The sequence below is a fragment of the Nanorana parkeri genome, unplaced genomic scaffold (genome assembly GCF_000935625.1).
Source record: "Nanorana parkeri isolate BGI_ZX_2015 unplaced genomic scaffold, ASM93562v1 scaffold635, whole genome shotgun sequence".
NCBI classification, from domain to species: domain Eukaryota; kingdom Metazoa; phylum Chordata; class Amphibia; order Anura; family Dicroglossidae; genus Nanorana; species Nanorana parkeri.
Genome location: NW_017306903.1, coordinates 165,218 through 228,518, shown reverse-complemented (window position 1 = coordinate 228,518; position 63,301 = coordinate 165,218). Strand labels below are relative to the sequence as shown.

The 63,301-nt window shown below is 40.6% G+C and overlaps 2 protein-coding genes across 2 annotated transcripts; both read left to right on the top strand.

Annotated features, from left to right (window-relative positions):
- Positions 1-2,972: 2,972 nt before the first annotated feature.
- On the top strand, positions 2,973-22,635 carry LOC108792374 (leukotriene B4 receptor 2-like). Its single transcript, XM_018563142.1, has 3 exons — positions 2,973-3,324; positions 3,406-3,478; positions 21,509-22,635. The coding sequence occupies exon 3, from the start codon at positions 21,526-21,528 to the stop codon at positions 22,609-22,611; it is 1,086 nt and encodes a 361-aa protein (XP_018418644.1). The 5' UTR covers positions 2,973-3,324; positions 3,406-3,478; positions 21,509-21,525; the 3' UTR covers positions 22,612-22,635.
- A 24,375-nt stretch (positions 22,636-47,010) lies between these two features.
- LOC108792377 (leukotriene B4 receptor 1-like) lies at positions 47,011-51,164 on the top strand. Its single transcript, XM_018563146.1, has 2 exons — positions 47,011-47,027; positions 50,112-51,164. Exons 1-2 carry the CDS (start codon positions 47,016-47,018, stop codon positions 51,153-51,155), a joined length of 1,056 nt encoding a protein of 351 aa, XP_018418648.1. The 5' UTR covers positions 47,011-47,015; the 3' UTR covers positions 51,156-51,164.
- The last annotated feature ends 12,137 nt before the right edge of the window (positions 51,165-63,301 follow it).

Genomic DNA, 63,301 nt, shown 5'->3' with positions numbered 1-63,301 from the left:
ACAAAAGTGAGTACACCCCTAAGTGAAAATGTCCAAATTGGGCCCAAAGTGTCAATATTTTGTGTGGCCACCATTATTTTCCAGCACTGCCTTAACCTCCTCCATGAAGACATCACGGAGCTGGTGGATGTTAGAGACCTTGCGCTCCTCCACCTTCTGTTTGAGGATGCCCCACAGATGCTCAATAGGGTTTAGGTCTGGAGACATGCTTGGCCAGTCCATCACCTTTACCCTCAGCTTCTTTAGCAAGGCAGTGGTCATCTTGGACGTGTGTTTGGGGTGGTTATCATGTTGGAATACTGCCATGTGGCCCAGTCTCCGAAGGGAGTATGTCACAGTACATGTTGGCATTCATGGTTCCCTCTATGAACTGTAGCTCCCCAGTGGCGGCAGCACTCATGCAGCCCCAAACCATGACACTCCCACCACCATGCTTGACTGTAGGCAAGACACACTTGTCTTTGTACTCCTCACCTGGTTGCCGCCACACATGCTTGACACCATCTGAACCAAATACGTTTATCTTGGTCTCATCAGACCACAGGACATGGTTCCAGTAATCCATGTCCTTAGTCTGCTTGTCTTCAGCAAACTGTTTGCAGGCTTTTTTGTGCATCATCTTTAGAAGAGGCTTGCTTCTGGGACGACAGCCATGCAGACCAATTTGATGCAGTGTGCAGCGTATGGTCTGAGCACTGACAGGCTGACCCCCCACCCCTTCAACCTCTGCAGCAATGCTGGCAGCACTCATACGTCTATTTACCAAAGACAATCTATGGATATGACGCTGAGCACGAGCACTCAACTCCTTTGGTCGACCATGGCGAGGCCTGTTCTGAGTGGAACCTGTCCTGTTAAAGCACTGTATGGTCTTGACCACCATGCTGCAGCTCAGTTTCAGGCTCTTGGCAATCTTCTTATAGCCTCGGCCATCTTTATGTTGAGCAACAATTCTTTTTTTCAGATCCTCAGAGAGTTATTTGACATGAGGTGCCATGTTGAACTTCCAGTGACCAGTATGAGAGAGTGAGAGCGATAACACCAAATTTAACACACCTACTCCCCATTCACACCTGAAACCTTGTAACACTAACGAGTCACATGACACTGGGGAGGGAAAATAGCTAATTGGGCCCAATTTGGACATCTTCACTTAGGGGTGTACTCACTTTTGTCGCCAGTGGTTTAGACATTAATGGCTGTGTGTTGAGTTATTTTGAGGGGACAGCAAATGTACACTGATATACGAGCTGTACACTCACTACTTTACATTGTAGCAAAGTGTAATTTCTTCAGTGTGGTCACATGAAATGATATAATAAAATAGTTAAACAAATGTGAGGGGTGTACTCACTTCTGTGAGATACTGTATATATATATATATATCTATATCTATATCTCTATATATATCTATAGATATATATAGATATAGATATATATGTCTGTATCCCAAAAGGGATGTGGGGGGGTTACTGGGAACACTTGGCAAAATGTGAAAGCCCTCCAAACAAAGGAACATGAGTGGTACAGGTCACATAATTACCCCTTATTTATCATTTTCAGAAGGAGTTCTAAGTAAATAATGACATGGACACTTTCACATAGCTGTTTAATTGAAAGACAAAACACACACACCAAAATAAAATGACACAACAAAAGTCCCATGTTGTAATCCAGAATCAAAGACAGCAATGTAATCCACATGAAGCATGAATTTCAACTTGGACATGTTATCTTGGTGGTGTGGAAGAGGAATGAGGGTGAATGTGTGAGAAAAAGGTGGTCGGTTTTTGGTCCTTGTTATTGGTCTTGTTGATGCGGTTTGAGAAGTGATAGTAGCAATTCGGAGCTTGTTGTTATTTTTCTAGGGGCTCAGAAAATAAGCCTAAACATCAAATTACACCACATGGTGATGTGAACATGAAGGCCTCATTCACACACAACGCGAGCAAAATTGTATATTGCGTATATACGCGTATTTACGTGCTTATATGCGTGTATATACGTGCGTATATTCGAGTATATACGAGCGTATGTGCGTATATGCGTGCACGATTTGCATTCCCAGAATGCATCATTCCTAATAGAAATTTGAATAAACTGTACGCACATACACACAAAAATACGCTGCCCCGACGCAGCTCGGTTCCATTCTGTTTTTGCGCATGTTTACGCTATGCAAATATACGTCTCCATATGCAGCATAGACACTCGTATATACGCGCATAGACGCGTATATACACAATATACAATTTTGCTTGCGTTCTGTGTGAATGAGGCCTAAGCAGCAAACACAATTCATCCCTGCGTCCATCATGGTAAGATATTTACCAACAGAGCATCACATGTTCTACAACATTTACCGATGTTTATATGCTCTTAGTGATGAAAAGAAATAACTTGCACATTTACAATTGCCTTGCTTCGCTCTGCGTGTGGTTTTGCGCATTTGAGTCATGGTGCAAGATTTAGGCGGTTTGGCGCAGTTCCACTATTACTTTATTAAATCAGCCCCATAGACTTTGAAGCAAACAAAGCCTTTTTTATATCAGAATTTTTTCTGGATGCCGGATGGATCCTGGATGGATACTTTTATATGCCTTTTATATATATATTTTCTAATAAATGATCTATTGGTACTCTCAGTCTCATACTGACATATTGTCTTCTGTTGTAAATGTAAAATGTGCATCAAATGATCTTTATTGCTTTGTTTAGAACTGTTTAAATCTAATAATGAATAATGATGGTTATTTAGCAGTAATTGGCTTTGTCTGTTTCTGTGAAAAGCAGCACTCTGTCAATCAGCTGCCGGGAATTATGTTTCATAGACAGTATCCTCTGCAGGGTGTGCTATTAAAAGTATTTCATTTTATCAACGTCATTCAGCCATCCGAACGTCAGTCTGTGACATAGATAAGAAGAGGGCTGTGAGCTAAGGCAGAGGGCAGAAAAAACGGGAAAGACAAAAATAGCAGAAATACATCTAAGTTTGTATATCAATAAGTGAAAGTAAACATATGTTGAAAAGCAAACAATGCATATTTTAGTGTTCCCAGAGACCCTGGGGTGAATTTGGACAGTTAAGTGCTGCGCTGCCTGCGCAGCATACAGGGAGAGGCAATTGGAAACATTCTTCTCCAGGCTGTGTTAGCATGAGTTGGGTGTGACTTTTAAGAAGCATGTCTCAACTAGAGAGGAAGGATGGACCAATAGTTTGTAATTCATGGGAAGCAGACCAAGAAAGACTGGGAAGACAGACAAATGCTGAGATGAGACGTACACAGACATAATCCCTGCCTGGAATCCACTAGGACAGTAAAAGTAAGTCCACTCTACTTTTAGTCGTAACATTTATTTCATCCTCCGTTGATCTTATCTACCCAATAATGGACTTTATTACAGTGACAGCAAGAAATCCAAGCAGGATAACCTCAACTACATCAGACTGCTGAGCCAGAGGCTACTTCACCACCAGGTGGGTACTGTAGTGCAGATTGTACGTGATACGTATAGGGAGTGGAATGATGATGATACATGCATGTCTGTTACTCAAAAATGTGTAATATTGTTCATGTATTAAATCTAACTTGAAACTTATAGTGGAAATCAGTGAGCTGTGTCTATGGATGTTCAGGTTTTGTTTAGCCATTTGATAGGGCCATTTTATAAATTTCAAAATCTATGTGATATATTCTATAAGTGTAATTTTATTATGTATTATATTTGTATGCATTAAAATGTATATTTCAAGCTCAAAATACCATTTATAACAAAGTTCAACAACCACATCAAAATGACAAAGCTTGAATTGCTACTTGCCTTATCTAGTTCAATAATGACATGGACCTGGGGCTCACTTTATTTGGTGTTTTAGCATTGTAAGATCCCAGATCAGAATATTCCAGTCAATCTGAAGACCACATAATCAAATTCTTTTAGGTCATACCCCAGCCAAGTGGTTTTGCATTCTTGCTTTGTAAATTCCTAAGTTTAATAAATATTGATGTACCTACCCAGGCAATAAACTAACTAAAATTCAAATTGATATCACCAAAATAAGAAATAAAGGCAAAACATGTTTTTAAAAGGATTGTATAACTGTAATAGATCGATAGCACCTATATCCATATTGGTTGTTTTAGTCCCCTGTTAATTTATAAGAACAATACGTTTATAACTGATAAAGCTAAATGTAAAACATTTAGAAACACTTCAGAACTCATGGGAAAATGTTCATTTTCCCTTCATTTAGGTATCATTTACATTGGTTCTTTGCATTAATAAGCATTGCATTAGGCAGCCTATTCATTTACTTCAGTGCGCTGCAATGAAGGTACTTTAAAACTGAATAGCATTGTATCATGCCAATGTGCATAACCCATGAAACCATGTGTTGGGTTAAGACAGGCATTATCGCACCAGTGTGAATGGACTCTTAATCATAGGTGAACGGATTCTACTTCCACAGTGTTATTTACACGTGTTTTCTCCTACCTGGAATTTTGGAAAATTAGTAAATTGTGCAGTTATATAACTTACAGTAGTGTTGTGAAGCACTGATATAAGACTTATTTGTATCAGAATTCAGAAACTATAGACAGTGATGTTTTAAGACTTGCAAAAGAAGACAAAAAACCCCCCAACAAATAGACAATCCATTCTGGTGGCTAAAAGTATGAACTTTCCCGTGCCATGCATGGAGTTTAAACATCTTATTAATACTCATGCTATAAACATCATTCTAGTAATCACTGTGTTTAATACTCAGGCAAATGAGTGCTGTGTCAGGTTTTTAGCAATCATGCTCAAAATGGATCTAACACCTAACTAAATTACATGTATAGGGTTATTCACAAAAGGGTGGAGAGTTTGGAGAAGGCAGGAGAAGTTATCAATCTGGGACAACATAGCTGAATTGGAAAGTGAGATGAATCGGAGAATATTTCCAAATTAGGTATGTTGTCCTAGATTGTTCACTTTGCCTGCCTCCTCCAAACTCGTCACCCTTAAGTGAATAACCCCCTTAGTTTTCTAGAGCACTTTGTATTAAAAAAATATTTCTACATACTACTGTGTGCATGCCAAGTTCTTCTGATCTCCTCCAACCTCTTTGCAGCCACTTCCTGCCTACATGCATACGCTCCAGTGGTGGGTGGGTGTCATTGCTCTGGTCCATCTATGGAGGAACATGCTTGCACAATGTGTGCCAGCACATTAACTTATCGTCATTCCTAAAAGCACAGGGTGACAACACAGGAGAGTAGCTGGCATGCAGAGGTGTTGTCCTTTATAGCAAGAAGCACCTGAACAAGGTCCTTCATGGCAGGATCACCAGGTATTTTTTAATGAAATTTTAAAATCATTTACTGTTATACTTATATTAAGTTAAAGGTTATATTAAAGTTTAGTGATACACTTGAACCTTTCATTTCCCCAAACAAATAAATAAAATAGTATCTTTAAAATCAACTTCACCAGTAGGGGCAGGACGTCTTAAGACGCCCTCCCGCTCTGAGCAGACGTCCATCTGGCCGTTCACAAACGGCCATGGACGTAAGGTAGTTAAATGCACTAACAGGGCTATTCACAAAAGAGTTTGTAGAAGGCAGGAGAAGTGAACAATCTAGGGCAACATAGCTGATTTGGACAAATTCTCCAATTCCGCTCACTTTCCAGTTCAGCTAAGTTGTCCTAGATTGTTCACTTCTCCTGCCTTCTCCAAACTCTGCACCCTTTTGTGAATAGCCCTCTTAATGTTACTGATAAGCATTATTGATTAGTCACTTCTTCCTCAGACTCTAACCTAGGAGTCTTGCCTATTGTCACAAAATGGGAGGAGGTGTCTTTGACATGCAGGCTGTAGCTTGGCAAGGTAATTGTGCTTAAAGGGGAAAAAAAATGGCAGAATACTGTACTAAGCTATCTATCAATAGAAGCAGAAAAATTTTGAATTTAGGGATATCTAAACCCAAGAAAAAAATGGTAATATAGTGCAGCTTACCCTTCTTTACATGTGGTGGCTGCATTAGTTTTTTTTCTGCAGGCTAGGAACCTTTTCAGCGAGTACAGAAAATACCTGTTCATCTTGACAAAAATGCCCTTGCCACTTACTCTAAACTGAACTAGAAGCGCAAACAATCATAGCCCCCCTCCCCCCCTCCTTCTCGTTGTAGTAGAGATAAATAGAGAAAGACCTCAAAAGAAAAGCCTGGGTGACAACAATTATTATTATTATTATACAGGATTTATATAGCGCCAACAGTTTGCGCAGCGCTTTACAATATAAGGAAGACATTACAATCACAATACAATTCAAGACAAGATGGTAAGGAGGGCCCTGCCCCTGAGGGCTTAAAATCTAAAAGGGAGGGGGAAGTGATACATGAGGAGGGCACAACAATGCATTCCTTCATAAATACAGTGAAGTGAGCAATGTCATCCTCAGACAGGAAGTGTGTTATTCACAGAATTACCAAGTGAAAAGAAGAAAACTAATATGGCCACTGCATCTAAGGACTTGAAAGCTGCAATTTATTACATTTCATTTTTTGGGGATCTTAATACACTCTAATTACTTCCTGTCCAGCAGTCGTAACTAAACAGCTGAAAGGGGGCTTCTCGAATGTGGGTGTGCGTTTTAAAACGTCCTTTCCTCTGCTTTGGAACGCACAAGTGGGAAACTAACTACAAATTAAACAGCCCTATAGTCGCCCGATTGCTTGATTGTTGTGCAGGTGTGCTCCCCCCTCCGGCACTGCGGCTCTCTGACCTGAGATTGGAGGGACATCAGCACATGTCATCTCGTTGATCTTTCCTCCAATCTCTGAATGCCGAAGTGACGTGTACTATATCACTTCCACCTTCAGCTGTCAGAGTTGTTTTTTTTAAAAAAAATTGGTAAATTTTTTCTTTATATAGGAAACAATTAAAAAAAACAGTGGTGATTTAATACCACTAAGAAAAAACTTTGTCCCAAAGCAAATTATATAAAATTCTTTCAGTGGCGTTGCATGTGGCGGAATAAATGTCAGTCAAAGTACTGAAGCGCTGAACAATTGCTTGGCCAGGAAGGGGGTTTAACACCCCAGTCTTTAAGTGGTTAAGGAATGCATTTACCAATAATCTGAGAAAATGAATATTAAAAACGTTTGTGGCTACTTAGGTAACTGCATCTAGCATGTATAAAGAGAAGTACAACTTCTAAAATGTTTCATATGTTTTGTTAATGGTATAAGTATGTAATTCAGTAGAATGTATACAGTAGAATATTGCGCAATGCAAACATTTTTGTCAACTAATATTGTTTTGAAAAGTAAAATCATTCCATATGGGTTGTGCAGACTTATCCTTAGCACAGGGGAGAGCATGCTTATGCCTGGAGGCAATAGCTGTTAACAGACAAACCGTTCCTCGCATACCATGCTTGTCAAATGCAGTGTTTTTTCAGCAGTTATAAAACCCGGTATACAAACCTGGTAATACATTGATAGTGCAGTTGGAGTATATAATACTTTAATGGATAGAGCTAAGCAGTAGACTGGATATTGTGGTTAGTAGATGTCAATAGATGTTTTCTCTAATGCATGGCCAGAGTATGTTCAGAGTTTTAGACTGTGTATTGGTACGCACAATATGTAATATAGTGTGTAAACAATGCAATCAGTCACATGTATTACAATTTTAACCTGTGTAAATGTGGACTTTGTATTCACATTCTGTACTAAAATGTAATTTATTATGCTTTTGAAAGAATTGTGACATCTCCTAGCTCAGACAAGTTTGCTAATATAAAAAGTAAACCCCACCTCACATAAGAATTTTAGCCTTGCAAGGAAATAATTTCCAAATGTGTCCATGGCAACTGCTTTTTTAAGCGTATAAGGGTCATTCCATGTCACTTGCTTTTTTTCAGGGGTGGTGGGAAAAATGTGGTTGCATACATGAGGCTCTTTTTTTTTTGCTCTTCTTTATTAGGATTATAATTTCATATTCATACCACAAATCCTCTTTATGACATGTACCAACAAGCTAAAACAATGCTCCCATTAAAGCATAGCTTCCCTATGTAAATTAAGGTAAAAGTAAACTGCTCATAGAACATTTTAAAAAAGCCCCTAGGAGCTGTTAGCCATAAAGTGATGATATGCACAGCATATTAGCAGATTATGGCTGATTTACCTGCAGACGTCATCCCCTCCAGTGCTGCTTCCCTCAGTCACCATTGCTTACATCTCAGTCCTGATCCTCTTCCAGTTTCCGAGTCTTTGGTCTCTTCATTGGCTGGATCCCAATGATGTAAGTATCTATATTATTAGTAATTTTAGTAATTTTGCAATATGAAGTAAAAAACATTGCTTGCCTCTAGGTTTACACATGCTCTTGTCTATGCTAAACTCTTGCTTCTGATTTTATTTCTTCAAAACAATATTAGTTGAGTAAAAAATGCGTATGTTGCAAAATATTCTAATGTATAAATTATACTGGAGTAACATGATGTAACTCCTGTGCATGCATATGGGCATTACTTCATCTCAACATGAAACCTAGGCACTGAGCTGCAGCAGGGCTGTCAGTGATTTTGGTGTCGCCCCCTCCAATGGTGTCACCTGGTGTGGGCTGCACCCACTGCTGTCCCATAGTGACGCCACTGAGCTGTGGATGTGTGGCTCAGTGTGCAGTTGTAGAGAAAAGTGCTGCCAGGCAGATAGGAGAAATATGTATGACAGAAGAGACTTACAAAGCCTGCCTGTCAGCACCATTGCCAATTTAGGCTTAACTTCCACTGTAAATTGTAATTAATATATATTTTTACTAATTTCTAGTCATTTTGCAATTTGAAGTTAAAAACATTGCAAATACAGTATTTTGCCTTTCCTGTGTCCTTCTGCCCATACAGATCTGCTTGTGGACAAGTCTTGCAATCGCTAATGGAATTTGTAGTTGCACAACAGCTGGAGGGCTTCTGCTGTAGAAGGTGGTAGAAAACGAATTAATACCTAGAGTTTCTAATTCATACAGTAGAGTCTAATTATATTTAAAACAATTCCAAACACCTAGGTGTAAAATTGAAAACTGGGACATATTAAATCCCACCCTCCTATCTGACAAGACCCGATGTGCCATTTTGAGCTGCCCCTTTAAGATTCAGGGAGCTCTAGATTACTTAGCCCAGTGTGGTCAATTTAAAAATGATAGAGGGCTTCAAGTGCAGCTCCCTACACACAATAGCATCTCCTTTTTGTGCATTGAAGTACATTGCTTGAGTTAGGCAGTCCATTTAAAATGAATGGACTGTAATGCATCTCAATAGCCAACATTTTAGCCCTGCTGTATTTTTTAGGCACCCTGAAAAGAAAGTGGGAGTAAAATAAGCTTCATCATTGGTGTCACTTGCAGTAATAGTAAATCACTGCATTGGTGTCAGTGGATGCAATAATAACCCCAGCATTGGTGTCAGTGGAAGCATTAATAACCTCCAGAATTGGTATTATTGGCAGCAATGATAACCCCCAACATTTGTGTCAGCGACTGAAATAATAAACCCCAACATTGGTATCAGTGACTGAAATAATAACACCCAGTCCAAGTGTCAGTCACCACAATGTTAAACCCCAGCATTGTTGTCATTGACCGCAGTAGTAACCCCCACATTAGTTGTCAGTGGCACTGCTATTTCAAGCTCCCTTCATTGGTGGTCAGTGGCAATGCTGTCAACCCCAGCCTTAACCCTGCTCTGATGGTAAGCGTTAGGGATTAGCAAACTGGACAAAATGTGGTTCACCAAATGAGGCAGGAAGTTTGCAAACCCCATTGAATTCTATGGGAGCTGAATCTTGCTATTTTTGTCTTAGCCTTTCTAAGGCTAATTTGCAAATTTTTGTTAAAAAAAAGCATAGGTAGCTGGGCACTACTAGTGAGGGACATGTACCAATGAAAACTTTTTAAAAATTACAGAATAGTGGGGAGAGGGCCTTTAATGTGGCTCAATGGGCAACATAAAAAATACACAAATCCTTTAAATAAGATGTTTGGTAATTGCCTAGTCAGACTAGTGGCATTAATCCACTAAATGACAGATGACAAGATGGTGCTTGTAAACAAACTGACTATAGAGACTGGGTGATGTCATTGACCAAATATGGTCCCAACCCAGAATCCCTGGCTGACTCAGAATCAGGTTTATTTAAGTTTGTTGTTGTAGAATAGTGCCATAGTGATTGGCATTGGATTTACATCGAGGGCCGTTTTTTCAGTCACTTATTTTAAACCACACTTGCTCAATTATGTCACTCAGGATCCAGTTTATAAACACCAGCCGACCAGGGATCACTCATTTTGTGGGGGTAGAGCTTCACAAACATCACTTGGGGGTTTGTCCAGTTTGTTTGGCCATTTGCTGAACTGAAAACAGGCTGGGTTTGGGTAGAACCCAAAGCTCGTCCGCAGTCAGTGGCAGTGCTGTTACCCCCCACCCCAGGCATAGTATTGGTTAATCACAATTAACTAAATTTTTTCTGCAATGTTGAAGACATTTTTTAACTTATTCCAAGCAGCATATTCAGTTCTACTGAGTTTCAGAAACATTGATTGAATTACCTGTGTGTATATAAACGATGAGGTATGTTTCTGACACTTTCTAAAACTGAAGAAGCAGCTTTGATAAGCTGCAAAACATCAACACTACAGAACATGTCCAGCTGAATGTGACTAACCAATACTAGCTATAACGTTGAACTGGATAAATGAGAACCTTCGCAGACATATCTCCCTCACCTTGGAGAGATTCAATGGCAAAAAAGTGACCATTTCCCACTCGAAGCAATTTAAAAAAAGATTTTGGCTTTACATATACTCTATTATTATAAAATTGTAGCCCCACATTAAGGAAGTCTGTTTGGTAGGTGTAGGACCAAGGAATGTACCTCTGGCAAACTGATAAAAGCAATGATTTTTCCTATGCCAGGGGAAAATATAATAAAACTTTTCTTCTTTATTTTTAAAGAACAGCTTCTTATTCCAAAGCACATATACAGAATCCAGATGTCTTTTAAAATGAAAATAAATGCCAAAAGTTAGCCGGTACAACTTAAACTCCAAATTTAACAAAAAATTAAAATTGCAGAGTTATAAAAGAACATACATATAACTTATGCAAAGAAGGCATGATTGTATACATTTAACTACCACTTTCCCCTAATGCAGTTGGCATTCAGCACACAACCTAAGTCGGGTAGGATATTTATCACTGCCACCTTGATTTCAGAAATTACTCACAGACTGGACAGTAGACCTCTTTATTGTACAATGCCTTGTAGCTGGAACAAAAATAGTTTAGTTAATAACATAGTACTCTCTCCTGGTGCCTATTTCAGCACAACTGCCCAAACACGAGGCATAGTTCCAGAGTCTCTACACATATCTTAGGGATGAGAGTCTCATACTGTATAACATAATATTCATTGAATGACGGTCTAGTAACTACTCTCCAGACCTGCCATTCTCAACTTATTCTAGAGATTGCTAATGTTTTTTTTTAGCTTTTGTCTGATTGATCTACTATCTGAAGATGCCTGTGTGGAGTGCAATTGAAACATTGTGAATGCAGCATTTTTTCTGATCACACTGCACCTGTCCCTCACATTCCAGTGCAGGCGATCGCACTGCGGACGGAGGGCATGTCTCCGGTGCCATTGACATGAATGGCACCGCCACTCCTCCTTCCGCCCCAGAACGCCGTCTGGCTTAATCTATGCGATTCAGTCAGTTCCGGGCTCGGACCGTGTCCGACTACTGCCCGCTATATGCTGACATTGCAGAGCCATGCTGCAGGGGGGAAAGATCCAGGAAACATTTTTGGGATCTACACTGATGCATGATTAACAGCTGGCTCTGCCTCTCTAGAGCCAGAGCCTGATGTGCCCACCCCCTCCCCTATCTGTCCCTCCAACAACTGGGGGAACATAGAGAGTGGAGTGAGAATCTCTGTGTGGAGCAGTGACTGACCTCCTTCTGCAGGGAAAAGCTGTGAGCTGAGCAATAAGTGGTTTGTTATTGCTCAGTTCTTGAAGTATAGAGTTGGTTTGTGACAGCTGCAGTGTCAGGTGCCAACTCTAACTATTGGGAATAGTACATTTTACTCTCCCAATAGTTCTCCTTAAATAATCTTCAGGCCTAAAATGTGTATGTGTATCCTGAGGCCTAAACATGTGTGCAAAAAATGCAAAAACAGCTGTGGCAGCAAAAGGTTAAAGGTCTCAATTAAATGCAGTGTTTATTTTTTTCCATGTTTTAAAAGTGTTTATCTGAAATATAATTGTATTTGTTTGCCATGTTTTTAAATGTAACAATCTTTATTAACTTTTTCCACAACACAATCCAAAAATTTCACATAGAAAAAAAGAGGGAAAAGGGCATAATATTTCAGATCGCTGCAATAAAACAGGAATAATATATATTAGGGCTGGGGAAATTAACGATTAATTCCTCGATTAATCGTTAAACTTTTTGATCGATTAAAATTCTTTTGATCGAAAATGAAAAGACTCACCTCTCCGCCGGCTTCCAGGTGTCCCGTCAGAGATCCGGTGACGTCACGGACATCGACGTTACCGGACTCCTCCCCCCTTCCCCAAGTGGCTCCGTCGGCTAACAAAGGGAAGGGGAGGAGTCCAGTGACGTATATGTCAGTGACATCACCAGACTCCTCCCCCATCCCTTCGTTAGCTGACGGAGCCACTTGGGCCGGTGAGTTTGCCCAAGAAGCACCAAGCTTCTGTCTTATCTTAAACTTATATATATGCACTATGTGGCTCTCCATTAACCCCCACCATCCCGCTCCCAGAAATGTGCCCATTGAAATTTATCTGATGGAAGGGGTACAGGAGGGTGGGATGACACGATCGTCCCGATGGGTGAGTGGGGGAACCGGAGGAGCTTAAATGTGCGGGGCTCCTCCCACAAATCTGGCCAATAATTGGCCTGAAACATATATATCATATCTAACCCTAATAAAGTGCTTATCAATTAATCCCTTTAAAATTATTATGCAATTTATCCAAAACTAATACTTCATAAAAATATATAATATTCAAATACCCCTTATAACCTTATTTCCAATATAAAGTGCTAGCCATACATTTCTAATCAGAAATAAAAAGATTATAACACTACACATATTTAAACAATCCTCTTCCTATAGTAGCATTATTAACTACTAGTTAAATGTGTTTTAATCAAAGATATTCAATAACGTGAGTCATTAATCTTCAGTTTTATATTATTTCATTCATATATTCAAATAGTGATCCATAATTATTAGACATGTGCATTCGGATTTGGACAAACCTGCAAATCAACGAAAATCAGTTGATTTGCAGGCGGTTCGTCCGAATCCAAAATAACAAATTTAATGTATGCCTGAATATACTAAAACTATATTCGGGCATACAGAAATTCGTTTTCAGAACACGCCGGCAGCCATATTGAGAAATAAGGCCTTTTTTAATATAGCTTTTGCAACCAACTTCACCAATGGGGATTTTACCGGTACAAATAATCTGCTCCTATTCTGTGCCTCAATTGCATGACGCAACTGGAGATATTTATAAAAATGTTGTTTAGGCAATTAAAACTCTTCCATCAACATTTGATAAGTTTTAAAGTATTTCCATTATACAGCTGTGACACATAACTTATCCCACTATGTTGCCACTCTTAAAACCCTTGTAATTTGGCCACTTTATATCTCATTAGACCATATTGGAGTAAAAGTTGTAGTACCCTCATACTTCATAATCCCTTTTGTATTCTGCCATATTTTCCATATCTACATAACCGTATCATAACCTCTATATTCCCAGGGTATCCCTGCTTCCAAGTGTGAGATAATTGGGTATTAGAGAATAATAACAAAAGTATTCTCTGATTTGGATCTTCCCGATTCAATTCACTCCAATCCGCTATGTGCTGTTACTGAGATGCTAACATGAAGCTTTATCACCCTCCAGATAAGCTCTCGAAATGTAGAATCTATTTTTCTAAACCATTTTGATACCACACTGGCGAGTTGTGTAACACATATAATAACTGAGGTGTCCATACCATCTTGATCAAATTGGCCCTTCATATTACTGATATAGGCAACTTACACCAGTTTTTACATTTCTGTTTAAATGCTGTCAAAAGAGGTGCAAGATTAAGAGCTGGATACTCCTTTAATGAAGCCGACACTGTTACCCCTAAATAAGTAAAGGATTCCACAACTTTATTTGGGCTGCACTACCAGTCACAGGCTGCTGTATTAAATCAAGAGGGAGCATCACCCATTTGTTCCAATTAATACTAAATCCTGAGAACGCCCCACACCTTTTAATCAAATCCATAAGGGAGACATGGAAATTCTATGTTTATTAATAAATACATTTTGTTTTATTATTTCTATCACACTTAATTGGGTTTTCACAGTAAAAACAGTTTCACTTTATTCATTAACCTACATTCATTTGCTTGGTGAGCACCTCTATTCGTTTAGTCAATCAACCACATTGTCAGATACACATTATGTGATAATCTATCTGCATCTGAAAGTATGGTCAGTTTGTACTCATAAAAAATATCTAAATTGGAAGCAGCTGCATGCACAGAGAAAACCATTGTGTCATAGTTGTTGGAAAGTTACTCCAAATTGTAGACCAGAATGTTTCTCAATACTAAGTGGGAAACATGTTAAAGTGAATGCTAAAAAAAGAAAACTGACCTGTGTTGGTACATTAGTAAAACTGGAATATTATTTTAATAATGATAAAAAGATAAAATGGTTTTCCAAAAAGATAAATGAGTCTTTGAATATATAGTACTGCTGAATTCATGTGACCTTTAGTCTGAAAGCTTAACATTTAGGAACAAATGTGGTACATTTGTTATAAATTTACTGGTACACTAAAAAAAGAAGAAAGTTGATAGGCAGCAGGAGAGGTGGATGGGCCACAAATGAAAGAAAGCAACAGCACAAGAAAGGAGAACCAAGAATCAGCAGGATCGGAGAAGGAGGAAAAGATCTTCACACAGAGGTAGCAAAGGGAGAGAAAGGTGAAAAGAGGCACAGAAGCAGTGTAACAGGATCATTTTTCGCATTTTACCTGGATCAAGGTGAATAAAGCAGAAACAAGGAGATTCCACACTGCAGATCCTCCAGATCCTCAGGTACAGTTTTCTTTCCAGCAGGCCCTTGAAAGAACAATGGGCAGTAAATAGTGGCTTAATTATCTGTATTTACAGCTCTCAGAAAAGCATTCCAAATCACTTGAGAAAAGCAGTCATCAGAAGCTGGAGTGGGTGGGATATGCCCACCCATGATATACCCTGGTGATCAAGACCTTAAAAAGTAAGGAAGGTTTGAAGAGTTAAAGATTCAGTGGTCTATAAGACAGAGGGCAGGGTCAGGAGTAACACACAGTGCAGAGGTCAGCAGTATGTAATGCAGCATGCAGAGGTCAATAGTATGCAATGCATGGTGCAGGGGTCAGGAGTAAGTAAATGCAGAGTACAGAAGTCAATAGTATGTAATGCATAGTGCAGGCATCAAAGTAAGTAATGCATGGGTCACTTGTAAGTAATGCAAAGTTCAGAGGTCAGTGGTATGTAACACAGAGTGCAGACATCATTTGTAAATAGTGCCCAATGCAGAGGTCAGGAGTAACTAACACACATCTCCACCACAAGCACAAATCCCCCCCTAAAGTACAAAAATCTACCCCACTAAGCCTAAATTGCCCACAGCACAAATCCCCTCCCCATCTGTAAAATCTAGTCACAGACCTCAGATGCAGACTGAGGGACGTCCTCCCAGGCCTTCCCTTGGCTGCTGCATATGACATTGTCACAGTCAAAGACGAGTCTAGGTCTTCTCTTGGACTGCAATGCCTGTTGCTGCTCTATTCGGAGGTCTGAGAGGTGACATCAGTTTTGGAACTCCCTTGGTTATTATGGTTAACTGTGCCCTTACAGAGTGCACTCTAGTACTTGTGTTTAAAAATCTTTAAACAATGACTAAATAGCAGCCAATTAGCTGTCCCTTTTGTACTGCCAATGCATGTTAATAAAATCACTGTGTGCGCTCCTACTCCGGGACCCGGCCAGGAAGCTTACAATCTTGCTCCTGACCGGGCCCCCTCTCTGTTGCGGGCCCCATAGCGCCCGCATGGGTCGCTATGGCGGTAGTTCCGCCACTGGACATATGAGAATTTCCCAAAAAACATTTTTTGTTTCACATCATATGATGTTTGGCTACCAGAACATTGAAGCTGTATAGTCTATTGTTTTTAATCAGACAGACCCTGCTTGGAGACACAGATATAAAAAAGGATCAGCAATTTATAACCAAAAACAGATATCGAATGTTTATTGAGCAAATTTGGTCACGCAATGTACATATATTTTACATAGAAGTAAAGTATTTTGAAACATTATCATACATTGATAAGATTAATTACATCAAGCTGATCTATTTTATGTATTATTTCATTTTCTATAACATTGTTATATGAAGGCTCCATGTACACTAGAGTATTACTGAAGAGAGAGGGTATGTACCCTAATGAGAATTGTTACGCCTCAAATGTCACTCTCTGTACCTCCTAAAGCCCAATCTCTATGGAGAATGAAGTGACTTTCTGAATTAACAAGACCCAAAAGAAGTTGAACTCATCAAGAAGACACAGTAGTAGAATCCAATGTAGTTTAACACAGGTTTATACATACAAAGGATTTTTTTTTTATGGGTTCTTGTAGGTAAAAAGACAATCCCCCTCTTTTCTTCTACTGTAGAGGCTGGCAGGAACTGGTCAGCAGAGTAAGCAGCATGGTAGTGGTGGTTGTGGCTCACTAGGATTAGCCCATCTAACAAGAAATCTCGGGGGAGATTCTGAAGACTATACCAAAACATAACATTTTTCAAATGTTAAGCTGTATGTTTAGGGCAACACAAAAATGGCCTTCAAGGCTCCTGCTGCATGACAACCAGCAAAGGAGAAGACCTTCTCCCTAAATGACTCAAGAGGAGGAGGCAGTTAAACATCTGAGTTTAGGCAATCATCACATGTGCTTGATGCACCATTCAACTTTTTGACCTTTAATAAAATGGGACCACCAGTACTAAGACACATTAGCCCGTACAGCACCCCCTCGGTTCTCCTGAACCGAAGGGGTCCTGGTGCCAAGGCTAGCCAAAGGATCGGCCGTGGCTACGGCCAGATCCTTCGGCAGCTTTGTGAATAGACCCCCATAGTGGCATGATGTAGGTGTTAGCAAGCTCTTTGATTTGACAAGCTTATGTAGTTATGTAGGACCCAGTGTAAAAAGTAAAATGGATGCAGTAAAACTCAGTTCATCTTATTGAAAGAAAGTGGACTTGAAGATGAATAGCTCACATAACCTTATACTATTTTCAGAGGCATTTTCAGAAAAGCCAGCCTTTCTGGCAAATGTCAGAACAGACAGTTTGGGAAGTATAATAATCCATGTTTTTTTTAACGCGTTAAAAGCGGTTTAAACCTACCCCTGTCTTCGCCACGAACGAAAATCTGAAAATTCTTGGGCGGCCGCAAAGCATCTTGGGGCGGGCGCATGCGCAGTTCAGATTTTCGTCCGGGAGACGAGGAGAGACACAAGGTAAGTATATGGACAGCGTGCACCCGCATGCAGACACCGTGAGACAGGAAGTGCCAGCAAGGACAGAGGAGTCAGCGCTGGATCGGAGACCCGCAGCAGCGCTGGAGGGACAGATGAAAACGAAAGGAAAGAAAAAGAAGATCAGATTAAGAAACATTATTTAAGGTAAGTGCTTTCATTAACATCGGGGGAAGGGAAAATACTTTTTTACTTTAATGTCACTTTAAAATACAACCAAAAACACCTGTATGACAATCTAAACAACTACCAAATCCAATTGCTATGTGATGCACAAGCCTCAAAGGTAAACAAAAAACTTCCTTTACCTTCCTCGACTGAGCCAATTCTTCCTTTATTTGTGTCTCACACGTTCCCCCTCCAAGACACTGCAGCTCAGGTGAGTTTCATCAACAAAGGCTGTGTTGTCCATCCAGAAAGCAGTGGGCAGGACTGGGTATGGTCAGGTGCTGACTAACAAGTTACAGGCTTTTGAATTAGCAGTGATAATGCTGATAGCCATGTCCCCCGCAATATTTTTTCACCTCACTGTAGTGCAAGCACTTATAATTACGTTCAGCAGCACACTTTTTTTTTTTTTAAAGCCATAGTTCCACTTTAGTTTTTGAAAGCTGGCAAAATAGAAAAAAATAAATTGCTCAAAGTCATACAATAAAGTATAGGTTACCTCATACTGAGATGTAATTTTTGCTTGTCATCATTCTAAGCCTATCACTTTAAGCAAATAGAGCATTTAAGCAGATTCCGGTTATGCTGCACACTTTTCTGATATCCAAGGAAACAGCGGAAGCCACTACTTCTAACTCTTACTGTTTGCCTCAATAATGGCTTGGCTAATTGCATTCATTCATTTATTCATTGTGTGGTTCACTGGACTTTGACCCTACATCATATAATTAAATTCTAATGGAAAATCTATCTCCCTGGGAAACAGCACTTTAAATGTGCCTGATTATTTACATATAATTCCAAAAATAAATTGTATATAAAGAAAGGGGGACATAGATAGATAGATAGATAGATAGATAGATAGATAGATAGATAGATAGATAGATAGATAGATAGATAGATAGATATTGATACAGATATACTGTACAATACACAGCATTCTGAAGATTTTTTTAAAAGTATAATGCAGGTGGTTAGGTGGTAAGGTATCTGCATATTACTGTATAATAATGGAACTTCGTATTGCTTTATAATCCTCCCTACAGTCCATATAGAAAAGGAATGTACAACAATTTCATAAAACCTTGAGATAATATTTTATTTACACATAGATCAGTGTCAGCCTCAGGTTATATGTCTCGCTCTGCCAAATTGTAGTCTATCACCTTCCTCCAGGTGAAAAAGATTTTGCTACTTCTCACTAAAACTATTGTTAGTAATAGACATGTGCACTGCCAAAAAATTTGTTTAGTTTCGTTTCGTTTTAAATTCGGATTTGTGTTATTTCGTTTTTCGGGATTCCGGTGTGGAAGTCAATTCGGATTCGGAATTCGGATTTGGACGAAATTCGGTAGCGGTAGTTCGAACGTTCGTTTCGTTTTCTGTTCTTACTCGTTTCTTATTAGTTTCTTATTAGTTTCGTTCGTCCGTTTGCAGCAAAGTGACATGTGAGGGGGAAAAAATATTTTTCTCCTTCTCTAATGTCACTTTGCTCCAACAAACGAAACGAATAGGAAACGAATAAGAACAGAAAACGAAACGAACGTTCGAACTACCGCTACCGAATTTCGGAAATGGAAATTCAGATTCGTTTGCATTCATTATGTCTGTAATTCGGATTCGGAACGAAACGAATCGCACATGTCTAGTTAGTAAATCTTACATGAAGAAAAGGAACATTGTGCCTTTAACATATCCCCAACCTCACATATCCTTCTTACATTTTCCCCTTATTTCCACAATGATGCTTCATTGCCACAATTACAAATCTGCACCATAAATAGTAAATCTAAGAGGGTTATTCACTAATGGGCTGAAGGTTCCAGCCGTAGCTTTGGCTGATCCTTTGGCTCACTTCGGCCGCCGGAGCCCTTTGGTTCAGTCGAACTGAAGGGCTGCTGTATGGGCTATTCACAATAGCCCGTACAGCAGCCGAAGGCAGCCGAGCGGCTCAGCCAAACCGTACTCATATGCTTTGGCTCGGCTGAGCCATAGTGACAGCCAAAGAGGGGAGAATGGTCTGCCGAAGCAGACCATTTTTCCCGCACCTGGCAACGGAGCTAGCGTTGATCTCACTGCTAGCTCCGCCCAATTGTTTATGTTTTTCCGGAATCTGTCAGACTCTTAATGCTGCGGCGGGAGTTCGTTGCATGCGGTCGGCTCTGCGGGCATCGTTTTTGTTTCATTTCGATGAGTCGTCGTCGTGGACAATGCTGGACGTTGTGATTGACCATGGATTATATAGTTGGGAATTTTTTTTTATTAATAAAGTACTTTTTGTTCAATTAAATAAGTTTTTTCAAAAGTCTGGTCTCTTTATTTAAATGTTTTAACCTTTTAGTGAATGGGTAGGGGTACAAGTACCCCTTACTCATTCACAGGGGGGGCGCATCTGGGGTCTATTAAAGGGGTACCCCGATGCAAATAAGCCCCCCTGCCCGCCGACCCCCACAACCAACTCCCCAGGGCTTGTGGGGAATAGACCCTTGTCCCCATCGGCACGGGGACAATGTGCTTATCCAGGGGGGGCTCTGGAAAAGCACCTTCCTAATGTGGAGGGCATGTGGCCTGGTATGGCAGGGAGGGGGGGGAGCTCGCACTTGGCAGGAATGGCAGGAATTAGACTAAAATTATAATTAAACTCTAACAAAAGAATACTGTTTTTGTAAGCAAAATAAGATTACCGTTTTGGTTAGTCCTCTTACTGTGTTTCTGTTTTTGTTCCTGCACTGTGCATACTGAGTAGATAGTTTGTATTACCTCTTTGTAGATGTGTGCATGCTCTAGCAGTAGCTGAACATTAGTTTTACTGTAGTGACTATGGCAGAACGTGGCAGTACACCTTTCATTTGCATGGATGCTTGTAGCCCAGCTCAGGAATGCACAGCAAAGGGTGACAGCACTGCAACTAAATGGGATAAGCAGTCACGTTGTCAAGAAAGTGCCTGTGCATATACTTTGTTTGTATGATTTTTTGCTATTACAGTAACATACAGTATAAATAAAACATATTTGGTTTAAGAGTTTGGGTTTAGATATACTTTAAAGTGACACTAAACTCAGGAGTAAAATCTTAAAAATGCTTTAAAATACCTTAACTATTAATAAAATAGTATCTTATTTGTGTATCACTCGGCTGTAGATCCTCAAATCATCTCTGAATTCATGCTGACACTGTCCTTCCTTCTGGAAGGTGACTTTTTTTTGTTCCCCATGGTCCCTGTGTGTGTTGTAAAGTAGCCACCACTCCACGCTCACTCACATGATGGACTATAATCTCACATTTAGTTTACTAATTTGTATTGAGATTGTAGTCAATCACAAGAGCGAGCTTGGAGCGCTGACTATTTTACAACACAGACAGGGGACCATGGGGAGCAAATGTAGCCACCCTCCAGAAGGAAGGACAGTGTCAGTATGAATTCAGAGATGATTTGAAGATCTACAACTGAGTGATACACAAATAAGATACTTTTTTATAGTTAAGGTATTTGAATGCATTTTTTTTAAGATTTAACTCCTGAGTGTAGTGTCACTTTAAAGCTTTTAAATAATAAATAGTATCAGTATTCATGATATGTGTTTCTTCATCTGTCTACACCTTAACCACTTCTATTTAGTTTAATTATCTTTATGTTTCTACCCCATATAGGTCGATCTGTTTCCAAAATGAACAGCTGTGTCAATAATTATAACAATGACACCATCCTCAGTTCCCCGGCTTCCCGCATCCCTGGTGCCATATTTCTGGGATTGGCGGCCACCTTGGGTTTACCTGGGAATACATTTATTATCTGGAGCATTTTGTGGAAAATGAAAGGCCGGGAAAAGTCAGTAACTTGCATCTTAATCCTAAACTTGGCAGTGGCTGATGGGACAGTCCTTCTCCTCACTCCATTTTTTATCATATTTTTGGCCAAGAAGAGCTGGATATTTGGCAGACCTGTCTGTAAAATTGCATATTACCTCTGTTGCCTTAACATGTATGCCAGCATTTTTATTATTGCTCTCATGAGCTTGGACCGGTTCCTAGCTGTTTTCCGACCATACCTGGCTCAGTCTCTCCGCAAACGTGATGTGGTGGTAAAGGTCCTTGTAGCCATATGGCTTCTAGCAGGTGCTTTGGCACTGCCAGCATTTGCTTTCAGGGAAGTGATAGTCAACAAAGACATGAATGCTACGATATGTGAACCTTGCCATGCCAGCCGAGCAGAAGCCATTTTCCATTACTCCTTTGAGACATTGGTGGCTTTCTTGCTTCCTTTTCCTGTGGTGTGTTTTAGCTATATGCTGGTGTTAATTAAACTAAAGTCAAGCCACTTTGGACAACGGTCACGGATCGAGAAGTTGATTGCTGTTATTTTGGTGACTTTTGCCATCCTATGGCTTCCATATCATGTAGTCAATGCTATGCAGGTGGCTGCCAATCTCACCACTGGAAGTATATCTGAGACTCTAGCAAAAGCAGCTAAAAAGAGCCGAGCTGGAGCCACTGCTTTAGCATTCTTCAGCGCGTGTGTCAACCCTTTACTGTATGCCTTTGCTGCTTCTGACTTGTTTAGGGTATTTGGAGTGGGTTTTGTAGCCAAGCTACTGGAGGGAACTGTGGCAGAAATACAAAAACGGGTTAAATCTCAACGTGAGCTTGTTAAAGGTCTTGTGAGAGTTGGGAGTCGGGGTGAGTCAGTGGAGCTTGAATTAAAAAATGGGGTAAAATTAGAACCACTTAATGGTGACTATGCATGTAATAGTTAGCAAGATGGTTACAAGTTGTAAAGATGGGCCTTACAAAATAGATGCAGCATAAAAAAAATTTTTAACAGCTTAAAGGAGAACTATGAGGTGAGTGATTTTCACTCAACATCATAGTTCGAGCCGACGTGTGACAATTAAGCTGTCACAGGTCGGCTCAATAGATCGGGAAGTGAGCGAGCACTTCTCGATCATGTCCCTGCAGAGAGCCGTGACTGTCACTCATGGCTCCCTGCAGGGATTCCCCCCTCCCCGCTACGATCCTCCAGCGCTGACTGGCGGAACGGACGGGGGAGGGGGCGGGCACAGCTGGCTCTGCCTTTAGATAGGCAGAGCCAGCAGTCAATCACGCAGCTGGGTGGATCTCGACAGTAATGTCAGGATTCGTCCCGGCTTCGGCGGTCTCAGTATACCACGAGCTGTAGCTCGCGATATACTGAGCTTTGGAAAGTCCATGGTCCCATCACACTCCTGACCGCAAAATCCCTTCAAGCTTTTGCTTGATACTGAGCTTTGGGTCACGGGAGGACCCTATTTTATGTCCTCCTGTGACCCTTAAGAGAACTATGGGGAAAAACACTGACCCCATAGTTCTCCTTTAAATGCCTTCTTTCTATGAGTATAAGCATAAAGTATTCCTCTGAGCAATTCTAAGATAACCATCTTTTTTGGAGAGAAGAAATGCTTCAGAGTAATGTTAAAGTTAACACATATGCATTCATGAATGTTGTTGACAGTTGACAGTCTCCAGAACATTTCGGTCACATGAAGGAAAACTACTCATTTATCCAAAGAACAACTGGTAAACCCGTTAATAAATTATTCACAGCAGTCATGTAAGCCTAATAGAGACTACTAGAGAATACTGCATAAAAGAGCCCATGAGTTATTATTTTAGCACTTCAAACTACAATGCAAAGGGTTTCTTTTTCAAGGATTTGATTTCATTATATCTTGCCATGCACACAATGATTTTACCAAGGACTGAACCATTTCATTACTGATTTCTTCTGAGGCTTGGGGTACCTTGTAAGTAAACTTGTTATATACTGTTGGGAGCACTGTAAGCAAAGAACAAATGCACAATAAAATTTTCAATGTCAATACAGGAAAATCACTTTCTTTGCTTGGGAGATTTATATGTATTTCAAAGCGGACCTTTACCCATATCTTTAAAAATAACAACAAAATCACCTTTAGAAATGTTTAGTAATGACAATCTACAAACACATACTTCTAGATAATTGGCGGCTTTGTATTCTTTGCATACCTTATTTCTCTTTTCTTCCCCAGTCTTCTGTCAGTGGCCATGTTTACTAAGGGCAGATTACTAGATCTCCTATTACTTCCTGTAACTCTGGCACATGTGACTAGGACATGTGACCATGCACACCATCTCAGGGAAGGAAAAGGCCTTTCCCTGAGATTTCATGATATTACAGATGAGATTTCCCAGCAATGCTCTGCTGACGGAAAGACAATCACAGTGTGCATTGCATTAGCAATCTGAAGTCATTTTGCCATTTCAAAGCCGGAAGTCAATGCTCTGCAAGTGTAAGTATTTCAAAATCACAGCATTTTACACCTGGCATGTCTATGTTATTATTAATCATCATACATAGAGGCATGTATTGGTAGAATTTGGTTTTTGAGTGTAAGGGTCGGCTTTAAGTACATATACACTGGTATTTTATGTTAAATCAAGCTGTAAGTTTTTATTGTACCAGCAGTTCATTGATATAATTAATTAATATATACTAAAGCTGTGTTTATGTTAGGCTAGAAATTTTTAACTAATTATTATATGAAATGAGTGTTAGTTATTATGCTATATACTAATAGAGAGTAATATATTATTCAGTGCCATTCATTATGTTGCATACAATTGGGCAAAAAAGTATTTAGTCAGCCACCAATTGTGCAAGTTCTCCCACTTAAAAAGATGAGAGAGGCCTGTAATTGGCATCATAGGTAGACCTCAACTATGAGAGACAAAATGAGAAAACAAATCCAGACAAATCACATTGGCTGATTTGGAACAAATTTATTTGCAAATTATGGTGGAAAATAAGTATTTGGTCAATATCAAAAGGTCATCTCAATACTTTGTTATATATCCTTTGTTGGCAATGACAGAGGTCAAACGTGTCCTGTACGTCTTCACAAGGTTGGCACACACTGTTGCTGGTATGTTGGCCTTTGTAGGTGACCAAATACTTATTTTCCACCATAATTTGCAAATAAATTTGTTCCAAATCAGCCAATGTGATTTGTCTGGATTTGTTTTCTCATTTTGTCTCTCATAGTTGAGGTCTACCTATGATGCCAATTACAGGCCTCTCTCATCTTTTTAAGTGGGAGAACTTGCACAATTGGTGGCTGACTAAATACTTTTTTGCCCCACTGTATGTTCCATTTACTTTGGCACTTGACTTAGTAAATCTTAGGTGGTTACTCAAAGCTCCCGAAGGCAGCCGAGTGAATAACCCAGCCAAAGTGAAGTGAGCTGAACGATGTTCGGCTATTCACTTTGGCTCAGTACGGCATATTTCAGCCATACATCGGCTGCCTTCGGAAGTGTAGAGGGACTTCGACTCAGCCGATCCAACATCTGGATTGGCTGAGCCGAAGCTCCAGCATCTCACTCGCAGCTGTTCACCCCTATTCTCATAGGGGCCGAACGGCAGTGAGTGAGTAGCCGAATACTGCCGAGCAGCATTTGGCTCAGCCATTCTGCTCGCTACCTCCGAGGTACCGAGCAGAATAGAAAATAAGTGAAAGGAATTTTTTTAAAAAGAGAGAGTTGAAAAAGGATTTAGAAAATGTAAATAAATAGATATTTTTAAGAAAAAAAAAGAAAAACTATTGGGTGGAGCTAGCAGTGACAGCTAGCTCTGCCCAACTGTTTCCTATTGGCCGACACCTGCCAGAGTCTTCTAGCGGGTCGCAGCCAATGAATAACAACTGGGCAGAGCCGGCCATGACGTCACGGCCGGCTCCGCCCAGTTGGTATTGTTTAATGACAGATCAGCATCCCCAGGTCATTCCCGGGCGCTGATCTGACATTACAACTGGGCGGAGCCAGCTGTGAGATCACGGCTGGCTCTGCCCAGCTGTCATTTGCTGGGCTAGTCTTTTATCATGAAACAAATACCCTTTTCAAAATCTAATCCAAAATTGGGCAGAAGCTTATTAACCCCTTCGTGATGGGAGATGTACACTGTATGTCCCGCCACGAAGTGCCCAAATGACTGGCCACGTACACTGTACGTGACCAGTTATTTGCAGCTCTGCAATGCTGATTACCATTCCTTAATGGATGACTCAGTATAGAGGCATCCATTAATGAAGAGCTAACCTTTTTCAGACACCCGATCCCTTTCAGGATTCGGGTGTCTGACAGTGAGAGCAGAGCCGCATTTGAAGCTCTTGCCATCACTCTGACAGCTGGTATACATCAGGAAATCCCAATGTATACCGGCTTTTTTTTTTTTTTTACTTTCAGCAATAGAAACATAATGTATCTATTCCTGAAAACAATGTTGAAGCTTTCTGATCATTGTTGGAACGATCAGAAAACCTTTAGTGACATCTGATCCTGAAATTTTTAAAACCCCCTCATGACAGTGATGTTCAAAGTATGTCTTTGTCACTAAGTGTGACACAGTGACAGTGACATTGTATGCTAGGTGACCACTTTTAGCTTTTAGAGAAAAAAGATTAAAATGTTAGGTTTTAGTTTTAGGCCGAGAAGTACAGAAACATTTCTAAAATCTAAGATGTGAGGTGAGGTTGCATTTTTTTTTCATAACTGGGGACACATAGTACTATGTCCCCAGTTATTTAAAAACAGTGGAGTGATCAGACGATCGCTCCAGTGTTTGTCCTTCTCACACGCAGGATCGGTAAGTATCAAGGGAGCGCTGTCATGTCGGATGGCCAGCGGTGAGGAGGAGAGAAGCCGCCCCGAGGACGAGCTGTGTCGGCCTCCTGGCGCCTTTGTTGCCATGCGCAGCTCGCACACCCCTAAGGCCGGCCCTGCCTGTCACCACCATCTGCTATCACATGGGGGGCTTGAAAGCCCCCCTATATGATAGCAATTAAAGTAAAAAACAATAAAAATAACGGTTTTTAAAAATAATATTAAATGTAATAAATGTAAAAATAATTTGTAAAAAAATGTAAACCCCCCAGCATGCGCATCTTCCTGTAAACACTCGTCAGGTACGCCTACATATGAGAACGACGCTGTTGGGTATTGCGGCGCAAGCTGGAGTGAGAGCAATAATTCTAGGGCCAATATTTACACGTATCTCCAAACTGATGACCTGTGGGGGCTTTTAAAGTGTTGTCTATGGACTTTTTGGGGTACTGAATTTTGGCACAGTTTTACGGATGCACAACATTTTTAATCTGGGCATGTTAGGTATCTATTTACTCATTGTAGAAAGAACTGGGTATTTTATTGTGTTTTGGGGCATTTAAGTGCATTCATCATTAAATTTTGGGGTTTGATAAGGAGTTGCGCTAATATCATGCAATATAAAAATTTGCAACTGTGGCTATTTTATTCTATAGAGTCTTGGCTTTCAGAAAAGATATAATGTTTGGGGGTTTTAAGTAATTTTCAGGCCTAAAATGTAGATTATAACATGTACACAAAAAATGAAAAAAGAAAGAGGCCTCGGTCACTAAGGGGTTAAACAAAAGGTTTACTTTAACATTCCACTTCCCCATTACTCACCTTTCTTTATACTGTGTCCTGTACTCTAGGAGGCAGAGAGATTATGGGATAATTTAATAACAAGTTCAGGCTTCCATAAAAATGGAACAGCAACTGGAGCTAATGTGTCAGGATAAAAAGAGTTATACATGTGACAAATATACATAGTGACAACTACAGACCAGAGGTATGGACACCACATATTTCTCTCATAGTACAAAAGTCTTTTTTCTTAATATTAAAAACTTTAGACAACAATGTAAAGAATTGCATCACAAGATGCAAGATGCATTTTAATGGCCATCACATAATCCTTGGTCTGCACAGGAGGACTTCTTATTCTTATGAATATGTCTAAGTGGTTCAGGTTCCCGGTCTCTAACTTGGTTGTTATCAGTAGAATAGGTCAAATGTCTCTTGTCAAACAAAACCTCCGAAAAGTCCTGCCTGAGTGGAGCAAGACGACTGCCTTGCCATATGCATCCATCAGACAGTTCCTAAGGGTAAGGTCCTCACTGAATTGTCACTCTAACCAGATTCAAAAATTTGGAGTTCAATAAGTATGGTTTCTTAATTCTAACTAGAATTCCAGGATGAAAGTGTACTTCATTTGCACCATGTTTCTGATCAGTGTATGCTTTACTTTTATCTTGTTGATTTTTAGCAGGCTAAGCAACTGATGATTTCAGAGACAATGAACTTTGAGGGAGTTTTATGCCTGCAACAAGTAGTTTAGGGCACATCTGTCTGCCATATGATAGTTCAGCTGGTAATGCTTGTGTAGTTGCATGTCTAGTCAATCTGTAAGAGCTCTGCAGTAAAAACTTTTTAAGATTTCTCTGCAGCATTTGCAGTTGGAAGAGCTTCTTTAAGGCTTCTACTGAATCTTTCAATCTTTCCGTTTGCTTGAGTGTAGTAAACTGAGGAATTCTGATGCACAGTATTACTTAAAGTGACACTCAACTCAGGAGTTAACTCTTAAAAATGCATTCAATTACCTTAGCGATTAACAGCTCGCTCCTCTGATAGACTACAATCTCATGTATAGTTTATTCATTTGTATTGAGATTGTAGTCCATCACAGGAACGAGCTTGGAGCGGTGACTACTTTACAACACGCACAGAGATGAATGGAAAACAAAGGTAGCCACCCTCCAGAAGGAAGCACAGTGTCAGCATGAATTCAAAGATGATTTAAGGATCTACAGCCAAGTGATACACAAAGAAGACTATGAACATTTGTGTTAATAGTTAAGGTACTTGAATGCATTTTTAAAGCGATACTAAACTCAATTTAACTCTTTAAGGATTCAAACTCAGGTGAAACAAATTGTGGTCCATTGCCAGACATTTGTTCTTCGGGCTTACCTTACCTGCTGAAGAGAGAAATACAGTTACAGTAGAAGATGTTATATTGGCAGTTTCTGGCCATTTTTTGTAATCATCCAGTGTTACAAATCGGCAGTCCATAGGTGCCTCTGTGAAAGTATCTACAATATCACTTTAAAGCTTCTTCCAAGCAGAATCAGGAAATATTACTGGCTGCAGTGGTAGAGTGTGTGTGACAGATTTGTCATGACACTGACAACACAGAATTGTATGGCTGTTAGTACTTTGGCATCAATGTCTGGCCACCAGTATAGTTCATGTAGTCTTTGCTTTGTTCTTATAATTCCTTGGTGACTCTCATGTGCAAGTTGTATTAGGCGCACTGTGAATGTTTCTGGTACTAGAAAGCGATGAGATCCACTGACAATTTAGCCATCAACTAAGATGTATGCATTGCTAAGCCTATAGTAAGCTCATAGAGCAGGACTCAATTTACTTATTTGAGTTTTGACATTTGTTTTCTAAAATGTCCCGTAGTTGTACTTGCATTCGGCATGCACGACACGCATGTTTAAACTCAGATGCCTGCAACTGCTATATCAGGAAATGCAACAACTTCAACATCCTCATCCTGTGTGCTAGCAGCTGCGGGTAAGGGAACTAATAATCAGCAGTAACATTTTGTATGGTATTGTATAGTTAAACTGAGTAGTCCTGCTCGTCCTAGTCCTTTTTTGGTGAGCAGTGTAGTTAAAGGACTATGGTCCGTCCACATTGTAAACTGTTGACTCAACAGGTATGTTTTCCATAGAAAGCATGTTAGGCCTGAAAGTTAAATTGAGCATGTGCTTGTATCACATCTTTCACATGCTCTGAATAAGGCAATAGTCCCTCTTGTATTATAACATGACCTAGAAATAAAAGCTGTGTTTGTCTAAATGAGCATTTAGTATGATTACGTTTCAGTCCTGTAGATTCAATTAGATTTAGAACACATTTTAATCCAGAGCTGGGCCATATACAATTATGGGGTCTATTCACAAAGCTGCCGAGGGCAGCCGAGTGAATGACCGATCAGAAGTGAAGTGAGCCGAACACTGTTCTCTCGGCCAGCTTCGGCTTTCAGCACGGCTCAGCGCTCGACTGAGCTGCTCGGCCGTGATCGGGAGCTGTACGGGCTATTGTGAATAGCCCGTACAGCACCCCCTCGGTTCTCCTGAACCAAAGGGGTCCTTGGGCCGAAGCCAGCCGAAGGATCGGCCGAAGCTACGGCCAGATCCTTTGGCAGCTTTGTGAATAGACCCCTATGTCTCGATTTTCACGCACTGGTTTCACATCTGATTGCACTTTAATTTTGTGAACAAACATATTTGCACAGCACAGTGAGGTGTGGTTAAATGGTTAAACTTTGGACACTGGCAGCATAGGGGCAACTGGAGCTGTTTTAGTAAGATCATTAACTAATTGTAGATTTAATGCAGCGAAAATATCTCTGCTCACTATAGTGGTGCCTTTACAATGTAGAATTCAGCTTGCACACTATTTCGAAAAAAAAATTCCAAATCGTCCCATTTTCTTGCATTTATGGCACTGTGCATCTTTTGCAGGGCATGCAACAAGGTCTGCAATATACTGTGTTTAACCACACCTGAAGCACTGTGTATGTGTAACTCTGCATTACAATTTTAGATGAATCTCTTTTTATTAGGCCTGAAAATGTGCCTTATGAGAGGCAGTTTTTTTTCTTCAGCAACATCCTATAGCATGATACTGTGAAGCAGCCGCTGCCAAACAGGCAAGTGGTAACACCCACTCCAATGAGTAGATTGTCCAATCAATTCCTGGTTAGCTTTCAGAAGATTCGAACATGCTGAGCATGTTCGGCAGACCCGAAGCCAAGCGAAGCAAGCCGATGTACGGCTGATTTCAGCCGATATGCGGCGGAAATCAGCAATACCAGCCTGAAGTGAATAGCCGAACAGTGTTCGGCTCACTTCACTTCAGGTCGGTCATTCACTCGGCTGCCCTCGGCAGCTTAGTGAATAGACCCCACAGTGATCACCTGGTCACTGCTTACCTCTGACACTAGGGAAACCTGCCAAAGGATTAAATTGTCCAATATACAGGGCTCTCAGTGGCCAACTTGGGGGAGTCCGTGTCTGATTGGAAACAGATTTTTCCCAAGATTTGGAAAGCTATTTTGGACCCAGATGGGTTATATATAGCCCCTGCTGCAGCAATGTAGTGAGCCCTGCTGTATGGGGAGTACTGAGATGGGGTCAGTACTCACGCTGTTTAGGGAGAATTAGGCATAGAGCATGGAAAGTTTCCTGATGAGCAGAGATGTGTAGAACCAGTCAAGAATACCCCTGCAGACTGCTGCCAGTTTTGGGAAGGATCTGTTTCCAGCCTACATCTGGTTTGGTGCATTCTATATCCTGTATCACGCACAGCACACGATACTGAAGCCACCTCATGCCAGCAAAGAGAACCTGTATTATAAAACAATCCTTGAGCACACTGCCGCCTTAAGGTTCTGCCTATTTGAGCTGCCGCATGCCAGGACTGGTAAAGTGCCTTATTTTGCAATACATTTGCTTTTGGACTGTTTATTCTTCAGCATAAAAAGATCTGGATGCTTTAAATTCCACCACCCTACAAGCCCAACCCACAAGCAGTTTTAGTTTCTCAAACACAGTAAAGAGCCACATTCACCCCTGATAATTTACGAAAATCCTAGGCTTTGAAGGTGCCAAGACACAAACACATATAAATTATATACAATAACTCATTCTTTATTTTAATACAAATATAAAAACTGTGCAATAAAAACAGCTTTCCCCTGAGCCATGTTCTTCTTCATGAGGCAAAAATACACAATGTGGTCCATACCGACTACCTCACATGGCCACTCAACCATACAAAACATATATAATATATAAATGCATAAAAGGTTCATCACATAGAAGAAGCAGGCGAGTGGCTCAGTTTTTAATGCATTTTGCTTATACCTTTTTCCTTTACCTTTGGTAGAGTTAAATAATGTAGCAGGAGCAATCTTTCTGTAATATGGTCTGAATTTGTTTTTTTTCTTCTAATTGGCCTCTTTCATTGGTTAGAACACCAAACTCACAAGTAACAACCAGCTCTCTGAAAGCTGCTATAAATCGTACTGTGAATTTGCTATTATGCTGTCTGCATTGTTAGAATTGATTTTGTTCTGCAAACATGTTTACTTTAGGCACAATGAAGCCTTTTAATGCAGTGAGAGCTCTATTATAAGTGTCATCTGCTGCTGGTAGAGAAAAGAAAATGTGCAGTTCTTTTGCTCCCAGGTCTTGAAAGCTTTCTAGCAGTTGGTAAGTCCTCCTGAATAGAAGCAACACAAGTATGTCATTTTCAAACTCACAAATCTAAGCTGCAAAAGGCATTGCAGGCTCGCCACAGTGGGAAAGAAAATGTGCAGGCTGCTTTAGAGATAGAACTGACATTCTCGTTGTCAATCTTATGTTTAGGAGTCTGTGAATCAGAGTAGTTATAAAGTTTAGGCATCCATAAACAGAAACAGGAACTAACTTGTCAGAGTATAGGAAACATTATGCAAGCATGTAACAACTGTAAAAGGTGCCATATATAGGCCAGAGGGATGAACACCACCCTTTTCTCTACTGTCATTCTGCTGGGCTGCCAGAGCATAATGAAATACCTGGTACTTTTGGTTAAGGAGAGCATGTGACTCACGCCCTTCCTTCCTAAAATGCAGCAATTGCTTACTATGATGATTGCTAGCTACCAGCACTGTCACTTTGTGATTAGGGAGAGAGTCCACAGCCTGATAAAAGCTGAAACTATAGAGAACAAAAGAACAGAGCAGTAGAGGAGCAAGGGAAAGATAAGCAGCATGGGAAGTCGGCATTTAAAGTTCACTTGTACTTAGACTATGGACATTACATTTACATATTCGGAACAAGCAGGATGCAAACTTTAAAATAAACCACCACTGACCTATTTAGCTACATGTACTGTGAAGAAATTCTGCTCTAGAAAATAAATTGGACAGGAGGTGTCTTTTAACTGTGTCTGTTGTAAACCTTGAGGGCTAGTTCACACAAGCCCTAGTGCCTTCCGGAACGATTTGGTGCCGGACGCACTGGATCCCATCCCCGCCAGCTCACTGCGTTCTGGGGCATGAGGGGGCGTGACGGTGCATTGAAGTCAAAGGCACCACAGCCACGTCCCCCGGGCGCAGTGCGATCGCCCGCACCAGAACGTGTTGCACTTCAATGCCTGCATTCTAGTCCAGTGCGATCAGAAAATATAGTGCATGCAGCATTTCTTCTGATTGCACCGTACCAGAGGGCAGGCATTGATGTGCCACGTGTTCTGGTGCGGGTGATCACACTGTGGCGGGAGGGCGTGGCTGCGGTGCCATTGACTTCAATACACCACCACGCCCCCTCCTGCCCCAGAGCGCAGTGAGCCGGCGGGGATACGATCCAGTGTGTTTCAGCACCAAATCGAGCCGGAACAGACTGGGGCTGGTGTGAACTAGCCCCAAGGAATAATTTCTCTACACGGTCTGTAATTGAATGAGTGAATTCAAATATTTCACCGGCATACACTTAGGGAATCAAATATCAATATACCATTGTGCTAACGTATCGGGTCCACGCAGGGATCCTTCGTCAGAGCGACACAGTGACAAAGTACATCAATACACATGCAGATATAAATACACATCAATCCAAGTGCAAATAGAACAGCCCATGACGTCATGCTGACGTCGTTCCCGCCAAAAGATATCACATGCCCAAACAAAGATGAAAGGGGATGATGGGGATCGTATGCACCGCTCTCCCCCGATGGCCACGGCAATCGGGGATGTTGTAAGATCGGCACCAGGTGATCTGTTGACAGGTAGTCCTGCAGATAGAATGATTATAGGGCTATAATATTGATCAATGTTCGTTTTTTGCATTACGTTTTCACTTCCTTTTTGTTTGGGCATGTGATATCTTTAAAATTTTGGCGGGAACGACGTCAGCATGACATCATGGGCTGTTCTATTTGCACTTGGATTGATGTGTTTCTATATCTGCATGTATATTGATGTACTTTGTCACTGTGTAGCTCTGACGAAGGATCCCTGCGTGGACCCGATACGTTAGCACTTTATGACGTTATGTGACATTTTGCACTTTATAACGATATCAATGGGATATTTAATTCCTCAAGTGTGTGCCGGTGAAATATTTGAATTTACTGCAGATGTTTGCACGGCACCATCCGTGCGGTCACCTCGAGCACCACGGATGCCTTTTGAATTGTAAGACCGTAGAAGTGCGGATGGTACTTGGATTTTGCTGTAATTGAATGAGGGCTTGTTTTTTAGGTATTTTTACTGCTTGTTCAGGATATATACATAGGTTCAATGTACCAACATACCTTTTATGATGCCCTGCCTAGGTAAAGAACATGTTTCTTTTTATACAGTTTTCAAATGAAATACAGTTTTGAAGTAAGTTAAAGTGGAACTACAACCTCCTTTCCCTTACTGCCAAACAAGGTGCCATCTTTGCCTTTATATGGATTGCAGTGACCAAGGTGCTGCACATGTAACCAGCTATAACACCAGCCATTTGAGGGCTCAAAGTTTTGGTTGAGAGATGAAATAAGCATACTAGCAACCTTGACAGTTGACATGTCTTAAAAGTAAATGTTTTGGGAAACATGAAATTGGTGTGTTAAAGTTCCACTTCGTGGAAAAATGTAAAGTTCGCCTTACAGCTCACTATGACTGTATACATTTCACAGAATATCAGCTTTTCATGTTATACAAAACTGCAACAAGTTCATACAATTGAGTTATGAATTACTAATGAGAGCTGAACAAAAGTTTAGAAAAGAGAATCAAGGGACTCATTAGAAGCCAAACACGTACCCCTTGTTTTAGGAGAATAAAGTATTGCAATCAGTGCAAGCTAGATATTCTGCATAATTGACATAGGACTCAATTCACAAAGCTTTACAAGTGGATATAAAGCTTTATTTGTGGCCTTATGACTATAATTTTCAAATCTCATTGTATTTAGCTGAAAATAACTCTTGCCTTTTTGAAAATAAGTATCCTTATCCTGGTCTGTTAGCTTTGTGAATTGAGCCTATTGTGCATGGATGGTAACAGGAAAATATCTATGACAGTTTTGAAGCACTGATAACACGCATACTCATGTGTCAAAGGGTCAGGAATGGAACATTTTTATTTGCTGATGTGTATCCTGTTGTGTTGATTCATTTATTTTTATTGGCTTGCTATGAAATAGCTTCTAATGCCTGTATCTGTTACTACCTGTCTGCTTTGTATTGCTACTACAGATGGATTGTGGTTTCCAGTAAATCCTGCCCTTGTTGCACAGTTATTGAGAATCAGCACTTTCTACTTAAGCTGAGCAACCAGTGGGTGTTTCGCTGAAAATAGTCACTGGTAAACTTGCTTACTCTTTAGACGTTAACCTTTGACACATATTTATTGCAAATTATTGAATGCTCAGCAGAGGGTGCTACAGGCATGAATTAGCTCAGAGGTAAAGGAATACAGTTATTTAAGGAATATCAAAACAATAGGTATTCCTGTTTGAATACTGCTTAGTTGTAGTGTAGCTGGCAAACACAGTATGTTCCAGTAAATTATACTGGCAACTAAGGAGTACCGATGGCAGTTGCTGTATAAAAATAGTGTCCCCGAGTACTTCATACCTTCTGAAAAAGCAATGTGGGTGGAGTAGGGAGCAATGTTTTCGTGACTGATTGCAAGCTATCAGCACCACATGGATTAGCTGTGCTGCTTTGCTCACTGTATCGGGATACCTTCTGACACTACAGAAGTCAAAGGATATATTCCATAAAAGTGAGTACCTCTGGTGAACAATACTTTCACTTCCTGTGACATGATTACTAACAGCTATTTCAGTTAGGGTGTGTTAGGTAAAGGCAGATTGAGTAACTATATAACCTTTTTCCTTCCTTTATCTTTCACAACTTTGTAACACATTGCAGTTGTTATGGAATACAGTACAGTACGTACTGCAATACGTGGGCTATTCTTACGTAGCAGATTGTAATCTCATTCAACTGAGCAATTTATGCCTCATGCTAGTTAACCTTTTTACAGTATATTAAGTTTAGTGTGCTGAAAATAAGCCGAGAAGTGGTTACATTGTACACGAGGGAAGGATTAAAATCGCCCATGTAGTGTTGCTCTTATAGCTTGAAGGAACATAGTGGATGATTTATATACAGTATAATACAGAAGTTGACAAAATTCTGAACTAATGACACGAAGGGTGTTATATCATGTATAGTTGAATAGATACATATATGAATGACTGCAATACTTAGAAAAATACGACTGAGAAGCAAACTATATAAACTTCCCGTTATCTGGCATCCATGGGGAATGTTGTTTCTGGTTGCATGAGAGTTACTTAATAAAAATAGGTCTAACTAATGCCATGCCCCATACTATGCCGTACCATAACATAAACTCTGTATTGACTTCATATTAATATTGAAATACAGTAATCAAAAGCAAATTACGACAAATAGGCACATGATTGTTACCAGGACAATACATGTCACAGATGAGCAGAACAGTGAGTACACAGGGGATTTTCTTTGCTGGTTAGATGAGAGTTCTGGTTAGTTAAATACCGGATTACAGAGAGTTTACTGTATTTTCTATGGCTATTCAAACAAAAATGCTCAGATTAACCATATGCAATACTTCTTAAATCAGCCAAAAACAATAATCATATAAAAAGAATTACATTATTAAAGCATTATTCCATATATACAAAAAAGATGATCAGATATCAGGCACTGGAGTGTATTGTTATGGACCATGCATGTTCTTGGCATCACGTGTGAAATAGAACTTCACAGTAGATCTAAATTCAGTTACTACAAATCTGAATGTATTTTCAAAAGTTGCTTTCAGTCTTTAACTAAAATGATACTCGATAGTCCTGTCCTTAATATCCTTGTTCTGAAATGACCTACTATAAGGTGAGACCTGTCTCCCAAAAGTGCTCCTGCATTGCCACTGACTTTTATTGAAAAAAAGCAATTGTTAATAGGACATAGTGCTTTAGAAAAGTAAATATCATTCAGTTAGGGTTTAGATCTGTGTTAAAGCTGACCTCCAGGCAAACCACTAAATACATATATGGAAGCTTCTTTACCTGACAAAGGAATATTATGTCTGTCAATTCATTCCTGAGATTGACACAGCTCTGCCAGTCAGCACAGCTATCCTGAACACCTGATTTTTCTCTACTGCAGTTAAAGAATACACCTAGATCTTGTCCCTCCCCCAGCCTATGACTGGACAGTGAAATAAAAGCAGCACAGTGATTGGATCATATCTTTGTCATTCTGCTCTTACTTCTATCAGCATGCACATTTTCACTCTTTGTTCTTACTCTTCCAGACTGTTTTGCTCTATGAGATGATAAAATGTAATGACGTTAGTTGCTTTTACAAAATACACTTTTCATACTTTCATGAATTTATTTTATATCTGCATGGAGTTCAGTTTTAAAGTGTATTTCTACTTTTGCAGTCAAATTTGAGAAATCCCCACTATATATTTGTTATGTGTTCCCATTCACACAGCATACCGCTATTGCTTGTTGGTTATGTGTTTAGATCAAGCACTGAGATCTTAAGGAATACTGAATTAAGTTTTACTTGCTTAGAAGGACATTACACGTATGTACAGCATTTTGCAGGAAACGTATATATAGGAAAGCTTCCTGTGTATCATAGATAAGCATGCATATAGAAAACTAACATTGTACTACAGCGCCATCTCCAGCTCAAAAGACAAATTATCAGTATATGCCAAAGGAAATCTCACCACTCCAATTCCTTAGCCACCATCAGGACTCCCCAGGTGCTGGTCCAATAGGTGCGACTCCACCTTAGAATGCAGCAGTATACGAACAGACCGCACTATACAGAGAATTCCAATACTGTAGATTTTAATAAAATTCACAGCAAATCCAGTATATCACTGAATAAAAGTGTATAACGCAACAAATGCCAACACTGCACACCCCCAACCAACTACAACCTCTCACATGTTTCACCCGAAGGCTTATTCATATGAATAAGCCTTCGGGTTATTCATATGAATAAGCCTTCTGGTTATTCATATGAATAAGCCTTCGGGTGAAACATGTGAGAGGTTGTAGTTGGTTGGGGGTGTGCAGTGCTGGCATTTGTTGCTTTATACACCTTTATTCACTGATATACTGGATTTGCTGTGAATTTTAATAAAGTCTACAGTATTGGAATTCTCTGGATAGTGCGGTCTGTTCATGTACTGCTGTCTCAGTATATGCTGTTGCATTTCCAACATTGGTTACCTTTTAGATGTTTCTTTGGTGAAGGCCTTTGTGCAGATTCTAGTCTACTCTGAGCAGTTTAGATGATACTATAGTGTCAGACTGAGCTTCCTCTCATTAACATATAACGTCTCAAAGGCTTTAACCTTTGTTTGGACAGTGTTCAAATCTAGTTTACAACTGATAATTATATCCGCCAGCACCAAACACACAGGATTAGAGGAAACATAACTTCCCTCAGCCCCCTCCTTAACATTACATAGGGGGGAGGCTAGGTAGGAGTTTAAGCAAGTAAAAAGTACTTAAAAATGAAAGCATATAACAAACATAATATAGGTGTCATCCCAATTTGGCTGTAAAAGTGGAAATAAACTTTGAGGAGGACACTACCCACTCAGTTTGAGTAGCAGAAGGTTAAAGGGTGAGAAACATGCTAAATAGTGCATAATGGTGATACTAATTTACAGATTTCAAAACCTCAAAGCAACGTCTTCCAACACTGGTCGAAATGCCTGCACCAAAATGTGTTCAATAGGATACATCAGGGTCCACAAAAAAAGTCCACATTGCTATTTTGTCATGTCATTCTTTTTTTTTTTCAAAAACATTTTTATTGGGTTTTTAACATTTTCAAAATGAAATGTGACATTGATACAAAAATGTCTAATAATAGTACAGAATAACATGTGACATCAAGTAAAGATCAATAGGGATGGGTCAGCTATCAATGCAGCTGGCTACACATTGAGTAAACATGCAAATGAGATATCACAAGGATACTATCTGCTTAGACATTTTAAGTAATAAATAAAAGAAAGAAAGAACAAAATATCCAACTAAAAAGTAAAGAAGAGAGAAAGAGGAGTAATTGTGAATGAGATGGAGAAAGGAAGGGTAGGGGTAGGGGTAGAAAGAGCGCTTGATTTCAATTTGTAAATAAGGGACCAATATAAGTTAGCGCCAATCTAGAGAGAATTTGTGTTAAAGGGTGAGCAATTGATGATCAAATGATGGGGGGAGAAAATGGGTAACCCACGGTTGTCATGTCCTTCTTTAAAGATATTTTATTCAGTACCTTATTTCAAGCTATGCAGGATATCTGCAGAATGTGAATACTTTGCTACACAAGCAAAGACTAATACCCTTTAGTGCATGGATCCTCTTTGGGCCCCTTCCCTCCCACAGCATTTTTGTATTACATCATCAATATAACCTGTAACCCCACTCCTTAGAGAGCTTCACCATGCAGCCTCCAACACACTAATATTCACACAAAATCTTCATTCTGCATAGCACTCCCTACTCATACACACTGCCAATGCTGTTCACTTCAACAGAAAGCTGAACCACAGGCTGCCGATTGATGTACAGTCCACGGTGTGCAGAACTGAGAAGATTTCAGGAAAAAGAGGCTGTGTGTCATCACGAAGGGTGCATTGTAAAAATCTTGGAGGACCTGAGTTACAGTACAAGTAAGTTGACTATTACAAAGATGGCGGGGTAGAGAGGTAAAGAAAAAGGATAAATGCACAAAAAGTACATTTAAAGTGACACTAAACATTTAGAGCGGCACAAAACTAAACTAAAGTGACACTGAACACTAAGTTAAATCTTAAAAATGCATTAAAGTGCAGTAACTATTAAAGTGACATTAAAGTCACAAATCTTTTTCTCCCCCCACCATGCTGCTTTAACAACTTACCTTAAATGACGCCTCTTAATCCGATCATCTTCTTTCTTCCACTTGTTTTCAGCAATCCCTCCAGCGCTGGTGCCGGTCTCTGATCCAGCGCTGACTGCTGTGTCTTCTGTGTCTGTCCGACATGCATGCTCCCGGCTGCGCGCATTGAATTACACTCCTCTTCTCCCCGCCGAAGATCTCTACTGTGCATGTGCCCGCCCCATTATCCTCCTGGGCAGCTCGAGAAGCTCCAGATCTTTAGACAGGAGTGCGCGGCGGTGACAGAAGTAATTACTTTTTTAGTAACTTTTTAATTTTTTTATGTTTTTGCATATATCTACCGCTTTCTAGCAGTGGATATATGCAAAAACAATTAGAGTTTAATTTTACTTTAACAAAAATGTATCTTATGTGTGTATCCCTCAGCTGTAGATCTCTTAATTGGTGCTGACACTGTCCTTCCTTCTGGAGGGTGGCTACTTTTGTTCCCCATGGTCCCTGTGTGTGTTGTAAAGTAGTCACCACTCCAAGCTCGCTCCTGTGATGGACTATAAATTCAATACAATTGAGTAAACTAAACATGAGATTGTTGTCCATCACAGGAGTGAGCTTGGAGCGGTGACTACTTACAACACACACAGGGACCAAGTAGCCACCCTCCAGACAGTGTCAGCACTTATGCAGAGATGATTTGGGGGTCTACAGCTGAGTGATACACAAATAAGATACATTGGGGGGAATCAGTCAGCATCTCTGTTCAGTTTGCTCAGTTAAGATTTGAAAATGAGACAGATAAGCTGATAAATTCCCCCCATTGCTGTTAACAGCTCAGGTACTTAAATGTATTTTAAAATGTAACTCCTGAGTTTGGTGTCACTTTAACCTTTCAGCACAAACTACACTTTCACTAAAAAAAAAATAAATATTATTTCTACACAGACCGTTTTATTATTTTTTAGTTGCAAATCGCCACTCCATTTCAATATACAGTGAGGCAAGATTTTAGAAAAATCACCAAGAGTGTCAGACTCCCTCAGTAACCTCATTTTCTGCTAGAGTAAAGACTAGCTTTAGCCCCAGTTTTTATCACTTTGGAGAAGTTATAATTTCAGTCAAACTTCTTTTTCTATTTGCGACCCCATTGGGGGGATTTTCCCTTGATTTTCCTGTGATGCCTATACAAGAAAAGGGGAGTATAATTATCACTGGGACAGGAAGGCATTCAATGCAATAGAAATGTTATCATAAGTTCTAAATGTTCTCTACTATTTTAACCGCCCTGACTTGATGTTTTGTTTTTTTGTCTGGAGAGATTTCCCCTCACTTCCTGCCATTACAGACGTAAAGCTAGGGGAAATTTCCCAGTAGGAACCCAGACAGCAAAAAAAGTGACAAAGTCTATGATCTTTGCCCCCTCTATTCAAAATAAAAAAATTTTCACTCGAATTGGGCTTTTCTCAAAATGCTTTCTAAGACTCTTCATGCTTAAGGGATGCATATGGTGCTTCTTCTCTTCCTGCAACACTGAAATTCTCAGATGGTTATAATCCAAGTAGACTTTCCAGTATTCCCAACCAAACTAATAAAGGACATGGTAAAGCAAACACCCATTTTTTCAGGCCAGAAAAGGGAATGAATCTGCAGTAAAATGTGCTAGATTCCTTGCAGTGTATACAGTTCACCTGGAGGCAATTGTATATATTTTTTTCAAGGAAACTGGCATTAAACTTTAAAGGCTAGTATCAATGGACTTTTTTTCATGTCTGAACTGTTTCTCTCCCTGTAAAAGTCAATGGGAATGCATAAGCAGCTTAAAGCAGCCTGGTGCAGGAGGTCCAATGCAGGTAGAAGAAGGTCAACTGCAGTTTACATTTACCTGTCAATACATTTTGATTGATCTTAGAAGCATCTAAGACTGCATTTGCCTATTGATACAATGTTGATGGGACACACTGCAAACTACTCCTGCAGTCATATAACATGTAGGTTTGTAATAGATGCATCTAGACACGTTAATATACACACAGGAGTATGGGAGAGGACATGGGATGCACTGAAATTTCGGCCGCCAAAACATATCGGCCGAAAATGGCACTTTGTGCAAAATGATGAAAATTAAATTTTTGGGCCGAAATTGCAGTGTATCTATAGCTTCTCTCCTCCTTCAGAGCAGCGTCCAGCGAAAAGGAGAGAAAACTTCAGAAAGCCGAGTGAAGCGGGGAGAAGAGTGCTGTGAGCGTGTCACAGGAGGCTGAGCTCTGCTCCCCAGCACCACCACACTCAGCCTCCTGTGACAGGCAGAAACTCAGGATATAGAGTGGGGAAGTGACAGCTGTCAGCTGTCAAAAGAGGCCCAACCGGTGGTGCGGGGAAGAGTCAGCTGTGTCACAGGAGAATAAACTCTCCTCCCCACACTGCCCGCTCTGCCTCCTGTGACAGCCAAAGGAGTCAGGCTGGAGAGCAGTTACAAGCACTCAACAATCAGATGACCGTTGAGTGTTTGTAAATAATTGAGGACATAGTATGTTTACTGTGTCCCAAATTATGAATGAACAGGAAGTGCTCTACTCCACTTCCTGTTCATTCATGATTGTGGACATAGTAAACATAATATCTCTACAGGTTTGGAATGAACAGAAACACTCAGAGGCTTCCTGTTCATTCATAACAGGGGCTGCAGAAAAAGAGATTCAGGACTCTGTGTCCTCAATCTGTTTTTCTATTTCAAAAAGGAAATATCAGGGGTCTGTTTAGACTAGGGTTGCACAGATACCAAGTACAGTACTCGGTACAAGTACGAGTATATGTACCAATACTTTTGAGCTCCAAGACTAGACTAGAGAAAAATTCAAAAATTAGGAGGCAGCTGTCATTTGTAAGGAGCACACGGAGCTCTTGGGATTTGTACATCTCTGTTTTAATGTACGATTTTGTTTTTATAAATATAAAGGGATGCACCGATACCAGTTTTGCGAGTACGAGTACTGGTACTTGACGAGTACTTACAAGTACGAGTACTGATACAGTTTTGTTTATCATCATGTGACAGTTTTTCTAAAACAATACAGACTAATGATTCAGGACAGTGGTGGGGGGCCAGAGCCAGGTCCCAGCTGCAACCCTGATAGTTCTCATGAAAATGCCAAGTATCGGCATTGGTACTCGAAAAGTATCTGTGCATCCCTAGTTTAGACCCATGATATTTCCCAGAGCCCCAACAGTAAAAATAAATAAAGAAAAAATTTAAAAAACGTTTTAAAAAGGTTAGAAAAAATAATAATTTTCGTTTTCGGCCTGACAATTTTATTTTTGGTTTAGGTCTGAAAATTCAAATTTGGTGCTCCTCTAATAAATACCATTACAATAGACATAATACATAGTAAATAAAAGCTTGGACACAAGTAATAACAAAAAAACTTTCTAAGGCAGAAAAGAAGGACACATTTTAGTGCCCGTGCACACTAGGTGCGCTGAACTGCACTGTGCAACCTTTCCCAGTGCAGTCCCAATGCAAACACAAGGCAGTTTGCATTGATTTCAGCACAGTTCACAGTTGTGCTCTGAAAATAAGGCTGGGCACACACCTTACAACCATCGCAAGACTTTTGTCTTGCGATGGTTGTAAGGTAATTAAAAAAAACGTACGATCTGCCTATCTTGGACAGGCAGATCGTACTTGCAATGATCGCAAGCTTGCGCCCCCTGAGGGGGCTTGCGCACACCGGCCCGTCCGGCTTTTATCTTACAAACATGCTACACACCCGCCGAACGTCGTACGATGCTCGGCGGGTTTTTGAACATGTTCCTAAGATAAAAGTCGTGTGACCTTACAGTAGTAGAGGTCGCACGGCTTCCACACACCTTACGATAATCGTACGATTGCGGGATTTCCCGCAATTATCGTATGATTGTCGCAAGGTGTGTGGGCACCTTAAGTCTGTCATGCAGCACTTTTTTTCAGCACAGTGCAGTGCAACACAATGCTCTAAATTGCACTGAGCTGGGGCCTATAGAACTGATGAAATGTCACTTTGTGACATTTCAATAAAATCCTAACAAAAAAAATGACAGAGATTTCTGGTGTGCAGTCCGAGTGCCCACCAGCAACTGCATTCTAATGTATCCATTTATTTGCGCTGCCCTTGTATGAAGGTACATGACACCATCCCAGTTATGCAAACCACAGAGTATTAATATGCAAAAAAAGGCTGGTTAAGCTTTTTTTTTTAAAGGAGAACTATGAGGTGAGTGCTTTTCACTCACCTCATAGTTCTAGTCGACCTGTGACAATAAGACTGTCACAGGTCGGCTCAGTAGATCGGGAGGTGAGCTAACACATACCGGCGTTCGCTCACCTCTCGATCCTGTCACGGCTCTCGGCCGTGACAGGGGAGGGGCTGGATTCCCCCCTCCCCGCTCCGATCCGCCAGCGCTGACTGGCGGAACGGACGGGGCAGGTACAGTTGGCTCTGCCTTTCGATAGACAGAGCTACCTGTCAGTCATGCAGCTGGGTGGATCCCGGCATAATTGTCGGGATCCGTTCAGCTGCGGCGTCTCAGTATACCGCGAGCTACAGCTCGCGGTATACTGAGCCTATGGTGACGGGAGGACGCTAGTTTGTGTCCTCCCGTTACCCTAAGGAGAACTATGGGGAAAAGACTTAACCCCATAGTTCTCCTTTAACACAGGTTTCCCTTATATTGGCTTTTTAAAATAACAAATGCAATAATTTAGAGGCTGGAATAAAGGTTTAGTGTAGCATATTACTTCTGGTGATTAAATAGTGCATTTTTTATAGAAGTCTATACATCAGACTAAAAAGAGAAATAAAACTCAGAAAAAAAAAAGGACAGAGGGACTTGGTTCCAAAAGAGGAACAGCCACTTCAAAGAGGAACATTTAAAAGCTATGTATAAATAGCTGAAAATGTATTATGAAGGATAATCCAAATATTGCAAAACGAACAAATAATAAATACAGGACCATATGCAGTAAGAATATTGCAAGAAATAAAGCAGGGTAGTTCAGATTTTTTAGACCACTTACCAATTAACTGAATGATGTTGATTCCAGATGCTATCCATCCCTCTCTAAAACATGGCAACAAACCAGAACATGAAGAAGGTAGGGGTGCTGAGCAGCTCTAACGGGGATGAATACTTCTCATCAGCTGCTCCAATAACACCACCAATTTAGAGACACAGAGGGTCTTAGTGAAAAATAAGTAATTGGACAGAAAATGTACCAATAAACACCTTGAACTAATGGCTGGGCAAAAGGTCTACCCTAAGAGCTTCTGCAATATCAAAGGGAATTATATGATAATCAGTACTATTCCTTGATGTCTTTCTCTAAGCAATGTGGCTGCTTTCATAGTGGCTTATTTCGTGTATATTCTAAAGTGTAGTTCTAAAAGTGAAAAAAAAAAACCATTTACACCAGTGGAGAGCCTCTATTACAAAGTAAGTTTTCATACAACATAAGATTGGCAGCTTCAAATCAAAATAATTTGTAATATAGGTCATATGGCATAGAAGGGGCCCAAAGGCAAGGAGAGAACTTTATTTATACAGCTTGTAGGATGGTGCTAGCTAATGAAATTACCTTTGTGTACGCAACATGGAGTGTAACTTTATTCCGGTTTAAACTTTAATTCTCCTTATATATATATCTTACCTATGCATACCTATGCAGGGTCTGAACAGCACTTCCAAACTGCATTAGGGTATTTGAACCATGTTGTATTTTCCATCAAAGCCCTGTGGTTTTCAGTTTTGCTTTTGGCATTTGAAAGAAAATTAAAGCCAAACCCTTTTTTGGTTTTACTTCTCTTTGTGTTACATGAATTTATTTACTGTGACCCAAAAACAGCAGATAGTGGGCTTATGCCCATTCTTAGGTGACATTGCACAATCGCACTACAGTTAAGAAGGATCCCAGCAATTTTGTTGGGTTGCACCTAGACTGCCTGACAGCTGGCTCTTCCTCTCTGCACATGGCTGACAAGAGACAACCATGCTGTCCCATCTGTAGCTCCAGCCAGCACTGCAGGAACAGAGAGGGAGGGAATCCCTGTGAGGGGCAGTGGCTGACAGTCTGCAGGGAAAAGAGACCAAGACTAAGAGTGATGAACGGTCATGTGGTCAGTCAGCTCAGCTTAGAGCCGTCGTAGTACAGCTGCAGTGTATGCTCTAAGCAGCAGGGAGTGTATGTCCTACTCTCCCCATACTAGGAATGCACCGATACCAGTACTTGCTCTGATGCTTACCACTGACACTGGAACTTCCGGTCAGAGGGAGGTCTCCCTCTGACCGGCAGTGCCAAGGGAGCATAGAGCCGGCTTCCTTTCCAATCAGGAAGCCGGGCGGTGGGTTACGCCTCCCTGATTGGCTAGGAAGCCGGCTTCACTTGTTGCATGGCAGCATGGCTTTCTGACCAATCAGGAAGCAGGGAGGCCGGTCATTACGTGCCATCCGGCTTCCTGATTGGTCAGCAAGCCAGATTCACTTGTTGGTAGGCAGCCTGGCTTCCTTAACCAATCAGAAAGCTGGGTGGCATATTATGACTCGCCTCCCGCTTTTCTGATTGGTCAGGAAGCCACGCTGCCTAGCAACAAGTGAAGCCGGCTTCCCAGCCAATCAGGAAGCCGGGGGCAGGTCATAACATGCCACCCAGCTTCCTGATTGGCTAAGGAGCCAGCTTCACTTGTTGCTAGGCAGCCTGGCTTCTAGACCAATCAGGAAGCCGGACGGGACCTCATGGCCCGAAGCCCAGCTTACTGATTGATCAGGAAACAAGGCAGCTTCGGCAAGTGAAGATGGTGTTCTTTCGATAGAACACCAGTTTCACAGGCAATCAGGAAGGTGGCGGACGGATCATGATTCGCCACCCAATTTCCTGATACCACCCGATATCGGCGAGTATCGAAAGAAAAATATCGGTACTCGAACTCGATACCGAAAAACCGGTATTGGTGCATCCCTACCCCATACTTCTCCTTTAACTAAACAGTAAATGTGACTTTCACCATTCACAGTGGTGAATCATTCACTGTCACATGCATTAGAAGATTCACCTGCAACAAATGAATGTCCGATTCACTGCTTTATAAATATGCACCTGAAAAACGATTTATGTCAGATTTAGGATGAACAGGCAAAATGTTGTAAAGTGACTGGTAATATGCATAAGTTAATTTTATTAAGATTAGTAAATTTTACATTTACTCAGCAGGACATCGGCATTCTTCAGTACAGCTACAGCATCATGTCTGAAGGAGTAAGTAACAACGGTCACGGGACTGTAGAATTTTACTGTTAAAAAATTAATGTTAAATGGTAAAACATGGATATGTCTGTCTTAAAAGCTCAATTTGGGGTAAAATACTATATTCTAATAACTATATGCAGGAATCCCTAGTAGTCAAACAGAATTCAATTTCTTTAAGTCTGAACAGTTGAGCTTTGGGCTTCTGTACTTTTACATTTACTAAACATAAATTTGTTTGGTAACACTTGCTGTAAACAACACAATGGTTCCCATTCAATAGCAGAAAGGAAAAGAGAAATAGCACAACCTAAAAATAATTAAAAGGTACACTATAAAAGTACAAATATATCCCAACAGCGTTAACACATTATAATACTACAAACATATCCCAGCTTTCCAGACCATAGCATATGCACTTACTGTTAGTTGTGTTGTTAATAATAATAATGATGATAATAGTTTAAAAAATAAATATAATTGTGTATATATATATATATATATACACACACAATATTGCCAAAAGTATTGGGACACCCCTCCAAATCGTTGGATTCAGGTGTTTCGTGAAATTTCTTTGCTACTAAATATTCCACGATCAACTGTTAGTGGTATTATAACAAAGTGGATGCAACTGGGAACAACAGCAACTCAGCCATTAAGTGGTAGGCCATGTAAAATGCCAGAGCGGGGTGCAGAGTCAATAGCTACAGACCTCCAAACTTCATGTGGCCTTCAGATTGACACAACAACAGTGCGTAGAGAGCTTCATGGAATGGGTTGCCATGGCTGACCAGCTGCATCCAACCCTTACACCACCAAGTGCAATGCAAAGCGTCGGATGCAGTGGTGTAATGCACGCCGCCACTGGACTCTAGAGAAGTGGAGACGTGTTCTCTGGAGTGCCAAATCATGCTTCCCTGTCTGGCAATCCGATGGACATGTCTGGGTTTGGCGGTTGCCAGGAGAACGGTACTTGCCTGACTGCATTGTGCCAAGTGTAAAGTTTGGTGGAGGGGGGATTATGGTGTGGGATTGTTTTTCAAGGGTTGGGTTGGCCCCTTAGTTTTGGGTGCCAAGGTCGCCATCCTCCACCGTGGCATTGGCTTACACTGCCACAATATATATATATAAAATCTGAAATGATAATGTAAAAAATGTGTTCTGCCATGCCTTGCAAAATAAGAAGCATTTAGGAAACTTGGCTTTCAGTAATGTGCACAAGCAGTGGGAAGTTGTTTGCATACTTCCTCCCTTGACAAAACAACCAAATCAATTTTTAGAAAGCCTAAAACAACTTTTAGAAAGTTACATTTGAAAGTGAACACATCACAAATTAAAAGCAGAGGACCACAGAACGATTGTGCTAGATTAAATATAATATTGTACCTGCAAATATACTGTCAATTCCTAAACAATTTAGCTTGCCATCTAAATAAAGACAACTTTTGCTTCCGTAGAAAAATCCTGTTTTGCAATTTAGCATAATCAGTTTTGTAATTCACATATGGCTTAAAAGAGAAGTGAAGCCAACCTTTTTTTGACTTTACTTCTCTTTTGAGTCACGGGAGTCCATTTTCGAATAAACTTGCCAATAGCAGGCTAATGCCCCCTCTCTCATGACAGGGCACAGCCGTAGCGCAATAGAGAAGATGACAATTTTGTCAGAATCTGCCCCAGCTGACTAATAGATAGCTGGCTCTACCTCTTCGTGCGCCTGAGAGCTAAAGCCAGCTGTACCCGCCCCTTCCCATGTCTGAAGCTCCAGCCAGTGCTGAAAGAACAGAGAAGGAAGGGGAGGATCCCTAAAGGGATCTGTTTTACACAAACTAGCGTCCTCCCGTTACCCTAAGCTCAGTATACCGCGAGCTACAGCTTGCGGTATACTGAGACGCCGCACCTGGAGCGGATCCCGACGTAGCTGACGGGATCCGCCCAGCTGCGTGAGTGACAGCTTGCTCTGCCTATCTAGAGGCAGAGCCAGCTGTACCCGCCCCCTCCCCCGTCCGTTCCGCCAGTCACCGCTGGCAGATCGGAGGGGGGAGAGGGGAATCCAGCCCCTCCCCCTGTCACGGCAGAGAGCCGTGACAGGATCGAGAGGTGAGGGAACCCGGTATGTGTTCCCTCACCTCCCGATCTACTGAGCCGACCTGTGACAGTCTTATTGTCACAGGTCGGCTTAGCACTATGAGGTGAGTGGAAATCACTCATCTCATAGTTCTCCTTTAAGGAGAACTATGGGGAAAAGCCTTAACCCCATAGTTCTCCTTTAAATCATATCTGAACCCCAAGACAATAATGTTGTATATTGCAGCTTACCAGTCCTCATATGTAGTGGCTGTATTAGTTTGCTTTTCAGTTTTTTTCCCTTTATTCTCACCTAGTAATCCTGTAAATACCATGCTTCGTGTTCTTGGGTGGCTTACTCTTCCACTGTAACTATGGAGGGAGCAATGGTTGTCACCCAAGCTGCTCTCCTGACTTGGTCTACAAAGAGGTCTTCCTCTTATTTGTTTACAAAAGATAGTTTGGGAGACAGATAGGAATGTTTGTGCCTTCAGGTCAGCTCACATTAACTGACAAAGACACTGCATTTCTGGCTAGATCGACAGATGTTTTCTGTAATAGCTGATAATGTACTTAGTTTGAAAAATTAAAACTAAAGCTTTCACCACATATAAAGACTGGTAAGTAACTGACTGCAATATATAACATTTTTTGTTCTTGGGTTTAGATATCCTTCAACAAGTTATCGAAGGAAAAAATTGGAACATAAGGAAAACAATCCCAAAATTCATATGCAAACAGAAACTGTGGTAGATAATTTATGTACATTGTTGCAAATGAAACACAGCACTCATAGCAAACACATTTTCATTCTCTGCCTTGAGTACCAAGTGCTAAAGTACTTTAATGAAAGTCCTGACAACCATTATAGCTGGTGAACAAGCACTAATGTTAAAGTAAAAAAAAATGAAAAGTGACATTTTGAATATACAGTATATGCAAAAAAAACATGACTTGTTCTCTGCTGCTAAGTATAAACTCTTTGAACATGTTATAACATGTTACTCATTTGGCTTTTTCCATATCTAGTACATACCTGGACAACTGACTGCTAGCAATTCTTCTTTTTCAAACTCAACTGTGCATCCAATGATGCCTCATAGCTACTCCCACAAACTCGGCATTGCAATCCTTTCAGTTGCCTTCATCATTGGTTTTCCAGGCAATGCATTCGTCATCTGGTCAATTTTAAGGTGCATGAAGAAGTGCTCCGTCACCTGCCTCCTCATCTTACATTTGGCAATTGCGGACATCATCGTTATGCTAACAGCACCTATATTCCTCCATCTTCTATCCACCGGCAGCTGGATATTTGGCAATATCATTTGTAAGATTTGTCATTACATTAGCTGCCTCAGTATGTACGCCAGCATCATCCTTATTACCGCTATGAGCATAGACAGATATATTGCTGTGGCAAGACCTATGAGCTCTCTCTCTGTAAGAACAAAGTTGGTTGTTGGCAAAGCCATATTGGCTATATGGGTTATGGCATGTCTGTTAGCCATTCCTATGCCAATTTATCGTGCAATAGAGACTATTAACAACAAAGAACAGTGTAGGCACATGCATAGCTCTCCAGCACACATCATTTTTCAATATGTGTTTGAAACAGTGACTGGTTTTGTGATCCCATTTGCAATGATCATGTCCTGCTACGTCTACATTGGATTGAGGCTGCGTAGTGCTAAGTTTCAAACCAAGCATAAAACAAGTCGGCTGGTGGTGATGATCATAGTGGTGTTTGCTCTATTCTGGCTTCCTTACCATGTGGTGAATATGATTGAGGTGTCAGGGGAAGTGTCCTCATCAGAGAAGCTAAGAAAAGCAGCCCGCCTTGCCAGACCTAATGTCACAGCCCTTGCATTCCTCAGTAGCAGCATAAACCCTATTTTGTATGTGTTTGCAGGAGGTAGTTTCATTCGGACAGCTGGGGTGGAATTTATGGCCAAGCTCTTTGAGGGAACTGGCTCAGATACGAATAGTGTTTGGAAGATCTCCCAAGTTTTTAGACAAAAGAGTCATGAGGAATGTATGGATTTAAGGAACACCAATAAAACGATTCCAGAATAACTCCACTATTGGCAAAGAGAAGGTGTGCTGTGTAAATAAAACTTACCTCTACCACTGATCTACCAATTCTTTGCAAGTATTTCCCATTCCGGGCCTTCCGTAGTGAAAAATCTGTAAGTAATACAGATAATGAAGACCAACATTATCCTGACATGATTACGGGAGAACAAAAAATAAATAAATATATGTATGTATATATGCATGCACTACAGATGTTGTCATTTAAACAAACTAGTTTCCCAGCTTAAAGTAGAACTAAAGCCAAAACTTTTTTTTCGTTTTTGGAAGAGTATAGAAGGGTTAAAACCCCCGTCAGCTTTTTTGTTTTGCCATCTGTCATCTGCCATCACCTGGGAAGGTTTCGCTTCACTTCCTGTCTGATAGCCACAACGGGAAGTGAGTGGAAATCCCTTCAAAGAGAGGCAAATCCCTTGGGATGAGCAGGATCACCAAAACTAGTGTCTCCAATGGAAGAGTTCCCATCTATTCCTGTTCTGGTGACCACCCAAAATTTGTGATTTTCTTTTACTTTCAATCATAATGGTCTCCAGAACAAATAGAGAGGATGAATCTCCCTAGTAGGGACACACCAATAAAAACCTGACAGGTCTTCAAATCCCTCTCCACTCTATCCAAAGCGAAAATAAAAAGTTTTGGCTCTCGTTGATTGTTAAGCATCCTTTAATTTGAGATTTGCTCCTAGTTTCTTCCTAATATTTGTACATGCAATTTAATTTTGCAAGATGAAATGTTTATTTTTTTTTTTACAATACATTTATTTTAATAGAACAATACTGAATAGGATTCATATTAAAGGGTTGTTAAAACATAGAACATTTTCTGTTCATTGTATTTTCATGTCTATTACGCCAATAAACAGTAGATTAGGAAATAAAAACATGTATTAAACTGAAGCTTAGAAAAATATGGTGTATTTAAAAAGTGTTTGGCTTTGTAGCGTTGCTAGAGGTCTAAACAAGTGAGGTCATTTTTTTTCAACCTCTTGTAAAACATCATGGGGAAGTTACCGAGTCATTTCCTATAAGCCTCTTGCTGATTTTATAATTTCATTGTTTCAACACATCTTCAAACTGACAGTGAGATGTGCAGGCCAGTCTAGCAAATGCCAGGCAGAAATACATACAGTATACAGGGCTGTCATTCCTACAATATAAATATATCTCTGAGTGCCCGGTTTTTTCATCTACACAACTCTGCCAGGCTGGTGACCTGACATTTCTCTACTGCAGTTGAAGCTCAACTAGATACGCAAAAACTTTCAATTAAATATTTTTGGTAATAGTCACAAAGGATGTAAATCCACTCTATGTGCACCAATTGGCTTTGCAAGCCCAAATAATACCTTGAAAAAGTAGGGGAGACATCGTCACTGTGCTGCACATTGGCTACTTGTCCTGCCCCTTTCCCAGTCTACCTACTGCAGGGGATACGAGAAGCTTATACCAGGTCAAAATCAGATTCTTACACTATTTACATCGAATAATGCTTTTTTAATGAATGGCAATGCAACGCACAAGCACACCTAGCATGTGCAGCGCTGCGTTATGTAATAGCATGCGCTAAACACACAGAAGCTGTGCCTTTTGAGAAACGCTCTGGTGTAAATGTGCCCCTAACGAATTAAGAGAAATAATTGTAAAAAACAACAAGTAATACATGATGAAAATCCTTCCTGATTCCTAGCATTGTACAGAACACCTACCGCTAGGTTATGATGAAGAGGAGTGGGGGAGATGTTGTGTAATCCTAACACACTTCCTGTTGTAGGGTGACAAATCACCTCCTGCATAGATACACTACAGTGAGCTTTGTCACCCTAGGACAGAAAGTGTGCTACAAGCAGGACCACAAAGTAAAAAAATAAATATAAAATAATACAATAAATAAATAAATAGAAAAAAAAGGTAACATGCCTTGGTATGGTATATGTGCATGTAAACCTAACAATTAACTTTTCTTTTTTGTACCTTTTTAGTCTGTTAAATATACTTGTGAAAGGGTTTTTGTTAACTAACTTTGTCCGATAAGTGCAAAAAACGTCAGTTGATTATACAGGGATCCCAGTCTATTGGCTATTGCAAAGTGCAATAGCCAATAGGAATCTAGCTATGCATTCGTATTCCTTTTTTTATTTTCTTACTGACGGTCGGGCCGCGGCTCCCGATGTCAGAAAAGAAAAAAAAAAAACGATCGCAGGGCAGGGAAAGGTTTAATCTGCTCGATCGGGCAGATAAATCTTTCCGGGAGGAAGTGTTTCTCTCCCGGGCGGCCGGGAGCTGCTATCTAATAGCGGGAGACTCCCGGAGTGTGCGGGAGAGTTGGGATGTCTGATTATATCAGAAATGTAACGCTGTTCTGTGTCTTTGTCACAATTCCTGTGTTATGTCAAGGAACTTAATTAGCCCTCACTGTTCTTATAGTGGAAGTAAATGATAATTAGCCTTCATGTTGTGGAGATGGAAGAGTGGGGAGAAAGGGGTAATGTCGAGTAGTTTAGCAGAAGACACTGGGCAGGGAGGACACCATTTAGTTCACAAAATTGCTGTGTGCCGTCAGCCAACAACAAGACTTCTGGCAGATCAACAAGTAATTTTCTGAAATGTGCAAATACTGCAGAGGTGTATTGTATGTTTTTTTTTGCCTTTAAATATATATAGGGATACATATATAGGGATCCTGCCATAAGCTGGAGTTTCCTTAACCGATATTTACAGGGTTATTCACAAAAGGGTGAAGAGTTTGCAGAAGACAGGTGAAGTGAACAATCTAGGCCAAAATAGCTGATTTGGAAAAATTCTCCAATTCAGTTCACTTTCTAGTTCAGCTATTTTGGCCTAGATTGTTCACTTCTGCCTTCCAGAAAACTCTTCACCCTTTTGTGAATAGCCCTGTTAGTGTTTGCAGCTAGGCTGCAGCCTGAGTTCTGATGCTCATGTTATCTGGGTTTCTTGGGTTTTCCTAAGCCCCGAACATTATTTGCTTCTGCCTGCTACTGGGGAATGTTCTTCAGTGGATAGAGTGAGAAGATACAATCACTGCCAATGATGTAAGCTAAGGAAAGGAATACATATTTAAGGAGACCTTCTAGTAGGGTCCTCAACTAGTCTATGAGAAGGACTGAAGATATTTAAAGTGGACCTTTACCCATATCTTCAAAATAACAACAAAGGCACATTAGAAATGTTTAGTGATCACAATCTACAATCATAATTATACTTAAACATAATTGGTAGCATTTTATTTTTTTTTTGCATACCTTGTTTCTTTTTTCTTCCCCTTTCTTCTCATGGTGGCCATTTTAACTAAGGACAGATTAATATATCTCCCTTTTCTTCCTGGAACTCTGGCACATGTGACTAGGACATGAGACCATGCACATCATTTCAGGGGAGAAAAATGCCTTTCCCTGAGATCTTGTAAGATTACAGGTGAGATTTCCCAGCAATGCTCCGCTGATGTAACCTTCCCAGTACGCAATGCTTGGGCGCGATTACATAATTTGTTCCAAAGTGGAAGAGGAAGTGGGAAAAAAAAAGAAATTGTAAGTGAAATAGAAATATGTTTGTTTAGCTAATGAATGTAAGATGATTTTATATCAGCATGCAGAGCTGTATGCTGATGTGATTTTTAGTCAAAGGGGTAAAGGTCCACTTTAAAGGTAGCTGTTCATCACCTTTGGCAGGGGCATAAAGATACTGGGGTGTGAATTTATCAAAACTGGAGCAGACAGCTCATGTCAGTTTGTTTAGTTAAGCTTTGAAAATTAAATATCAAAGCTGATTGATTACTATGGGAAATTGCTCCAGATTCTATCTGCTCCAGTTTCATTAAATTCCCCTCTGAGAGTCCACTGAGAAGATACTACTGAGTGGAGGGAGTTTTTACTGCTGTTTGGGGGTATCCTGTACCTTCAACCCTCTATCTCCTACAAATTTGAGCCAATAAAATCTGCAAAAAAAAAAAAAGGAATGACAGAGTAGAAGTCTGTTTGTCGATCTCCATTGGTGAGTCAGTGAGCGTTTGGGTGCAGCTACAAGTCAAATCACCAGAAGAAGGGCTAGGAGGGCCTGTAAGATCTAACAGCTCCTTCAGGGGTTAGGGCTACATACACTTTGGAAAAAAAGAAATCTAATGCAACACCACATCTAAGAACCAATAAACTGCTATGTATTACATTTTTGTTCTTCGATTTAGATACATCTAGATTAATGAGTGGAAAAAAACTAATGGATACAATTATGAGTCTTTAACCAGTTGACTTCCGCGGTGTTAAACCCCCTTCGTCGCAGATGTAGCAGTGCCGTCCGTCCGTTTTTTTACTACGGGCGGATGGCAAGAGGTTAAAATGACTCTGTCAACAAAGTGAAGGCTGTCCCTGTAAAGAAGAAAATGAATTCTACCTCTCCTAAAGCCCACCCACCAAGTAGGGTAAAATATTGCAATTTGTGCATATTATTTATCCTTTTTTTTTTTAGATATTCAGGTCAATAGAAAAATAAGATATTTTTTTAATTAATTATATTCAGTCTGCCAACTCTCAAAACTTGCTGCCCTACATTGCCTCCAGGGTACAGCATATTGTTCAAAAAGGCAAATTACTGGAGAATTCAGAGCCTTAACATAATGGAAAGGAAGGAAACAGGACATTTTTAGCTTTGATAAGGATAATTGGCTTTTCAGTGTTTTATTACAGACTCGGCAAGACCTTCTTTTTTTTTTTCAGTCTGGGAATATGTGCAATCAACTCCTAGTTTCCTAGTCATGGGAAAGTCACAGCTATTTGTTAAAACTACTGGCATGCCTCTTATATAGGGGTAGCCAAACAGTGCCAAAGTTTCCCTATGCCTAGGTGGTTGCAAAGTTGCCTCTAAGCAATCTGCAGATGTCTCAGTGGAGTAACTCTTACTGATGGACCAAGGCTAGGAAGCTAGTAGCTAGTAGGAGTTTAACATCTAAATAAATGTAAGCTATGTTGTTGGGTAGTCATTCATTTGTTAAATAACTGCGTGTAACTGTGTGTTTACTTAATAAAGTAGAGTTTTGACAGTCACCAATCACCTTCTAATTTCCATTTCCTTGTATTGATTTCATTAAAGGTTGGTGTAATGTGGTTCGTATGGGCAAAAATATCAGAGACCATTCTTTTTTTGTGTTCTTCCTTCCATATATAAGATAAAAAATGTGCACAGCTCAAATCTGCCTTTAAATTGATTTCACAATTGTTATATGATGTTTACCCAGATGAATTCAGTTGTTTTCTGTGATTAATGCAATAAGCAAACAATAATCCAGCAAGCCTGTAACTAAATTACCCACATCTCATTAATCTCTGTGGTTCTCATGTTTAAAATGTATTAATGCAGCAAGAGTGTTACTAAATCAACCACATCGCATTAATCTCTATGGTTACCACATTTAATAATGATTTATTAAAGCAGCCATTAAAGCACAACTCTAAAAAACATGTTTCTGTGTTGTGTTGTGAGTTCTTGAACACATTAAAGCCTGACTGCAATTAAGGAACTATGTCAGATGTAAATTTATTGTTTTTGTCTCCAATGGGGTAATGTTAGGGCCACGAAAGCAAAATAAGAAAAGTGATTGTCGCCATGTGTTTTAAAAAAACGAATTGTATTCAATAGAGGTGTGGGGTAACTGTTAAGTACATGAATAACTAATTGTGCCGAGCTACAACAATGAACAATACAAAAACAATCAGTGACTCAAACAAATGTCATCAGTGAACAAAAATCGATCAGGTGTGATTTCAGCCGATATACGGCTGAAATCAGCGGTACCAGCCTGAAGTGAATAGCCGAACAGTGTTCGGCTCACTTCACTTCTGATCGGTCATTCACTCGGCTGCCCTCGGCAGCTTTGTGAATAGACCCCTAAATTTTCATGACTCTGAAAATGTCCATATATAGCAATAGTGATGAATATTTCTTGTTCCTTCACCAAATGCACCACGTGCACCACACCAGATATAGAGGTGCTCACCTTATTGAAAAAAATATAATACTATTCATATGACACCTCGGCTCACAGACCCGCATGGCATTCGGGAACTCCCGAATACTGTGTGGTATTTGACAGCTGAGAATGTCAAATGTGCGGAGCGAGCCGTCCCATCTTTTTACTTTCGGGCAGGAGATATCATTTTGTGGCGAGTTTTCGTCGGGTTCCAATGGTCGTAGAGCTACGGGACTTTTTTTTTATTTCGGCGGGCGTCGTGCATCGTGATTGACACTGGATTACATCGATGGAGCCATTTTTTTTTCATTAAAGAAATATTAAAAACAAAATTTCAAAGGATTTTTTCTAAAAGGGTGGTTTGTTTATTTACATTGAATTTTAACCCTTTAGTGAATGAGGAAGGGTACAAGTACCCCTTACTCATTCACAATGGGAGAGAGGCGGCATCTGGTGCCCCCTTAATTAAAGGAGTACCCCGATGCAAATAAGCCCCTTTGCCCACAGATCCCCACAACCACCAGGTCAGGGTTGTGGGGAAGAGGCCCTTGTCCCCATCGGCATGGGGACACCCTCCAAATGCTGAGGGCACGTGGCCTGTTAAGTTGGATCGTCGTCCCCTTTTCCTGCCCTGCCGGGCCTGTGCTCGGATCACGGGCCAGGTAGGAATGTTAGGGGGGACCCCACATTCTTGGCGGGGCTGGGATTCCCCCTTAAAATTCTAACCAGACCTAAAGGGCCTGGTATGGATTTTGGGGGAAACCCCACGCAATTTTTTTTTTTTACTTGGGGGGGTGGGGGGTTCCTCCTAACATTCCTACCAGGTGTAAATTGGGGTGGAACCTCACACTTTTTTTTTCCTCTTCTGCAGACTGAAAAAAAATAATTCTCTATTGCCACTTTGCTGCGAACGAAATTGGATGAACGAAATTTCATCCAACAAACAAAATTTCATACAGGCTACCACTAAAGAATTTTGGAATCGGAAATTCAGTTTTGTTTGCATTCGTTATTTCTGTAATTTGGAGTTCGGATATATCCGAATCTCCAAAATTCCGAAATTTCGATTCAGAACTAGACGAATCGCACATGTCTATACATACATGTCCCTACAGTCAAGCACAGAGTTTGAAACATTATGCTTTGGGGCTCTTTCTCTGCTAAAGGTACAGGCTGACTTTGCCGCATTGAGTGGCCAATAGACGGGGCCATGTATTGTAAAATCTTGAATGAGAACCTCCTTCCCTGAGCCAGAACACAGAAGATGAGTCATGGATGGGTCTTTCAGCATGACAATGACCCAAAACATACCGCCAAGGCAAAAGAGCAGTGGCTCAAGAAAAAGCATGTTAAGGTCATGGAGTGGCCTAGCCAGTCTCCAGACCTTAATCCAATAGAAAAATGTATGGAGGGAGCTGAAACTTCAAATTGCCAAGCAACAGCCAAGAAACTTAGAGGATTTAGAAAAGATCTGTAAAGAAGAGTGGACCAAAATCCCTCCTGAGATGTGTGCAAACCTGGTAACCAACTACAAGAAACATCTTACCTCTGTGCTTGCCAACAAGGGTTTCTCCACCAAGTACTAAGTCATGTTTTGCTTGGGGATCAAATACTTATTTTACTCACTGAACTATTGGTTGATATTCTGTCTCTATCATTTAAAATACATCCATGATAAAAATTAAAGACCTTTCATTTCTTTGTAAGTGTGCAAACTTACAGAATCTGCAGGGAATCAAATAATTATTTTCCACACTGTAAATATCTCAGAAAAGATCATTCTAACAAAGCAGTAGATTCAAGAGCCTAAATCAAATGTACTGCTTAATTGAAACATCTCTCTCATGTTCACTATCTAAAACTGGTCATGTACTGTGTGAATTTCAGCTGATTCCTGCTGAATCTGACAAAATTCGAGCTGTAGTGTCCCATGTCTGCACCAACCGCTCGACAAAAGTCAATTTTTCAATTGTCTCTTAATGAAGGAGTGGGGTGGGAAATTGAGGTGAGGTGAGTAATGAGGTTGCACTGGCTCCGGATACTATAGCCAACAGGGGAGACTCCTTCATCCACTGTAGTTTGTATGGGGCAATCAATTGCTTTCTCTAATTTATCCCATGGGGCTGAACAAGTGAAATGTAAAGGGGCTTGGCCAGCTTAAGACACCTGTTCACAAGTCTGAGTCAGAGGCATTTGACATTGTTGACATCCTTAGTGATCAGAACCTTGAAAATATAGGTGCAGAATTTAAGATACTGGGATGTCTGCTGTCAGAAATTATTCTTATGTAGCACCCTATACACAGGAGTGCTATTAAGTTTGGTTATTGTCAGATTGTAAGCAGTCTAATGCTGATTTGTAGTCTAGGCTCATCTGGTTTCCCCTAATCAATCTGTCATTATTTGCATCTGTCTGCTGCTGGGTGTACCCTGGCCACAGAGCAGAGCAACCAATGAGAGATTGCTATGAGTATGTATGTCTCCCTAGCCAATCACTGGGAAGTTAATGGTCAGTGGTGCATGCTGGGGAGGAGATAAATACTTGGGGTGGACCATGTAAGCTCTCTCTTCCTCCCCAGGGCCCTGTCTGAGGGAGGCTGCTATGGACTGTCTGAGATGACTAGGCCAGAGGCCTGGGCACTAGCCATGTGCTTACACTGAGGCCTGAGTCTGGGGGCCCAGTGGCTACTACTGATACTAAGGATAAAGATGACCAATGACTTCTAACTTAAGTACCGTGAATGTCAACAGCTACTGTGTCCTACCACTTAAAGGAGTCTACACCAGCCTGAATGATCCTGACCCCCAACCTCTCTCCCTGAAGTTCATCAATAAAGTTCCTCAGCCTCGTATCTACAGTCTGGACTTCACTTTTATCAGTCACCATAAAGGGTGGTAAGTGCTAATGGGTGAAGTGAATCTGGATACCCCTAGACATGGAGATTACTGAACCGCGGTAACCAATAGCAACCTACCCTGGGACCGAGGTATTCTCTTTTTGTGCTGGTGTGCTGTTTATTCATTAATTGCGGTCCATCACAGAGGAAAGACACGGAGACCCAGTATACAGCTCCTTATGGGGTGCAGGACACTTATCTTTATTGTCTGAGATATTAATTCAGGAGCTTGAATCAATGTTATAGGAGTCCGCTTGCTCCAAGAAAAGCTTTTTTTATGAGCAATGTAGTTCTGCTTGGAGATTTGGAGTGTTAGGCTGTTGGGTACATGGGGTACTTTACTGCAGATGCTCAACACTTTGGGTGCTGCACTGTAAATGCCAGAGGCTTGATGTACAGGAGTTAACCTCCCTGCTGGAATTCCCGAGTGTGGCTCGGGGTTAATTTTCAGTACCAATAGCGGTAACCCCGAGCCACACTCGGGATTGCACAAAAGTGTCACTTACCTTGTCCCTACGAGCCCTCTGCTGTACGTGGCCGACCGGCATCTGACTTTTAGTTTCGTTTTGCCGGCTGGAAATTCAAAAGTGAAAACATGCAATATACACAGAATACACACAATCTGCTACGATTACACTTCTGTATCAAACCATTTCACTTCAATATTGTCCCTTGAGCTTTGTCCAGTGCCCTGCCTGCACTTTTACTGTTCTTTCTGCCTGGAAACTTGAGAACGTCCATGGCATCCAAAAAGCGCCCCTTTAGGTCAAAAGCGGTTTTAGACCAGGTAGAAAACAGCGATAATAAATTAGTATCACTTGCAGAATTGAGCGATAGCGATTAGGTTGGAAATTCGTCATCAGACACTGAAGGTGACTACAATATAAAACAACAAATTGCCATGAAAAACAATGTACCGCTTTGGCATGCTAAAATCCTGCATAATCATACCACCAGGGAGGTTAAAGGTTTTGGGACACTGGACTGTAGGTGCTAGAAATGTTAACCAGCTGGATGACTAGGGAGATCAGAATGATTCTAGATTTTAACTACGGGCTGAATTTCTCTAAATTCAATAAACAAACTATCTAGTAAAAGCAAATAAAATGAATATATTCAAATATATCAAATACATATGTGTTTAGAAACAACTATTGCTAAAATCCCCATATGCTTCTAAACATTTGAAAATCCATACTAAAATCCAGAAACTGATCACAAAATACAGAAAATGAAAAATTCCGATTGTCCCCAATTTTTTTTACATAGTTACATAGTTACATAGTATTTGAGGTTGAATAAAGACATTAGTCCATCAAGTCCAACCTATTAGGATCTCATTCTAGGAGTACCTGTACCCCTGTATATTACGGTCCCTTAAAAAATCATCCAAAAGTTTCTTGAACAATTCCACATTTTTTGCTGAAATCACCGCCTGTGGCAGTGAGTTCCGGGCCCTAACCGCTCTAACTGTGAAGAACCCCTTTCGCCCCTTGTGCTGGAATTTTTTTTCCACCAATTTTAGGTGGTGGCCTCTAGTTTTTGTAATGGAGTTAATTTTAAACAGTTTATCGCTAATGTTGCTACCACCATTGAACATTTTGTACATGGAGATCATATCCCCCCTTAATCTCCTCACCTCCAATGTGAACATGTTTAAATTTAGTAGCCTTGTCTCGTAGCTCTGGTCCTCCATACCCCTAATTAGTTTGGTTGCCCTCCGCTGGACTTTTTCCAACTCAAGGACATCTTTTCTTAGTACTGGTGACCAGAACTGGACCGCGTACTCCAGATGAGGTCGAACCAATGATCTATAAAGTGGCAAAATTATAGACTTGTCCCTGCAATACATCCCCTTTTTAATACAGGACAAGACCCTGCTAGCTTTGTTTACAGCAGCCTGGCACTGCAAACTACCTTTCAGTTTGTGGTCTACAATGACCCCCAAATCCTTCTCCATTTCTGACATCCCTAGCGGCACCCCCATAATTGTATAACCCATTTGTTTATTTTTAATTCCAAAGTGCATTACTTTGCATTTATCGACATTAAACCTCATCTGCCACATTAATGCCCACTCCCCTATTTTATCCAGGTCCTCCTGTAATGTTATAATGTCTAAGTCCGTGTCTATTACCCTCCCAATTTTGGTGTCATCCGCAAACACGGAAATATCGCTGTTAACACCCTCCCCGATGTCATTAATAAATAAGTTAAACAATATGGGACCCAGCACAGAACCCTGAGGCACACCGCTCATTACACTAGCCGACTCTGAAAAGGTGCCATTTACAGATACCCTCTGGACACGTTCCCGTAGCCAGTTCTCTATCCACGTACACACCACCTCATCTATGCCCATAGCTCTCAGCTTGTGTAGCAAGCGCTTGTGTGGTAACGTATCAAATGCCTTTGCAAAATCCAGATATACCACGTTGTTTCTACCACGTATACCACGTTGTTTTTGTAAACACCCTCATCTATTAATGAGTAAACAAAACAAATATATTCAATTACAGAGGCCCAGGTCTGTTTAGAAAACAGCTGACAGCAATAATTCTCAACTTCCTCTGTTAGGCAGAGGAAAGATTCATATTAACCCTTACATTGGGATGACACACAAATCATGCAACTGACATTTATTTAAACGTCTAACATGTGCAGGAAAAAAAAGTGCATAGTGTAATTTTTTTTCTGTGCTGCATCCTAACTGTGTTTATGTATGTTATGTGTGTGCAGTGATGTGTATTTTTTTTTTATTAACTATCATTTTCTTTTATACTTTTTGTTTAATAACTTGATTACTGTCACAAACAGACTAGAAAAGCTCCTTATTGGACTCATGGCTCTCAGAGCATCCACTAAGTAGTCACATGACCATCAAGGACAAATTTCACACCTGACCACTTAACATAAAACCATTATGGAGCAGCAAGATTATCAATTCCCTTCCTCCAGATCATTACAGATCTGCTTTAAATAGACTCCTGTTGCAGGGGCATCCCCAGGCGTGGTGTCATCCGGAGCAGCCGCCGGGTGACACCCCGCTGGGACGTCATCACGCACGTGTGTAATGACATCACACACGTTTACCTGATGGTGGCCATCTTGGTGATGGACTGCGGGAAAGAGAGGAGGGAATATTCACCCGGTAGGATAAGGTATGTCTCTGGGTCCCTTCCTCTCTCGTCCAACTGTCAGGCTCTTGGTCCATGTCCGACTTTTCAGAGGTGTGTAGGATTGTACAGAATGTTTG

Bases quoted from the DNA above. Each gene is read 5' to 3' on its own strand.
- LOC108792374 (XM_018563142.1), top strand. From the start codon at position 21,526: ATGAACAGCTGTGTCAATAATTATAACAATGACACCATCCTCAGTTCC.